Source organism: Lichenostomus cassidix, chromosome 3, assembly GCF_008360975.1.
Source record: "Lichenostomus cassidix isolate B80296 chromosome 3, HeHo_3.0, whole genome shotgun sequence".
Classification (NCBI taxonomy): Eukaryota; Metazoa; Chordata; class Aves; order Passeriformes; family Meliphagidae; genus Lichenostomus; species Lichenostomus cassidix.
The window spans coordinates 11,989,913-12,058,911 of NC_139483.1; the positions used below are offsets into that span (position 1 = coordinate 11,989,913).

At 48.8% G+C, this 68,999-nt stretch overlaps 4 protein-coding genes and 1 long non-coding RNA gene across 8 annotated transcripts in view; 3 read left to right on the forward strand and 2 right to left on the reverse strand.

Moving 5' to 3' along the window:
• Window positions 1-24,682: 24,682 nt before the first annotated feature.
• Window positions 24,683-39,835, reverse strand: SNX5 (sorting nexin 5). Its single transcript, XM_085054537.1, has 13 exons — window positions 39,728-39,835; window positions 32,594-32,698; window positions 31,997-32,107; window positions 31,323-31,444; window positions 30,884-31,007; window positions 30,154-30,249; window positions 29,244-29,349; window positions 29,089-29,164; window positions 28,225-28,264; window positions 28,017-28,103; window positions 26,798-26,957; window positions 25,984-26,069; window positions 24,683-25,237 (listed from the first exon to the last, which is right to left on the reverse strand). The coding sequence occupies exons 1-13, from the start codon at window positions 39,758-39,760 to the stop codon at window positions 25,190-25,192; spliced, it is 1,194 nt and encodes a 397-aa protein (XP_084910663.1). The 5' UTR covers window positions 39,761-39,835; the 3' UTR covers window positions 24,683-25,189.
• A 214-nt stretch (window positions 39,836-40,049) lies between these two features.
• MGME1 (mitochondrial genome maintenance exonuclease 1) lies at window positions 40,050-46,580 on the forward strand. 4 transcript variants are annotated; one of them, XM_085054539.1, is made up of 5 exons: window positions 40,050-40,196; window positions 43,137-43,733; window positions 44,400-44,622; window positions 45,019-45,151; window positions 46,353-46,580. In XM_085054539.1, the coding sequence occupies exons 2-5, from the start codon at window positions 43,217-43,219 to the stop codon at window positions 46,485-46,487; spliced, it is 1,008 nt and encodes a 335-aa protein (XP_084910665.1). In that variant the 5' UTR covers window positions 40,050-40,196; window positions 43,137-43,216; the 3' UTR covers window positions 46,488-46,580. The 4 variants fall into 4 exon arrangements, with proteins under 4 accessions (XP_084910665.1, XP_084910666.1, XP_084910664.1 ...); XM_085054540.1 differs by lacking the exon at window positions 40,050-40,196 and adding an exon at window positions 40,900-40,951; XM_085054538.1 differs by lacking the exon at window positions 40,050-40,196 and adding an exon at window positions 41,106-41,302.
• A 757-nt stretch (window positions 46,581-47,337) lies between these two features.
• On the forward strand, window positions 47,338-50,342 carry LOC146439090 (uncharacterized). The gene is made up of 2 exons (XR_014850667.1): window positions 47,338-47,833; window positions 48,818-50,342. It is a non-coding gene; the product is annotated as an uncharacterized LOC146439090 (long non-coding RNA).
• OVOL2 (ovo like zinc finger 2) lies at window positions 49,656-56,959 on the reverse strand. The gene is made up of 4 exons (XM_085054542.1): window positions 56,691-56,959; window positions 55,836-56,026; window positions 53,506-53,695; window positions 49,656-50,839 (listed from the first exon to the last, which is right to left on the reverse strand). The coding sequence occupies exons 1-4, from the start codon at window positions 56,788-56,790 to the stop codon at window positions 50,529-50,531; spliced, it is 792 nt and encodes a 263-aa protein (XP_084910668.1). The 5' UTR covers window positions 56,791-56,959; the 3' UTR covers window positions 49,656-50,528.
• Window positions 56,960-67,973: 11,014 nt separating this feature from the next.
• PET117 (PET117 cytochrome c oxidase chaperone) overlaps window positions 67,974-68,999 on the forward strand; it is a 3,399-nt gene continuing 2,373 nt past the window's right edge. The window contains exon 1 of the mRNA XM_085054557.1: window positions 67,974-68,168. Coding sequence (XP_084910683.1) covers window positions 68,073-68,168 — 96 coding nt within the window. The 5' untranslated portion in view covers window positions 67,974-68,072. The remainder of the gene's footprint in view (window positions 68,169-68,999) is intronic.

Consider the following 68,999-nt stretch of genomic DNA (forward strand, 5'->3'; position numbering starts at 1 on the left):
GCTTAAAAAAGGGCAGAGGAGAGGAAGAAGAGCTGCATTTTCGAGTACAGAGAATTAGTTGTCTGTGCACTTCACATTGCTGTGTTAAATTTTGACATTTAAGCTGCTGTCTGAAACCAATCCCATCCAGAGCTCCTGTTGCAGCTTCTCCTCATTCATGCCCAGCCTGAGCCCAGTTCTTCACACAGATACACCAGAAAACACTGCAGAGCATTGCTGCTCCTTTCTCTGATGAGGTCCTATATTAAAAATAAATCCTGGGGAAAAGATGCACCCTCTGGGGTTGGCAAGGGTATTTACATGAATGCAGCACCTCAACAGCACAGCATAAAACCAACTGAATTCTTGTCAGCACTGCCAAAAGCCTTGACCGTCAGATGTGTAGCACTGTTGCTGATAATTCCCACCTGGCACATAAAGCAAAAGCCTTCACATAATCACACAGCCAGCCCAAATCCTGGCCTCTGTCCATAGCCACCGACAGCTCAATTTGCCTTTCTGGAAAGAGGAAGCAGGAGCTGACACAAGAACTGCATCCCTGCTGGTAGCTCAGCCATGTCTGCCTGCTGAGCTCACTCCCTTGCTCTGCCTCAAAGGAACATGCACAGCCAGAGTGGCCAAGAAAGCCAGGACCAGGTTCAGAGCAACCTGTGAGCAAGCAGGTAACCAAATCAGCAAGGCCATCCTGCAGAAGAGCTGTGGCACTCTGCCCAGGGACAGGAGCAAGGCAGGCTGGGGATGGGTGTCCTTAGCTAGGAAGAAGAGAGGTCTGGGATAAGGGGAAGCTTCCCCAGAAGCACAGAAAAAAATATGATCAGGACATAGTCTAGTCAGCAATGCAGTGTTTAGCCAGTGAAAAGCACAGGAGTGTTGCTGCCCAAATAGGCATAAGCAGCTGGGAGTATTGCCATGCTTTAATAGGAATTGCAGGTTACACTTGATAAACTCAAAAGGAAACAGACGCACTCCCACTGAGAATCAGTCAGCCTCAAGAGAAGCCACTGCTGAGAAAAGCCTGTCCTGTACCTCACCACAACCTGTGCAGAGTGGGGCCACATCCCTGAGGTGTGAAAGCCTGAAACTCCCCTTCTCAAAGCACAAAAATCTGTCTGAAGGGCAGCCACCTTGCAGGAAAAGGGACCTTTACTGTGACGGCTCCACCCCACTCACCCCAAATTCTCCCTCAGGGGCAAACACTGCTTCCCACTGGTGTTCAGAGTGGCAGTCATTCCTGCCAGCTGGCAATAGGGATGGCCAAGCCCTGGCACTGCCTTTGCTGGAAAAAAAAAACATCTGAAAGAAAAGAGTGCTGGTAAAAGCCTTGCCCCAGGAGAGGAGTGAGTAAAGAGCTCTTCCATCGTGCCCTGCTCTTGGCCCATACTGGACCTCCAGGTGGCTGCCAGCAAACCCACAGCCCAAATCATCCCCATGATGGGAAATTCTCAAGGTCACAGATGCAAACAAATATTTGATGAGTTGATACAATGCAGCCTTGACCAGTGCATGTCCAGCATCGGGGAGGACCCCCCTGTGCCATGGCTGTGTGTGAATGCCCTCCAGCAAACCACCCACACTGTGTTTGAGCTGCCCTGCTGTGTGCACACCGCTTGCTTTGTTAATGTTTAGACTTTCCCCAGAAGGCCTGTCTGGGCTCAGCCAGCAGGAACCAGCAACACGAATTAGCAGGAGACAAAGTGTCCACAAATATAGTGCTATTATCTCTCTTGTCTGGAGGTGCAGGAGCCACGTTCCTCCTGGGCTTCTCTAAGTGACCTTTCCCTCCACACTCACCTTCTGCTGGGATCATCTGGCCTGTAATTCACCCACTTTGGCCACCAGAATCCCACCTGGCCACCTACCTTCCAAGCCTGACCAGCCACAGCCCAGCTCCTTATACCATCTGAAGGGCACTGAGGGGAAAAACACAACTTCTGATCAGTGCTCTGGCAGCTGGGGGGAAACTCAGGACCCACCCTTTGGGGTGAAATCCCTGGTCCCTGTGGCAGCAAAACCTGAGGTCACTGATGGGATGACAGCCCTGCTTGGATGAATCTGCATTGCTGATGCACCTGTGACTTGTGGAAGGCTAGGAGAGGGAGTTTTTAGTGCTGCTTTATCCCCTGTTCCTTGTAAATTTTCATAGGGAAAAATAAGCCTCCAGCCAAATTTACTGTCCTGTCACAGTGTGGAGAGAATGAGAGCCACCAGCTTCTTCCAGCTCCCCATCCAGCACCTCAGCTCATCTCATCCAACCACAGCACAAACTCAGGGTTCTGCTGCAGGTATCCTGAGGAAAGTCCAGCTTAAAAGGAATTGAGAGGATGTTACTGCATTTCTACAGGATTAGTTTAACTGATATCTGTACCTCAGGCAGCAACAAGCCCCAGTGCCCTGGTGAGCTGTAATACCCCCTGACCATTTATTCTCACTAAATCCCCCCAAAACCCTTCTCAGCATGGAGGTGCAAGAGCAACAAAATGCCCTTTAGACTATTTTTTTTTCCCTGGCTCTGCCTCATCTTCCCAACAAACCAGGTTTGCAACAGATTGTGTTTGAATTCTCCAGCTGCGTGGCTTTTTCTTTTTTAATGCCTGGCTGCTCAAGCACAGCTGTGTGGCTCAGTGAAGCAGGCTTGACTTTCAGCCTTTTGAGGTGGTTTCAGACCTAAACCACCTAAAATTCTGGCGCTAAAAATATACTTTGCCACTTTCAAGAAATAAAAAAAGTGGCTAGTAGTTGTGTTAATTCACCTGTTGCCTGGCTTTAGCATCCCCATATGTCTGCAAGGAGCTATTTCCCATTTTGAAGAGGTGTGTTCTTCACACCTCTGTTGCATGTTTCTTCACTTTTGGTGTTAGCTTGTAATCTATGATGGAGGGGCCATTTAAAAAAGCATCCTGCTTTTCTGAAGCAGTTTGAGGTGATCCAGCTTCTCTAATCCACACAACTACGTGGGTCTCTGGGCAGAGAGAGTTATTGTAAATGTACAATAACTGTTTTTCTTGAAAGCTTCTCAGAAATGCCAGTGGGCAGACCAGCAGCAGGATTCCCAGGCTGATAAATGGGTGTGATCCCATCCTGCTAGCATCCAGCACTCTGGGGCTGGTGCCTCCCACCTGGGTTTGGGGCAAACCTTCTCTTTATGGGCCCTGTCCCATCCCAAAATATCAGGACTAACTAACCTGAAGGAGAAGGAATTCCCAGGTTTCCCCCTGTGTAACAACCTGCCTATACTGCATGGTCCAACCAAAGCCTGGTGCACCCAGCTGCAGGGCACGGGGAGGACATGAAACTTGGCTCCAGGGCAGGATTTGTGAGCAGGAGTATTCCATCCTGCAGATCACCAGTGCTTCCCACACCCACCTGGACACCAGGTTGGCACCAGCAGACCTCAGCATGGCTGCTGTGAGCATTGCTGTTGTCACACAAGTATTGTCACAGCACTGGGCAGTCCTGTCTTCAGGGTCACTGACACATCTAGAAGACAAATTATTCAGTCTCAGCTGTTTCTACACATTTAGGCCAAGTTCATCTTGCATCACCCCAGGATTTCTGCCATGGGAATGCCCAGCAGTGATTGAGGTGACACCACAGAAGTGATGGAGCACTAAAACTGGAGTCATGCATCAAGGGCAGTGGCTGGGTTCCACACAGTGTTTTAACATTCTTGAATTTTAGCTGCTTCCCTCTGAGTTCTTGTGTAGCTCAGTGGAATTCAAGCAAAAATCAGCCAACAGCTGCAGGAGGGACATTTCCCAGCCCTTCTCTGCAATAAACCCCATCAACAGGTGGGAATCACCCTGACATGGTGCAGCTTAGCCCTTAAGGAAGGAGTCCCCCAGCAGAAATGTGTCTCCCCTCCTGGAGACCCTCTGGCATGTGCAATGCATGCTGCAAGGTGGCTCTCAGCCTTTGTAGCCCCACTCTGGTGGTGGGCTTAGGTCTTAGGAGGTCTTAAGAGGCAGCTTAGCTGTAGAAGCTCTCTGTGTTTTATCACCCTGGCATGGCACCGTCTGGAAAAACAGCAGCAGATGTCTGTCTGCTGAGGCTGAGGCAGAGATTAACGTGCTCAGGGCCAGGGGAAGGCAGCAAGGGGACTCTGGCCACTGGGTTTCCCAGCAACACGCCTTGCATGAACATGTGCACCCTGTCACCCAGCAGAGGCATCAGCAGAGGGCTGAGAACATCCCCTGCTCTCGTTACACGCTGATGTAAACGTGTGAGAAAAGGGTGAGAGAGCATTTAGCTCCAGCAAAATGAAAATTGGCATTTTGAGAGGTAAATTGTGAAAGCAATTGCTCATACGGTTGTCCCTGCAGCTGAGAGAGGAGGCAGCTGCAGAGGGCTTGGTGGGCTTTTCAACGTGAAACCAAGCAGAGGAAGTGTGAATGAAAACTTCACAGAGCCGAGATTTTGCATGTTTACACGGAATTGCAATGCCCAAGGTGTGCCTTCCTAAGTATTCCCCCATCTTTCCTGGGACCTCTGACACCAGCTTGCAAGAGCTGCAGCCCTAGGCAGGTAACTATGCCTTCAGTGACTCTCTGTGACATGCAGGGACCACCATCAGCTCAGGGCTGAGCCAGATCCCTGGCACACCCTTAGGGCACCCACCTTCCCTCTGGAGTGATCCGAATTAAGCATCCTGGGGCTTTGCTTCCCTGCCCTGGCTCTTACCCTCTCCCAGTCCCAGTCCTTTCCAGGGACCCCTCCAGCAGGGCTGCTCCCCACCTCCACCCCGGCACCACGTCACCACCCACAAAGAAGGGCCTGTGCAGGAGCTGGGGCTCGTGCTGTGCTGAGAGGAGTCATAAAGCTCCTTTTAAGATGTCCAGCACAAAGCTGAGCCTGTTCAGCCGCAGGTTGGGGGCTGCTGCCTCCCCTCCCTGCCTCTGCCAGGCACTGAGTCATCGCCCTGCCATGGTGCTGCCAGCCCTGCACTGGAGAGAGGGCCAGGGCTGGTGGCCCAGAGCAGCAAACCTGCCCTGCTCACTGCTGCAACAGCCAAAACCTGTGCCTCAAAGTGGTGCTTTTTCCCAGACATGCAAATAGGAAATATTGTGGAAAAGACCCAGGAAAAGGGGTCATCCATGGGGAAGGGGTCATGAGAAATCTTCCTTGGGTTTGTATTTTCCACCACAAATCTCAATGCTCTTTTTGAAAGAAGTGAACCTTTCTACCTGTGTCCTTTAACAAGGCAAGAGAGGGAAAGTGGGAAATACCTTCCAGCTTGCAAGACTCATGGCTCTTGTGGTGTAAGCTTCTTCCTCAAAGACCAGAGCCAGGATTGCAAAAAACCTCTGCTGTTGTCTAAAGCAGCACAAGAAAACACAATCTTCTGCTTGAAGAGAAAAAACTTTATAAAAGGTGGATCCCAGCACTCTTTGAAGTATTTAAAGCACTTTCATGATTCTGTGATTTTTATGACACTCTGAGCTTGCAGGAAAGTGATGCTCACAGGCCAGGGATTTTACTGGTGCCCAAGGAATTGAGGTGCTGGTTCTTTAGCTCCCCCAAAAAGCAAAGTCTGGTTCCCTAAGTGTAGATGGAGACCTCTGTAGAGTTGTGATGCTTATCATGAGAAGACAGGAAGCAGAGCTAGAGACACACACTGTGATTACAATCTGCTGCCTGTTAACTCATAGAAATAAAAAAAAAATAAATAAAAGACAGGATAAAGATGGGAAAAGGGTCTTTCTCAGGGCCAGGAGAATGAAGTGGGTTGGAGAAAAGCACTCCTGACCCCTTTGCCCTTCAATCCAGGTACACACTCTCTTAAAGGCCAGTTAGAACCAGCAGGAAAGAGCAGCAGCCAATTTAAATTGAGGGAAGTAAGAGACTTGGAGAGAAAAAAAATAAACTCCTTGAGCACCTCACCTGTGCCCAGCTGTGCAAGTTCAGCTGCTGGGAGCCTTGGGCACTTGGTGCAAAGGCTGAGTCACACTCCTAAGGAAGTCCCAACTGCCTGGTTTCACTGAGTAATTGCCTTTTCAGATCAAAGAATTGAAAACAGGAGGTGAGGGGGGAGGCAAGCCAAGCAGCTTAGAATTCTGCAAGTTGAGAGAAAGTAACTTCAGCACAGCAAAAAGAGAGACTCCGTGCAAGCAGGAGATTCATCCTCTCCATTTATGTTTTGTCTTCCTGATTCTGCCTTTCCTCTCTCTTTCTCTTCCAGGTTATTTAAGATAGGAGAGCCTCTACCAGCATCACCCCAATGTCCTCCTGAAAGTCTAAAGGCAAGGCAAGCACCAAGGACCAATTTATAAATTGGCATCAGTGCTGCTTGAGCTCACCAAGGTTTCCCACACTCTGCTCTTGGCTGCACCCAAATCCACACCACTTCTGTCCCCATAGATATCAGGGATGTTGTCTGACACAGAAGTGGGGGTTTGTCTGATCCACTGGCTAATTGTGTCGTGATCCTGTCTGGACTCAGTCACAGGTCCTGTTCTTCTCACAGGGATCACAGATTTTAGTGTTGACCTCCCTGGTTACAAGAGGTGGATCAGCCTTCACACACATACACACCCCTTCTTGTGTTCTTAACTGAATTCACTGATTTTGCAGGGATGTGGGCTGGAACAGGACTCACCAGCAAAGCTATTTTAAACCAGGCTTCCCTTTGCTTTCCAGTGGTCAGCAATTCCCTCCTCCCAGGGGGATGCTCTGCCCACACAGCCCACAATGCACTTGAGTGCTGAGGCTCAGTGGGGAGGGAGGGAGGGCTGTGGAGCTGCTGGACCATCCAGGACTCCCAGCAGCTCTTGGCTCAGCTGCCTGCTCCCAGCCCCCAGCTCCACTCTCTGCTCAGAGCCCTGGGGATGCTGGCCCTGGCTGGGAACCTCGAGCTGCAGCCATGCCAACAAGTCTGCCTGAAGATCCCTTAGCTCCTCCAGTGCAGCCAGCCAGGAATGGCCTCCCCTGAAGTACACCTGGTGAATCCAAGCTGGATTGTTTCAGGTGGACCAAACCAGGATTTGCCATTCCATGAGCTCCTTCAACAGCACTGCAAAGTGCTGCAGACAGTCAAGAGCAGGACAACCAGCTGAGTCACTCCCTGCCACCCTCAATGTGCCAGAGGTCCAAATTGACCTCACTGCACTCCTTCCCCCTTTGCAGCTTCTGGAGGTCACTGCATCCTGCTCCCTGAGCCCTGGCATCCACCTCTCCCAGGGCATTTCCTTTCAAGGAAAAGCCTAGGCAAACCATATCCTTTCCCTGCTTTAAACACACTCCTGTTTAGCTTCATAACCTAGTTGGGGCTGGCTGTGCTCCACAGAAAATCCATGTGGGTATTCCCATGCCCATTCTCTGGGCAATGCTTCACCCAACAGGAGATGGGGGAGATTTTATGGGGTGGTCTGTGCTACTTAGAGCCAGACACACGGTAGGGACAAGAGAGAAAGAGGGAGAGAGGGTGGTTTCTCAGTTGGTTCAAGCTAGCTGCAGGTGAGCACTTGGCTATCAAGTTTACATTAAAAGCGACTTGATTTTGGTGGCAATTCTTTCCTTTCCCCAGTAATAAAAAGTGAAGCCAACCCTGCTGCTCACGGCAGTAAATTTTAACACCTTTCCTTTAAAAAGAGCTTGAATACATGTTCCGTTCCAGGCACACAATAAACACAGAAATCAGATGGGAACCTGCCCAGGGAACCTCCAGGCACTGATGTGCAGAAAGTCCTTGCCTGGCTGAGCCCTTTGCAAGGGTCTGACCTGCAGCCTTCACCCAGCACTTGCATGGAAACACTGCCAAGCATCAGTAAGTGCTCCTGACAGCCCTGCACAAAGTCCTCATCAGCATGTCAGGACCAATTAGCAGTGTGCAGCAGCCAGGACAGACAGCACAGACAGACAGGATAGACCTGCAGCTTGGCTTGCTGCACAAGTGACCAAGTTTTGCAGGGTAAGAGGCACCAACAGGCACAGGTTCAGTTTGGAGAAGCTGCAAAATTTCTGTCCAGGCACTGCAAGAGAAGGAACTGCCCAGGCTTGGCATTTGCAGAAGGCACTGAGGTGAAGAGCTTAATCCTTACCCTATAAAGGCAGCTATCAGCTGAGGAGTGACACTGCTCCACCCCCCTGCCTCCCCAGGCTCTCTTCAGGATACTTTCCTGCAGCTCTTCCCCCTGATATATAAAGGTCCAAGCAAAGGCAGCCCTGACTTCAGGGAAGAAGAAACCTGGTCTTGTGCATCCCACTCACCCAGAAAGTCCCACAAATTCTGCCCAAGGGAAATAAGAAACTGCCACCCATTGTGACTGAAACATTCTTCCAGATCACTTCCTCCAAGCCCCATATCAATTGTTTTCCTTCTTCCCACACTTTATCCCCTAACCTTCACTTTTCACATAGTCTCAACCATGCTCACTAGGGATGCTCTGGCTAACCATTCTCAAGGGGGTGGGAAACTCCCCCTCAAATAGGACTGGGATGTGAAAAGAAGCCACAACCTCCCCCCAGAGCTGTGGAGTCTGATGGGACAGGAGTTCAATATCTCTCCAGCAGCAAGGCCTGATGTGTGGTAAACCTCACTCTACTGCTTTCCAGCTGGTACGTGCTGGAACCTTCCTGCTCATCCCTTGGCGCAAGGAGATCCTCCATGAAATCCTGCTTTTGGGCAATGAGCAGAGTGGGGTGGATCTCTCTGCAGCTCTGCTCCACTTGGGAGGGTGAGGCAGTAATCCAACCACCATGAAAACATGCTCCATGCTGCTCTCATCTCTTGCTGGCTGGAGATGGGAAGGAAGGAAGGACCACAGTGTCTGCCTGCCAGAAATCCTTCCCTTCCCCATCACAAACACTGGCAGTCATCTTCAGCCTCCCTTCCTCCTCTCTACCTTCATCTTCCTTTCCCTTTTAAAGGTTTTTCTCACCCCCCTGCCCCTCCTTCAGGCCCCAGATTGCCTCTGTGCCTCATTGCTGGGTGCCAGAGGTGTCTCCATGGAGGTGATTTTGCAAACCAGCCCTCACACGTGTTCCACAGCAGGCTGACAGCCACCAGCAAACAGTGCAGTAAGTGCCTGCAATCCTGGCCCAGAGAAGACAGCACAGCCTGTTTGGCTGCAGAAGGATGACAGAATATGCTAAAAGAGCTCATTAAACTCACTTTGGCCATGCTCCAAAGCATGTTGAAAGTCAGGAGAGAGTCTCCCATTGACATGAACAGGGTTTGGATCAGGGTTAATTCCATTAACCTGTGTGCCTCGTAGCTGCTGAGCCCAGCTGAGTCCTGGGGTTATTACTGTGCATGTAAGCTGTCCCTGATAAAATAAAGAAGACAAACTGGCCACCTGTGTTTAATAATCCGTGGTGACTTATGAATCATCTGTGTTTGTTAATATCCATCTCGAACACAGACTCCTCTTTCTCTCACCAGCACCCAGCTCATCCTTCCCTATGGAAACCACAGCCAGCTTTCCTGCAGAAGGTGAATTTCTTTCAGAGTTGTCTTTAATATGCTGCAAGCTACCCCTTTAAATCCAGGCTTTTACATGCAGTTACTCCAGAGAATATGAGGAATGCCTCTGCTGGTTTTTCACTGAGCCTATTTAGCCTTTTTTGGACAGAAGGAAGAATCTGAGAGGGAGGGCGCATTTTTCCCTCTTTAAATCACAGAAGGAACACCACAGCTCATTCCTCATGTCCAGACTGCTTAACTCTTCCCATAGCCTAGCTCCTCTGATGGCACTGGATCCCTTGGCTGTCACTCTGCCTCCAGCTCTGGAAGCCTGGCACACATCTGAGCTACCCTGGCAAGCAAAGGAGTGGCTTTTCCATCCCTTCAAGTCTATAGCCAGGACAGTTGTCCCCATCTTCATCCTGCCATGCAGCCCCACAGCTCCTTGCACAGCAGGGCCCCGGGCAAGAGAGATTCTTCTCTCTCTGAAACAAGGAAAGAGTGTTTCTCCCTTCCCACTCGTTTATCTGCTGCCACAACAGCTGCTCTCCACGGGCTTACTGTACAGCCCTGAGGCTTAGCTCGGTTTTCAAGAGCACTAAATTTGCATCCACGCCACATGACCCAGGCTTAAAGTCTGCCCACATGGCTGGCAACGAGCTCCTGAGTGTAAGTTTGGCTGCAGGGACTGACTTTCTGATGACCATAGCATTACTAAGAGATTCCCTCACCCTCTTCTGCTCCTCACGCTCCCATGGGATGGTGTGCCATGCCAAATCTCTGGGCTGGAGAGAACAGGGAAGGGCAGAGCACCAGCTGTGGGGCTCCAATTATATGCAGATGCAGAAGGTGTCCTATAAAAATTATTCCTAGCATTTGGGTAGATGTTAAATTATCCATATAAAAAAAATCAAGGATGAAAATGAAGCAGATCACATCTCTCTGCCAGCACCTGGAGACTGACAAAAGCTGGTCACATTCCATAATCATAGATTCTGTGGGTTTTGCACACCATCCTTAGGTTAAAGCATTCCCCAGGGTGTCTTCAGGTAAGCTGATCTTCAGATGTACTTTTTTAACCGAGATGGAGATTGAGATGCTTGTTTGGTAAAAGCCTTGCTCTTAATAAATAGGAAATCCCACATGACAAAGCACTGGCAACATGAAAATCTGACAGATGTGCCTATTTGAAAGGCTGCAAAGTGAAATTATGCGGCAACAATTTTACAGTGAAAGAAACAATTGGTTTCAGATGCTGTGAGCTGTAGGGACTTACAGAATTCTCACATCCCAGCTGTGCCACATCAGCATCTGCACCTGCACTCCCAGCAGTGGGCAAGAACCAGGGCTGGAGCAGCACTGCCTGCTGTGAGACACGATCACAGCCAGTCTGCCATCCCAGCAGGCTGTGCCAAGACACAGGGAGAGCATCCAAGTGCCAGGGCTGAATGTCCTGAATGTCCATCAGGAACATAGCATCTGTGCACCAGTCCACTCAGCAGCATACATTTCAGCTCAGTTTTGCATAAGCAGAACATCTAATTTCTACCCAATTAGACATGGTTGGTGGAGTTTATGTTGTCTCTGTGCAGGAAAGCAAGTCCAACATGCAGTCAGTGGGACATGGAGACAGGCAGCTCCTGATGTGGCACAGGGCCTTCCAGTCAGCCAAAAACACTTAATGAATCTGAACCAGAAAAGTGAGTTTGCATCGGTCATTAGTGCCTTGTGTCACGGGGCTGGGGTATTTTCTGATGTAGTTCCCAGGAGCCTTGAGACTGCAGCCTGCAGCCCAGGAAAGGAGCATGGCAGAGGACAGGAGGTGGCCCAGGACTCACCATGTGACAAAGCAGCACTGCTGCCCTCTCTTCCTTCTGGAGGGCAGAGCCTTGGAATATGGTTGTGGGAGGGCCACACATGAATAGACAAATTTCAGCTCCTCTATCATGCTCCCAGAAGAGCCTAAGAAACTCAAAACAGTTTAAAAAAAAAAACCCAGCATGAAAAAATGTCTATGAGGTTAGAGGTGCCCAAGATGGGAGGACAGCAGCTGCACGAAACACTTCTAAGCTGACCAAACTTCTGCAGTTGTGATGGTTTCTGCAGGTGGCCAAAAGCACAAGAATAGTCTGTTTCCATTAACAGCTTCACCAGCCCAAGGCCAGGACTCTCCTCTGAAGAGACCCTGAAGTGTGGTGTGCTGAGGGAAGGGGCTTTCCCAGCACTTTCAGGGGTAAAACAAGGTGCCCCATAAACCCTGAACCACTGACATGAGATGCAAGTACCCAACAGATTTGTACCTCCCCAGTCACCAGCATTGTTCAAAGATGGGCACTGGGCAACCAAGGAGAAAAGAGGAAGAAAGCTTATCTCCAGCATGCTCTGGAATCTCCTCTGGAAGAGGATAACCTGCTGAAGAACAGCAACAGCACTTCCAGCTCTTCCCAGGGGTTTCCACACTTCCTTAAGTTCTAAATAAAGAGAGGCTGGAGACCAACCTCCGGCAGAGGCAGAGATGTGGGAATTCCCCTGAACCCCCACTGTGCTGCTGTGACCCCAATTCCCCACTCCTTAAATCTCCTAAAGGCTGCAGCCCTTCTCACAAGCAGGTTAGATTGCCCTGGTGTGGGGTGGTTGTCACCCTGTGGCTGTCACACATGTGCCACTCCCCTGAGCAGCTGTGACTGGGCTACAAACCAAGCCACATGGGTAGCCAGGCTGGAGAAGGACTGGCCTTGCCTCATTTAGCAGGACATGCAGCCCTGACCTCTCTCCCACAGGCCAGGCTGTCCCTGCTCACACTCAGGCGACTGAGAAGAGCCAGTTCCTCACCCAGGTCATTCCAAGTTGAACCCGCAAGGAAGGTGACAAATGGAGATAATGAAAAGAAAAAAAATACCCTAAAAAGTCTTCCTTCCAGTGCCCTGAGACAGGCAAAAAATATAGGCAGAGCGTGGCTGGACTTGCCAAGATGGGGCCATCAGATGTTGTGCACCAAAAAAAAAGTGACAGGCCATTTCTGAAAGAGCTGTAGCCCTCCTTTCAACCCAGTAAAGCCATTAATAAAACTGCTACTACACTCAAAAGAATGAGCACTTCCTGAGGAAGTGGGAATACACTGTGTGAAAACATGCAAGTGGAGGAGGCAGAGACTTACCAGTAAAAACACCAGCTGCCTCCTTGCCTCTTTGTAGGCCAACCCCTTGTGCTGCTGCCTTCCCCTTCTCTAGGCTAAAACAGAGAGTTTCTGATTCTCTATTACTACACCCCTCTAACCAGGGCAAATACTGCCCCAACAAGACAATCAGAAAATGGAACAATGTCAGACTCCATCTGGTACATCATTCACACTCATTTTGGCCAATTCTGGGTGTAATTAAGGGTTTGGGGCTCCCTTGCCCTGAGATATGCTCTTATTACCTTCAAAAGCTGACATGCAAATAGAGACAGCTGCAGATTTCTCCCAGTCCTTCTCTGATACCAGGTTTGTAGCTTTTCAGGCAAAATATGCCTGTGCCCAAAACCCTAGAGCAGTCCTTAGGAAGACCACCTAATGTGTCTGGCCATGGCCACAGTCTCTCAAGTGGTGTAGGACCTAAACCATCAGTTTCACCACATTATTTTTAGCCTGGATCAGAACAGAAGGATCCCCCTTCTGTTTTATTCCTGGTCTCACACAAAGCTGGGACATTCCTCTGGGAATGTTGCTGATCCCAGAGGGGCCGTGGCTCTGCAGGAGTGCTGGCAAGGGATGCCTGCCCACCTTATCCTGCCCCTGGGCAGCTGGGCTACCACAGACCCATGGTGCGGCTTACAAAAACCCTGTAAATCTGTAACCACTGGGACTGGCTGACTCAGGAAAGCACTAGGAGATGGGAGATTAGACACGTCATTAGTAAGAGCCCTGTTCCTTGCAGCTGCCTGCAAACCCCAGTGCTTCAAGCTTAAAGCACCTCCTGTTTTGCAGGCAAATGCTAGATAAGCTCAGTGCTCCATAAATCCCCAAAGGAACATTGCTGAGACTGTGCCCCTTGGCATCATCACACAGCAGAAGGAATCACTGCTGCTCCCTCTGCTTTGTTATCCCATAGTCCCATCAAGAATCCTTCCCACACAGCTCCTGTGAAGGGGCTGCACAGAAAATTAGGTCTTCAAATATCTGCTGCCTTCTCCCTGTGCAAATACCAGGCTGTTGATTGACCAGGGGAGGATACAAATATTTACAGACAAGGTGAGGGCGACAGCTCTGCCAGACATTGTGCTTGTGGCTGTGGCAGGGCAGCAAACAGAGCTGCCAGGGTACCTATGGACAGACCTGGCAAATTCAGCAACAAATACTCTTTTCTTGGACTGATTTCAATGCATTTGGTTTAAAGCTGGGATGCTGATGTGAATACAGCTGAAGTGGGAAAACAATCCCATTGACATGCCAAACAGTCACAGGCCCTAGTGCTACACAAGGTTCTCCAGCACAGGATCCTCACCTCAACACCCCACGTTGGGTATTGGGGCCACAAAGAGCCTGCTGCCCAGCAGGAGAGATGAGCAGCCACAGGAACTCCCACCACCTCCTCCCAGACACCAACAAATGCCCAAAGACCTCCTTTAATTCAGCCTTTTCCTTGTCTGGGTAGTCCTGGAATACCTGAATATTCTGTCCTCACACTGATCAGCTGGGACAAACCAGCTGGATTGAAGTAAGGAGGAGGCAGTTTCTTGGTTGGCTGGGAATTGGAGCCATGACTGATAGGATAGTTCCTGGTGTGGCTTCAGGCCATGCCAAGGAGCTGCATTCTGCAGGTATCCAAGATTTGGGAGACAGCATGGGTCAGGCAGCACTTCCAGCAGCAGCAGGGACTTGGCTACCCTGTTCTGGGGCTAATTTAATAACACACAGACTTGCACAAATCACCCCTGCATACCTTTAACATCTTTACAGCAATGTAGCTCCCTGCATGCTCCTTTCCCCAGCTGCAGATGCAGGTACAAGCACCCTGGGGTGAGTGAACTCTCTCTCATTCCAGTTTTTGCAGGCACATTTATGGATTCCCCTGATCTGACCTTTGCAGCCATCCAAAGCATGAGGCCATCTTCCTGGGGTTTCTCCTTTTCCTGAGGCTGGAAAGCAAGTTGCACTTGCCAGGGAAGCACAGCTTGCCTTTGATGATTAACAGGGACAATTTCACTCAGCCATGCCTCAGTAAAAGAGTATACTCCTCCCAAATTTACAGCAGGACTCTGTAGTATGGAAACACACATTAAAACCCCCCTCTCCTACCTGCTGTGGTGTCCTTGTCACAGCTCATCACCCTCCACTTTCTGCTGTTCACTCCCCAGCCTATCACTACGCCATGAGAAGCGCCTCACTGAAACATGCCAAGTTATTTTTCCAATCCCTGTCCTCACTGGCTCCAGGAAATCAGCCGTGATATTGCTTTCACGTATCAGATTTCTGGGCTCCATCATTCACGGCAAAAAAACCCATATGGCAGGAAGGCATCCCAGCCAGGAGGCACAGGAGGCCTAAAGGAGTGGCCAGGCAGGGATACAAGGAATGGTGGAGCCCATAGGGAGGTTCAGGGCAGAGCAGAGGTCTTCTTTACCCTCTCCTTCCACCAGGCAAACAGCTTGCCCTCCATATGGGAACTGAGTGGCTGCCACTTGGACACTCCTCCTCAGCAAACACAACTGTCACGGATAGGGAGGGATACACCTCTTTGTGCTTGGATGATAACACTTGAGACACATTATTCCTGCAGCCAGGGGATCCTTGATTTATTCCAGTGTTGTAGGTGACACTGTCTCTCCTCTCCAGCTTCCCCTCTTCTGCCTGTACTTGCTCACTGCAGCATTACAACATTTTCCTTGAAGCATTCCTACAATTCCAGGCCGAGGGGATGGACCCATTTTCTCTGGTCCAGCTCTGCAGAGTAAAGAACCCCAAAGGTTCACAGGGCTCAGGAAGCACCTGCTCCCAAGAGGATGACTTAGAGCTGGGATTGGGACACCTCTGCATGAGGTGCTACACAAACACTACCAAAGGTCCTGTCTTGAGCAGCTTTGCAGCTGAGAATGCTGAGAAACAGCTTTCTGTAAAGCCAGGCTGCGTTATAGGGACAGATACTGCTCCTTCCATAGAGCTCAGAGGGATTGGACCTGCTCCCAAATCCGCTGTGCAGCCCAGGGCACTGATTGACTCACTGCCCACCTGCCCACAGCATGCCCTGGGCAAAGCAGCTCAAACACCTGTCCATCCAACACAGCATCTTCCTCACCTTCCTGGGACAGCGAGGGAATCCAGCCCTCAGCACTGAAAAGTCACAGGACTGTGCTGCTGGAGAGTGCTGGAGCTGGGGGCCACTGCCACACCTCTGGCCAAATTAGGGAGGAATCAGCACCCTATCATGCTGGCCTTCCCTTTTTGACCATCAGACACCTCCCCACTTCTCCCCTGCCTGCTGTGTCACACCTTTGCAGAGCTGCAGGACAGCCACTTAAACAAGGATTGTGTCATTTCAGCCCAGAGCTCAGTCACTCACCCAGAAAACAAGTCTCCTTCCAGGGCTGCCTTATCTTGTGGCTTTGGTAGGCACAGGATATGCACACACTGGCTTAGTGGGGCAGACAGAGGACAGGAGGTGCCCTCAGAGCTCCCATTTCCTTCTCTCTGTTGTGCTTTTAAAAGAATTGGTCCCTTTTAATACGGAGGTTTTATACCTCCAGCAATGTCCCCAGAAGTGTTATGGGGAACTGCCAGAAGACCCCAGATCCATTGTCCCAGGAGCAAGGAATGGATCTGGGGCTATCTGCTGTGCCTGCTCCCCAAGCCAGCCTTGCAGGCCCCTTTTTATCTGCACCACCCACTTTGGAGCAGCTCACTGAACACCAGGCAAGAATATTCAACAGCACAATGCCAACATGCGATAACATGATTCCTACATCCTTCCTGCTGTGGCTGGAGTCAGGGCAGGAAGGAGGGCAGGAAGCTGTCACCACCTCCATCTTTCCCCAAGGCAATCCATCTCTCACCAGCCATCAGCCAGCAGTGTCCTCGCTCCTTTTTTAGCTCCTCAGTAACCAAACAGAGCCAGGTGGTTTATTTGCAAAGATTTCTCCACTAAGACTCAGGGATCTTCGTGTCCCACAGAGAACTCCCTGTTTGCATTGTACCTCCCTCTGCTTGCTGTGTGCACCAAGGGAGCTTTGGCAATTTAAGCCTTGTGTCCTCACACACCACATGGCTTTTATCATTAACCAGTTTCTGTAGACCAAATCATCCTGCCTGAGGAAAGCTTTTCAGCCAAGTGTCGTGTTTCTCCCTTGAGAGCATATCCTCCAGCTTGCCATTTCACTTGAGCACACAAAAATTACGTGCACAGCCCCGAGGACTGCAAATAAATCTTGCATTTTCCCCTCTTGTACTCGAGTGAAGGCTGAGCCATGCACAGCACCCAGGTGCCACACTACATTTTGCACTTGGTTTAATGCAACCCAAAGGATTTTCTAAGCCATCTTCTCCAGAGCCCCTCAAAGTGTGTGACATAAAGAGTGCTGTGTGTATCCAAAATGCAAAAGATGGGCAGACACACAACTCTCCAGTTCTTTTTATGGACCATTGGCATTGCCTCCTGCAGAACACCAAGCTCTTGATGTCCTTTTTGCCAGTCCTTGCCACAAAGAAAGAAGGTGCTGTCCCAAGGTCTAATATGAGAGGTTTGTTTACCCCTGAGCCAAGTTCTCTTCTTTTAACAAAAGGATGGCCTGGTCCTCTAGACAATTAAAAGAACAGGCTCCATGCATCATACAGTTTCCAGAATGGTTGTCATTGACAACCAAATTGAAGATGAGCAAGACCATCTCTGTTTTCATTTATTGCCTTTCATTCCTCTTTTTGCACACACCTAAGGGACAGGCAGGGATTTTGTTTTCCACATTGTCTTGTTGACATCAGTGAGTGGTTTCCATGTCACCTTGTATGTTTTACAGGCCAAAGGACTAGAAATGCTCTGAGAATCAGGTAGCCCTAAAGAAACCCAGCCAGGCCCTACACCAGTGGGCCAAACCGTGCCAGTCCAGCCCCAGAATGCCATGCCCAGGGTTAAGCAGGCTTTCAGCAACAGATGGATGTGAAGCCTAAAAAGCCCAGCCTCACATCAGGGAAGAGGAACCCCATCCCAGCAAGGTGAAGACACCTAAAACACACAGGATTCCCAGCGATGGATGGGAAAATAAAGCAGCACAGAGGGTGGGACTCAACTTGTGCAAATATACCTAGGGAGGGCTGGTGGTGGAAAGGAGGAGGTGGCCCTTTGTGGTCATTCACAAAAGGAAGACATGGATCAGGTGGCCTCATGTTGACTGCAGACAGACGTCACAAGCTGCCATATCCAGGGCTGGGCAAACACAGCCAGGGAGCCCTGCTGGTGTAAATCAGTCTTGCATTGATGTGAGTCAACACAGCCGTGCCAGGTGACGTCAGAAGACTCTCTCCCAACGTGAGAAGAAGCAGAGCAAGAGGGTTGTTTGAACATTCTGCACTGCGTAAAAGCCAGGCAGTGGCAAGGCTGGGAACAGCTGCAAGGGAAATCTTGGAGCAGCTTCAGGAAGGATACAGGAGTTGTAGGAGTTTGACACTGTTCCCATCATACTAGGTGCCAAAGGTATCTTAAATTCACCCACAGCATCCCTACAAGCAATTCCAAGAGGGATCCCCAGAGACCTTGCTGCTGATTTAACACATGTTGAAAGCAGTGTCTGGTGTACAATGAGAAGTTGATGAGCATAGCTCCCTTTCCTCTCCAGCCAGAACACCATGGTCTACTTGCAGGGATATTCTCTGGAGCCTTGAAACAAGCCCAGCTTCATGAGCATCAGCTCAAAAACTTGGCCCAGAAAATATTGCCAAGCAAAGGCTAAAGCTCACCAAGTCTGACATGGCTTTCTCTTTTTCTGTTCAAAACACAACTTGGGGCTGCCATGGTGTGGACAGAGAGGACAGCACTGGGACAGAGCCAGACCTGCACTAAACAAATGACTAAACCTGTCTCTGGAGGAAGGGAAAGTCCTGAGCCAGTGGTGATCAGTATGTACAGATGATCAATAATCACTGGTGTACATCAGTGGTAACCTGCTCATCTGGTCTCTGAAGCAGTCTGTAGGGAAGAATGCCAACCCTGGTGATGGGTTAGGTGTTCATGGGTTAGCAGCCACCAGGCAGCTCAGCCTCTATGCAGCTTGATGATGTTAATTAACAGTGATGGCTTGACTGTAACTAACTAAAGTTAGTTAACCCCCCACAAGCTTGTCTGGTCTCAGCTCCTGAGGGAACTGGATCCTCACAGAGCCTGCAGTGGAAAGATGGCACCAACATGCCCTGAAAGACCTTCTTCGAGTCTCCCCTCTTAGCCATCTCCTAAGGACAGGCCAGCTTTAAACATCTGGGTGTTTGCAGGAACAGATGGCCAGCTGCTGGATCTGCACTCATGGCCCAGACTGGTGTTCCCACCTCCAGCAGCAGCAGCCAGGATGTGTTAAAGGTTCCAGGTAGAGAACACAGAGCCAGCACAGCACAGATGCCTGCTGCTCCAAGAGGTCTGAGGCAAGAAAAGGCAGGAGGGAAGGTAGAGGGAAACAGGAATGAGAGGAGCTGCAGAGTTAAACAGAGAGGCATACACTGAAAGTTTGCTAAGTATCTTACTTCCAAGTGAAAATCCCTCCTGCTTCTCACATTAATCAGGGCACTTAAAACTAGTCCTAACCAGCTGCTCTCACTTCCCTTGTCCAGCTCTTCCTAAATGCACAAGCAGCCCACTAAGAATCAGAGCAAATATGTGCAAAGATTCGCAGACAAAAACAGAGACCTTTGGAAAACATTCCGTAGAAGCAAGCACCCCTCTCCCAGCACAGAGGCAGCTGTGCTTTGCAGTAGGACAGTTTCCAATGTTTTCTTTCTCTGTGCAGACGAGGGATTTCCTGTCCTCCATGGCAACCACTTTGCATTTACTGAAGGAGGCTGTGCCAATAATCTCCAGAGCAGAATGAAAAATTTTAAAGTGGCACGGCCTGTTAGCTCCTGGCTGTAACTTGCTGATGTTTTCCATGTCCATAGTCCCAATCCACTCTGCCACTTTGCCAGTGGGGGTAAATCTCCAGGGCTGCACTGCCCATGCAAGGAGAGCTCCTCAAGCAATGGTGACACAAGTCTTTCTGAAGAAGTCATCCACAACCAGCACCTCCCAGCATGAGCTGTCTGTGCACCTTCCAAAGGACAAGGTTTTTGCTTTTTCCAACAAGGCACAGTTCCCAGTACAAAGACAGTCCCTGTCAAGCAGGCAGCCCTGGACTTAGATGGCCCATGTCTAGAAGTAACTCTGCCACTCTTTCCTGAAAGGGAAGCACTCACTGGACCCCTGCTGGTCCAGCACTTCCAAAACACAGCTGAACCAAACTAAGTCTCCCCAGCAATGTGATCCTCTCCATCCCCTCTGAGTCTCCCTCAAACAGGTCTGCGTGCTTCTCAGCTCCAGAGACACAGATTTAGTGCACCAACTTGGCAAAAAGCCTTTGTTTTGCTTTGGCCCATCTCATGCCATTTTAGTGAGTTACATCAGCTTGGCCTGAGGCCACACGAACATCAGGACCAGCCCAAGAGATGCAAGAAGAACAACATAGGAGGGAAAGTAAGGCCAGCCCCTTTCAGTGACAGTGAGCTCATGATGAAACTACATCCATCGCCATCTGAAATTTTACTGTACTGGAACATTCCTCATTAACCTCTTATGCTTAAACAGGTTTTGTTTAGCAAGGCCTTCAAAGAGGAGCAGTTCAACAAAGAGCTGGAAACCCCTGACTGAATTCTACTAAACTTGAGGTACATTTTTGGGGTGAGCCACAGGTGCAATCTAAACCTGTGTTGTTTCAGTCGGGCTTTCTTCTTCCTACTTTTTTCTTTTAAAATCCCTTAGCAAGGGAGCAGAACAAACTTGATCCTAACTAAACCAGACATAATAAAGCAGGACATTGTTTTCAAAGCAGGCAGTAGACTAGCATTAAACAGGAACCTTAAAGTTCTTTTCACTCCTATTTTATATCAGTGAGTCAGACTCTCAGGGGCATTTTCCCCACACAGAACAGGCTTAGGAAAGTTGTTGAGTAACACCAAAGCAACATTAAACACAAGGAACAAAAAAGGAATGAGAATCCCTTAGCTGATAGGAAAGACTTCTACAGTCTCACCCAAGAAAGTGCCGCAAGCAGGAAGTGCACACAATCCACTGCTCTCTACTTTTGAGTGCTGACAAGAAAAGCAAAGTACCAGCACAGGAGCTCTCACAATGCATTTCTGCCTGCCCAGGACTCCAGCAGCCTCTCTTGCAGAAAGTGACCTCACAAGTCTACTGCCAAGTAAAACAGACCCACAGAAGAGAGCACTAAAAGTCACTTAAACTGACTGAAATGTTTCACTGCACTGGAGCGAAGACAGAACAGTGACATTGGCAGTTGCCACATCTGCGCAGAAGAGCAGCAAACCACAGCCTGTGGCAGCCAAACTCAAATCCAGCAGCACTCATTCGACCACTTCCAAGAGCAGCTGATTAAGCCAGCAGGAGGCCTGGAGTGGAATTTCAGATTCAGGTTAAATTCCTGGCTCTGACAAAAGCTCTCCATGGAACCACAGGCAAGTCACCTTTTCCGCACACTACCTGAATTCCCTGTCCTGTAAAACAGGCACCGTTCCTGCTTGTCTGTTTAAGTTACAAAGCACTCCTAGCAGGGATTATTTTTAGCATGCAAGCACAAAAACCCATCTGAGCTGGACTCTGATCTCAGCTGGGCCTTCTCATTGGCTTTGTAATATTAAAAGTAAACAAAAAGCAAGGCTGAGCCCACACCAGAACTCAGCCACTGAGCAGCGTTTTGATAGCAGATGAAACACAATTTTTGGTAAACAGTGAGCTGCAGGTCCAAAGCTGGAGCCAAGCAACAATCTGAGGGATTAAATGGATCACCAGTGCCTACACTCATTCACTGGTGAGCAGTGATCTGCCAATGGACCGACTTCAAATCCATTTCAGATATTCCACTGTCACCAAGCAGTGACGCAGATATTTAGGAGTACAAACTGAAATCACTCTTAACTGTGCTCTCAACCATAGCAGCAAGTGCTGGGAGAGCAGGGAAGAACTGAAAACTCCATCCAAGAACAGGAACTCTGCAGAGCTCTCTGCTTCACAGCACAAACAAGCAGCTTCTATCAGTCTGTTGAAAGAGGCAGCAAATCAGAAACTTAATACCTGCTGAGAAAACCTTCCCAAGTCCATGTTTTGAGAAATTCACATTTGCTATCAGAAGTACAGCACAAGGCAGGGCCTCAGATCAGAGCTCCCCTACAGAGTGTGCAATCCAGAAGAAACAGGATGGAGTGAAGAAAAATAGAATAAATTAGGAGCACATTAAAAGCAAAAACAAACAAAGAAACCTCCCAAACAACTAATTATGTGAATCCCTAATTAAAACATCAGTAATAATCCCAAGATAATTTGGGTGGCAGATGAATTTCTGCCCCCAGTCAGGCCAGGGTGCTAGCAGATTTTCTGGCTTATAAAGCCAGTCATAGGTGCAGAACCACTGTGGGAAGCACAGCAACAGCAGCACAGATTACACATCTCTTCCAGGCTTTATGCATCCCTAAGGCACACAAAATGTTCTCTGTTTTGTTTACCAGCCCCAGCATCAGTGATTTGTCTTCCTAGAATCATGACTACTTGCATACGTCAGAGCAAACCAGCTCCTTCTTGAAGTACATTCGATTTTTAATCATTCCCTTTCTGTGGCCACAAACCCATTTTATTGCAGCACCTGGAATCACAGTCCTGCACAGCAGGACATCTTGTTGAGCCTCTCTTATGTGACCAGGTTGGTTCCCATCTGCAGTTTTTCAGTGTCCAGACACTGCCAACTCCCTAAGTACCATCAGCACCTGTTTCACCCACCACAGAAATGATTCCTCAGGATCCATGCTTCTGTTGGGAGGACAAAATAATATCTGTTCCTCACCTAGGCAGGAAAAGCTAGACTCCAAACTTACCCTGTGGAGAAGGATAAGTTTGGATCCTCTGAATCCTCTAACACCCTATCTGCTGCATGCCAGCAGGAACATTTTCCCTTGAAGGGCAATTTCTACAGCTGGGTGTTTAACAAACCTTAGTAAAATTGACCAAACAGTAGATTTTCCTCTGATCTCATTCAAATGGGGGAAGAAGAACTGACAGCTGCAGTGTGTGGCTTTTCACAGCAGTTACCATCACAGTGATAAGGCTTGTGCCTGTTCTCAAAAGCCAATTTTTAGCCCATAAACTAGAGGAACAAGCTTGTAAAGTTAAACTGCTTTACAGATGGGATCAGTAATTGTACATTAGTCAATCGTTGTTTGGAACATCTATGAAACTCTGCCCTCATCCACCCCAACCAAACTTTTAAATTAAGTCTCAGCAATATTTCTAAAAAACTTTATTTCATATTGATAATTTATCCAAGCTGATCTTCATTCTCCTAAGGCTTTATTGAAGGCCCTGCTATAAGAAAAGTCAGGTCCAATGATATTACATGCATTAAAGGAACATTTCTGCCCTTCCTTATGAGCAGGCTGCCAACATACACAGCTTATTTCTTTTATATGTCAACATCTGTCTAGCTACCAGGTAAGAAACTGGGGGATGCAGCAGCATTTTCAGGACTTCATCCCAACTCAGTCTGAGAGGAAATGTGGGAGCAGGTTAGCAGTGGCTGTTGCAGCCTGCCACCCGCTGGCCACCACAAGCATGAGCTGTGCTGTGGCTTATTTTCCAAGTCACCACATTGAAGCTGACTGCAATGCACTCTGCTGGCAGCAGCTGAAACACAGCAGCTTCCTCCAGAGCAACAGTGGCAGAGACTGCTTTACAGCTTTCTTGCAGTTATTGTAAAGTCACTGTAACTACAATAATTGCAACATCAGTATAAAGCTATAATTCCAGCCACTCAAAGTGTTTAACATACTTTCAATCTGCTCACATTAATATCTTGACTCAGATTAAGGTATGTCAAGAATTTAGAGTGCCAACCACAAAAGAACAAACATCTCAAGGAAAAGCTCTAAAAGGGTATTTGAAACAGAAAAAGGTTTGAAGCTTAACACTGCTACCAGCAGTGCATGAAACCCACCAGAGTCTGGGCCACTTCTGGAGTAGGGACATAAAGTGTTGCTTGCCATGGCAAGAACAACTGCACCTTTTCTCTGGAGAAAGTAAGAAGGGCCTCTGAACCAAATTGACCTAGTTTAGGATAAACAGTGTGCTTTTTTAGGAAAAGCCAAAGCTTTAGCAGCATGAACCATCATGCAGGTTTGGGACCACTAATGGCCCCAGGACAAGTGGCTAGGAGTTTATCTGACATCCCTGTCACCTATCAGCTATACAGAGGCCACATACGCACAATGTGCTTCTGGGAAACAACCACAAGTTGAAACTATTCCTGTCAAGTAAAGGTAAAAGGAGTTCAGACATTTTCCAGCTACTCTGCTGCAGGATGGTGTGGCTGGCAGAAGCTGCTCAGCTTTCATGAGGTACCAAGAAGGAAAAGCAGTAGGTCACAGGAAAGTAAACCCTTAGAAACTGCCACTGAGCTGCCCATTCTCCGAGTTTCTCTGGTTGAAGCTGCATCAGGCAGTGTGCCCAGAGCACAGCCACAGAGCCTACTTTGAGCATGAGTACAAGTTTAGTCACATGAAATTAAACAAGGCTGAGACACTCATCTTACCCAAAAAGCTGCCTTTAGGAGGACATGACTCACTGACCTATATCCATATGTGCCAACTGATAGTAAACTGTCCAATGATAGCCTTGGGGGTTTATGGGCTGAGCCACCTCAGCTCCAGCAGTGTGAGCCCAGCTGGTCATGCACTGTTTCAGGAGGTTTATACCTTACAGAAGAGTGCCTAGGCCTCTGCTTCCAAAAGCCCTGAAGATTTAAACAGCCTCTTGTTGCTAGCAGGAGGTGTAAAATTACTTTACAATGCTGTGTGTGCAGCATATTGGAAGTAAAAGTTGCAGACAGCTGCTCAAACAGCAATGTGAGTTGAAGTCCACACATTTCATTTCAACACCCATTCCAAGAACAATCCTCTTGAGTCAAGTATTTCTCTCTAGTGCTCTGAAGAAGTCCAGGTGATGAGTAATTTGTGATAGTTCTGGGTCTGAAACCTCTTTGTCACATTACATTCCACACAAATTCTTACCATACAACAGCTTGTTGTGTCAGACATCTTTATTTGCTGTGTTGCCCAAGTGTACAAATAGTGAATGTAGTTATACAAATTCAAAATATATTGTAGTAGAAATCTGTCTGGGAAGTGGAATGCTAAGATATTTACTTTATAAAATTATTACCCTTAAGTCACTCTCATTTGCAAACTTTAAATATATCGGGGCCATGAAGAGACAGATTATGATCCTGCAGAAAAGGAATTCTCAGTAAACTTTTTCTGCTAGATGAAGTCAGCCAAGAGCAAATTAATTTCTTACATTTGACTCATTTTGAGTTATCAGCCAACAGGATGTTAGCTACATCCAGACAATTCATACACCATTCAGCTCCCATTTATACCAATAAAGTCAACGTATCACTATCAACATATTGAAGTATTAGTTAACCTCAGTGACAATATTATTTTAAGCTAATGAAGTCAAGCCAGTAAGTTGCCCCTGGCCATTGAGTGCAATTGATGCTTTTGTCACATTTTCAGAGTAAGACTCCTTAGTTCTTGAACAAGTCAATACAGCTCTGCAGGAGAGACACATTGTTCTGCAAAGGAAGAGAATTAGTTTCAGGTGAGTATAATTGATAACTCAAATCCTGCCTTTCACAATGAAGTAGCTTCCCAAATTGTGAGTCCATCACAGGATTTTGTAGCCTGTGCCAATTGCTAAAGATCTTCTACTGCAAAGACAAGCATTCAAGCAGTAAAGAATCAAGAACAGATCCTACAGTCTGCAATCTGCCTCTCCCTGCAGGCCAGCAACCATGACTCAGTTTGTGGTAAGGAGAGGGGCAAGAGACAACAGGAAGCTTTTAGAGGGAGCCAAACTGAGCAGTGCTGTCAAGGCCATTGTGTCACATTCCAGTTCAGCACTTCAGGAGCTGCCTGTGGTAAAGTCCAGTACTCTCAGAGAGTGGGACATTAGACTTTCCTTCTTCAAAAGAAGCTGAGGATGCACAGTTACCTCTTCCTGCTTTGTTTTCTACACTATGTTAACAGACCCTTCAAGCCTGTTTAGCAAAGCTTGGCAGAGGCTGCTACAAAGCCAGTGTCCCCTGCACTGACAGGCCAAGTGAGGAGGATTGACAGCCTGATCAGAAGGATCAGGCAGGATGTGCTCTTGTCACAGCACTGAGGAGCACTGGAAGCAGCAGCTGCCTCTAGACACAGTAGGGGTCAAACCCCACAGATGAGGCTGCCTGATGGAAGCCAGGTGACCCAGCAAATCCTCCCAGTTACACAATACTCACTTCTCTCAACCCATGCCTGTTAAATTCCAAAGAGAACACACCTTTGCATGTTTTATTTCCAGTTCTGCCATTTCAATTAAGTTTTTGCGGAATGCTGCTATCCTCTTCTGTTTGAAGCTCATCAGTTCTGTAGAGAATGAAAAAAAAACAAAAGGTAAGGGAGATATACAAAGTGTGACAAGTTTCAGTAATGCCCCTTATGTTTCAGGAGTTCTGCTGTGCAACTCTAATTACAGTATTTGATCAAAAAAATGTTTAAGAGTTAGTCTTGCTGTTTGTAGACAGAGGTACAACCATCACATGACACACAGACAGCCTAAGACAGAAAAGCTTTGTAGGAGGACAGCTGGAATAAAACACAAAAAACCACACATGCTCTGTGAGAACACAGAGCACTTAAAAGCTAGATACACTAAAGGAGTAGCATATTTCCTCTGCTTTATCTTGTCCAAATATATGTGTATATATATACACATGTACACACACTCTTCTACTAAGAACCAACGTTTGAAACTCTGTATAAGGCACTCAGCTGCACTGGGACAGAGCAAAAGCCTGTTTGCACAGTTCTGACTGAGATTAAAAGCCTAAGTAGTTACCTTCAGGCTGAGAACAAGAGTTCAGTGCAGAAAGCAAATACTAGGGGCTTATAAACAAGGTTGGTGTAGTACTGACACTGCTCTGCTACAGAGAATTTTTAAAAAATGTTTAGCTGTGTTAGTTTTACAAGTATCTATACTGTCCTTGAGATGTCCAGACTACTTGCTCAGGAGCCTTCAGTAGCTGAAGGTCAGATGGTGACCTTCACTGCACTAAGCCCTCCTTTAAGCATAAGTACAGCAAAGCCTGCTTTACCTTGTTTTGCAGATTCTGAAATCTTTTCAAACTTCTGACAGCAGTCCTGTTGATGTGCCTCAGCCAGCCTGACGTCCTTGCTCTTTAGTCTGGCTTTGTCTAGAGCTTTGTTTGAGTTCTCATAGTCAACAAGAGCCCTGGTTCGTCTGTACAGAAGATCCTGAATGTGGACAGAAATAGCACACCAGAGCCTTAGCAGAACTACTTCCCAAACTGAGGTTACAGCTACCTTAGCAGCAGGTTTCACTTCTTTGAGCACCAGATTCTGCTTTTTCCAACCAGCTATTAGAGGCTGCTCCTGGCAGCCTTTCACAGTGCAGCACTACATTTTCAGGACAGACATTTATGCCTTAGTGAAGAAAATCTGAGGGCTACTACAGGCATCGTTTCTTCCCTTAAAGTAGTTTATCCTGCTGTAAGGTGGATCTCTCCACTGAGAAGGAAAAGCACTTTCTGAATTCCATCAGTCTACTTCCAGTAGACAATTTGTTGGAGATCTGACAGTTGGACTGAAGCACTGTACTAACCTAGACATGAAAAGCAGAGCCAATCCCTTTCTAATCTAGCAGGAGTATAGTTGTGATGTCTAAATAACACCCCACTGAGGGAGGCTGTAGAGGATGTTCTGCAGTACCTGACATTACAGGTAAGACACTAGATGTAGAGACCCAGTGGGTTATATCTACATATCTTTTTTCAGCATAGTCATCCCCCTGTCAAATCAAGTTGTGATTAGAAAAGAGTTGCCAGCAAGGATTTTGCAGTCACATAATCTACCAAAGCCCTCCTGGAAGTCCAGACTCCAGTACCCTTCACATGTTAGCACATACTTGTGCTAAGGTACTCTAAAGATCCTGAAGTCAATCCCAACTACTAATCAGTCATCACTGATTTTATTTTATGACAAGTCCATGGGTACTCAGGCAGCGGACAGGAAAGAACACTGCTGCAGATTTAACTTCAGTTTGCTCTAACTTACAGAAATTTAAAGAGTTCTTCCTCTTTACAAGCCAAAGAAAAATTGGTCCAAGGTCTTCTGTAAGTGGCTGGGCTCCAGCTAGCTAATATATAGCTTCTATATTCTGCTGTGGTTTAAGTGTGTCAGGTTTCTTAGGCAAAACAAGGGTCCACTTTCCTGTCTTCTTAAAGCACAAAGAATACCATGAGTGAGTCATGTTGCCCGTAACAAAACTAAGGCTTCAAAAGGAACTGTTCTCACCTTAGCAGCTTCTATATTGAGCATGTAGTATCTCAACAGTTCAGAGAGCTTCAAGTCTTCATCAGATGAAACTCTACTCTCTACCTTCTGCAGAAGAAAAAAAAACCCAAAAAAAAAAAAAAGACAGTTGGTGTGTAACAGAAACCAGCAACATCCAGAGTCAGAGATTCTTCTCCCCCCACAACTGCCCTGTCAAAGTTTCTCTTACCCTGAGTTTCTCAAAGAGCTCTGCAACTTTCAACAAGTACCTAGTGAGGGGAAAAAAAAAAAAAGCTTAAGTAAGTTTGAGACACTTAGTCTGACAAATGCCAGGATAAATTGGCAGGAAACCAGAAAGCTGAAGGCTGGAGTTTACTCCTCTACACAGATCCAGACAAAGGCTCAAAAAAGACTCAGTCAGGCAAAGACCTGGACAAAAGGTTCAATGTGCTGGACTGCAGCCTACCAGACTAGGACAGCTGAAAGCTAAAACACTATTAAATGTAACAATGCTGATCTCCAGAGCATAAAGGTCTTGTGGAGAATTTCCCTACTGCTATCCAAGAGGGATGAGCTAACTTGTTTATTCAGCTACACACTCTGTTTTAACAAGGTCTGGGTAAATTGATAGCAAAGTTGAAAGGTGGAAGAAGTCACCTGAGAAGAGGGAACTGGGTTTCCCCAGCTTAAAAATCCCCTGCTATTCTGGAAGTGCAAAGGTCCAGGAGATAGTGCTGACCTAGTGCAGTTGTATTTAACAGCACATTAGAACACACATGCATAAACCCTTTCTTCAATCATCTCTAGCAGTTTGTGACCTGAAGAGACTCAAGGAGATTTCTGTTTAGAAGGAGTTTTGATGACAAGCACAAGTAAGCTCTAAGCCATTGCTGGTAAGAGATCAACTGGTTGAGTTAGGTGCAACTGATAACATTAGGTCTGCCACACCAGGAGTGCCAGAGGAAGGAAAGTTTTAATGACGCTTGCAATTCAAGGAACTCAAACCATCTATGACTCAATCGTTTGAATTTTACAGAAGAAACTTGGTATTCCCAGGCTCAGGATGTGTTTATGAACAGTTAGAACTGCTTACTTTTTGATAACTGTAGGCTCTTCCAATGCCAGACTGTTCAAACAAGCTGAAGTATAAATATAGTCATCTGCAACATCTGCAAGAACAAGACAAGGTTTTCAGGCTGAAATCAGCAAAACTGCATGATCTTTCGAAAGGGCTTTGAAAAGATTCACTTTTATGAGATCTTGTCATCTTATCTGCTTTTGCACATGCATCCTTGATTCTGTTGTAGTAGTTCACAAGAAAAGTCTTCTCTTGCTCAAAAAAGTCTTCTACTTCCTGAAAAAGAATATGACCTGTTAAATCAGTTACTGCAGAATACAAGCTCTTCCAAATTTTGGGATGGCCCAAAGAAACAACCATAGCCCAGACCTGAGCATTAGGCCCATCAATCCCTATTGAAAAACTGTTCAAGACAAGGTGTGAGCCAAGGGTTTGACACACCAAGCCACTTGGCAAGTTTCTTTCTCACTATGCAGTGAAGATGAAGTGGACACTCAAATACTGATGGCAGGTTGACTGAAGCAGCCAGTGAGTTAGGATAGGACAGCCCTCAGCATTATCAACTGCTGGAATTTTGTTTCCTAGGACTGCTGCAAGACTGTAGCTAAGGAGTAAGCAGTTTACAAGCTTGTTTCACACCCACAACAAATATAATATATATTGTAATGTCATGGCAACATGACACAAAAGCTGGAGCTACACTAGTTACAGGAGTCTTTGATCTTGTCTAGTATAAGCAGAAACCCATAAATCTCTGTTCAGAACTCCAGAGTGGACAAAAGCCACAAGCACATTTCCTGAAAGCAGAGTTCCTTCTTCCCCACCAGTATGAGGTATTAAGGCAACTCTTCTGCATTCAGAAACTTTGTACACTGAAATTTAACAGCCTAAAGCTTCAAGGTCTTATTTCTACAGAAGTCAATATTAATGTCCCCTCAAGTTGGGACAACAGTAACAAGGCAAGTTAACATCAGTAACTGAGCCTCGTGCATAGCAAGCCTGAAGCAGACACAAGTAACTTCCCTGGATAAGAAAGCAAGAAGCAATCAAGATTAGGGTAAGAGATAAAGTAAACCTTACCTTGACTCCAGAGAAGAGGACCTCATCAGCACTCTTCACTACACTTTTTAAAAAGCCACCAAACATCTCTTTAGTGTTTTTCCTCCGAACACTCAGCTGCAACAGAGAGGCCAAAGCAACTTTACAGTTATACCCAGGCAGGAGAAAAAAAGTGACTATTTTAACACTTGAAATGTAGTAACATCCTTTATACCTAGTATATGTCAGAGCAGGTTGATTTCCAAGCCCTTCACACTACTGTTATAAAAATGTAACATACAACAAATGGTTTGGCTACAAGTAGTTCAACTACTCTGTGCCACAGATTTTTCCCATTCCCAGAAACAGCTCGGTTTCTCCTCACATATCTTAGGTCAGCATCTATCACTCAATTAGGTGTGACAAAACAGATGCAGGATTGACTTTAATACACCTCCATTCCTCCATTTTAGGAAGAATGTGCTGCAACACAGCACAAGTACACCTGAGCCATACATGCTCCCAAGATAAAGACATGCAAAACTGCCTTCCTGACCAATTTGGCAAGGATTTAGAAGCATTGAGATTTATAACAGAGAAAGGTCTAAAGGTCAGGCTTTCATCCTGCAGTCATCTCACAGAAATACTTGCAATATCTACTTGCTGATGCTGCACATAGATCCACAGAACATTCTGACTGTGCACAGCAAAAACAACAGCACTCCAAACAGTTTGCCTCGCTTGGAAAGAGAAACAAGGAAAAAGGTCTTACATCCTGGTCATACTCCAGGAAAACATGGAAATTGCGATCTTTGCTGAGCACAGGATGAGAAGCAATCCGCTGCAGGAAGATCTCATGTGATGAGACAGTCTTCTTGAAGACAGCGAGGTATTCACTGCAAGGAAACAACAGACTGAGATCCTCTCTTGCAGTGCCTTCTTCAATATACAAAGAATTGCTTTAAGTTTATCCCACAAAAATATTCAACTGCAGGCTTCTGAAATAGCCAGCTCTTGACAGTGAAGCTACTTTTAATCTCTTTAGCCAGGAAGTTTTCCAGCTTGAAAGAAACTTCTGGCAACCCCCCAGCTCCAGGATTTTCAAGACACCCTTCAAAACAGTCACACTTAGATCAGTTATCACCAAATGAGCTGCTCTCCCAGGAGGCTTCTCCAAACGCAGCTTTTGGCAGTAGATTCATTTTACTTACGCTTCCAGCTCTTGCTTCATTTTGGCAAACTCTTCTTTTGTCATAGACACTTCTCCTTCCCCCAGCTTCTGCATCTTCTCTCTGGGACCATCAAAGTCAGGCTTTGAAGGTGCTGGAGGTATCTAGGCAAGGAATTAGTTAGTCATAGATATTAGCAAATAAAATTTTCCAAGATTACTTCTAGCCTTCTCTGGAAGGTGACTCTTTTGCCTCATCATGGGAAAGCATGGTAAAGAGTGCATGACCCAGGAATTCCAGAGGCATGTTGACATCTAGGTCCCTGATTTGTGTTATCCCTGCCCCAGGAGGGAAATCAACCCAGAGAAACAGCTTCTATAATCCACCCCATGGCCAGCCATCTCCTAAGGAATCATGATAGGAAGGGAAGACCACATTCAATAGATTATTTCACTGTGCCATCTTCAGGCAGATATTAATACCTCCACAGAGTGAAGGACTCTCAAAGCATCTTTTGCTGCTCCAAGCTATATGGCAAGTTAACATAAATGCCATAACACTCAAGTTGTTCAGTAATTCAGGCAACAGGAGCACAGGGAACACCCAAGCCATAAATACCAGTAACACTGGTAAAACACACTTCATGCCCTTTCTAGTGAGCACTTTAGATTGCTATAGTTTTTCAGTTAGAGTCACATTTTTTAGGAAGTACTTACGATGAGTCCTGCATACTCTTCCGTTTCACTGAGTGTATCATGTAACCACACAAAGTCTTCGTGCTGCCTTGTAACTGAAAACTCAGGGCTTTGAAAAGCTGGCAGTGTAGTCTGGAAGAGAATATATAGAAGCCCTACTGTTTTGTAAATCAGTGCTTTTAGAAACAGTTCTGTCCATTTCCAAAGGAAGCTATTCTGCTTAGTAAGAGCCTTGCCCACTCCCTTTTAGCTGAGCTGGCACTTATTCAACAGTACCACTAAGGAGACTGTGAGGAAAAAAGTGCTGTTGTAGAACAGCATTAATGCAGTTTGTTTTGTGACATTTCACAGTAGCTCATTTCCTACCCCCAGCCTTGTGGTGTCTAGCTAGGATTCCTTAGCAAAGCAAACCTAATCATCAGCTACTTGTCTCAGCTTAGAGAATTCAAATCCTAGGAAATCTGAAGTTTCTGTATATACATGCAAGTCCTCAGGCCACCCTTAAGTGGACAATCCCCACCTAATTAAATTTCCTTCATTGCCAAGCCCATCTTTGCAGGTATGTGTACTGCAAATACACCTATTACTTGCACAACCTCTTTTAGCCCACAACCTTACCTTAGTGTGCACAGTAAACTTCACTCTGTCCTTTTCACTTAGGGCATCAGGGATGTCAATTTGCAGAGAAGGATCAACATTCAGATCTACAGATACAGACCTCAGCTGCAAAAGAAGTCACAGAATAATCCTTGATCAAGCATCATGTAGGTTTAGTGAAGCTGACTGATCATCAGCTGTCAACAAGAACCACACTGCACTACACCACTGCCTTCAGGAGCAGCACATATCACCAGAATCGCTCTCCCAGTGATTCAAAGAGCCTTAAGCTGAGTCAGCATCTTGCTTTGGGCACTTATTTCTTCATTCATTCCAACAACCTAGACCCAGAACATAATTTCAAGCATACTTAAACTTTTAAAGAGCACTGGAATAGCTTTCTCAGTTGAAGATCCTCCAGCTTATGTATGAAAACTGTCTTAGAAGAGGCCCTTCCTTGAGTGCTGCAGCTAACAAATCATTCTTATTTCCTGCATAAGGGAGAAATCACCAGACATCAAGGTCACAACACAAAGTTTGCTGAAAAGTGACCGTCAGAGCCAGGAGGAATGCTGAGATCATCCTTTGCAGATAATTCTGAAGGTCTTCTCAGAAAAGCAGGCTAGAGAATTGCACCAGGACTGATTTTACCACTCTGCAGCACCAGCTACACCAGCCAGGAGCCTGCTCCTACTGCTCCTGTGTACACTAAGTTTCAGCACCCAAGCCCACAAGCTAATGGTGCCAGGATCTGAGCAGTCCTATCATATCAAAGCTGGCTTGAGCCTCTGTAAAGCTGCCTAAGAACTGTGGACAGGTTGCCTGTTATAAGATGAAGCTTTACTTCCAAAAGGCTTTGGAAGCTTCCTCCCCCTAGGCTGGCCATCTGCAGCCCAGATCTGCTATGTGACAAGTCTCTCTGCCTGCCTGCAGAGGACACAGCTGCCAGGCCAGAGAGCATTTGCCCCTGCTACTGCCCTCTAACATCAGACTGTTGTGCATAAACAAGGGATACCCCAGCCACTGCACCCCCCAGCCATGCTAAAAACACTTCTGTCTGCTGAGTCCTTGCTGTTAGCTAGAATTAAAAGGAGGTAAGAGAAAACTTTTCAAGGCTAATGACTACAGAATGATGTTGCATGCAGAGCATTAAGCTTCCCAGATGATGGAAAGGACAGACTTTTAGCCCTTTGCCTTGGCTACAAGCACACTCACAGAGCATGCCCTGGAACACAGCTCCTAGTAGTCCCAGGCACTGCTCACATCCCAAAGGACCTGGTGGGACTCCAAACTCTACAGGGATTCCAACATCAGTCACTTCCCTCCAGTCACCACTTAGGACAGACTATGATATTCCCATACAGGCAGGCAATTCTGGCCTTTGCTAGGAAGGCACAGCCCAACCAGCACAGAGGTGCACAGCTCAGAGGTCACTGACATGGCTTGGGCAGAAGCTGCCCCACTCAGGCACTGCAGGAAGGACAGGTAAAAGGCCAGCAGCAGGCATTAGCTTCACTGGGAGCACAGCTCACTATCTGTTGCCAAATGAAAGGCAAGTTGGTTGATGTTTCCCATTTCCCAGCCAGATAACACCACCAGCCAAAGCAGCAAGATGCAGACCCCAGTGTTTTACATCCTGCTTACTTCTATTTACCATCCAAACAGGATCAGCAGTGCTAACAATATGAACTGCTGAGTCTGGAAAGTATGATAAGCCAAAGGAAACCATTTCCTCTCAGCTAAACTAAGGAAAGGATTACACAAATCAGACAGTCCTGAATTTGTGAACTCCTCTTACTAAGTCTTGTGGAGAAAGCATCTAATCATGTGTTACTGTCTGCACACCCCTCCATGCCTAGCAGTTGCCTACACAAGACACAGACAAGCATGAATATAAAGTGGTCCTGCTTGGTCAGATTAAAGCAGTTAACATGTCCCAGGCATGTGTCTCCTGGCATGCTGCACAAACTGCAAGTAGGACCTGGAGCTATATGAAAGCAAGGATTGTAAGACCCCTGGTCTGCTCTAGTCCTGTGAAGGTCACTGTGGGCTCCTAACTCCAGGCCAGAGACATTCAGGATTACACAATCATGGCTCGGACTACAAAGGGAACATTCATGCTGTCTGACTTCAGGAGGAGGGAGTGCTTTGTTCCCTACAAAAATGCTGGAGTAGCATTTGTCCCCTGAATGGGAAGCAGGAAGCCCCACTCCTGTCAGCACAGATCTATAAAGCACCAATTCAGTGAGCACCCATGACAGATGTCCCACACCAACCCCTGACCAACACAAGCATCTGCTCTGCAACACCAACTGCTCCACACACAGGACCTTCCATGCCACCATCTCTCCTACACCCATCCTACAAGCAGGAATGAGGACCAGCCTGCTTATGGCCACGTGAAGGCTGTGCAGAGCAAAGGAATTAAGCTACCATCTCCAGGCCCCAGGCTTGTTCTTTTACCAGAGCAGGCATCCAACCCAAGGCCTTCCCAGGTCACCACTTCATCTTAACTCTCTGGCCTAGCATGACTGGCAGCTCCTTCTTATCCAGAAGCATTTCTCTGCTAGGATGTCACTGCTTCCTCCCTGGACTCCAAGCAGTGGGGCAAAAGAACTGACACTTCCCCGTCACAGTTACCAGAAAACAATCTGTCACTCCATACCCTCGAGGGGATATAATCCAAGCTCAGCAGCTGGGAAGGGATTATTCCTTACTTGTAGCACATGCCCAGATAGAGGACACACAGAGGGGAACAGCTGGGTAGGGCTGCAAAGTGAAACGCTCACCCAAAGCCAGCACAGTACTCTCACTTTCAACTCTCATTTCTCTTTCCCTGAAGCAGCTTCTGGCTTGCAATGACTACAGAAACTGTTACAGTTTCTCTGACACCTCCCACTTCTACTCTCAGGACTCGTCAGTGACTTTTTTCAGGATTCCTGGGGTTTCTTGAGGATTCAAGCAAAACTACTGCCTGTTCAGTACAGATACTGTCCAACCTGGAAATTAGAACGAGACAAAGCAGAGCCCTCCACAATAACATAGATATCATATTGGTTAACATTTCTAGGTTTCAGGACCAGAAGACTAAAAATAGATATAAGGGTACTATTTAGGACACCATGATAAACACCTGATCTAGAAGCCCAGGAAACAGCAGAGATCATTACTGTGCCCAGTCCAGGTAGAATTTTAGAGCACTTGTCTTTTTATTATTTATTAGAGATGCAAGGGAAAAACAAAAAAAAAAAGCTGAATCACTAAAGTACAATGCTGTGATGTCCATCAGCTACCCAGGCTTCTGCCTGACAGACATTAAGCTTCTGATCAGGGCTTACCCAAATGCAAACACATCTTGATGCTTGCAGGCACCCAGTGGAAGGAAATGCCCACAACCACTGAAGTCTCTTAGTTCTGGTGAGAGGCCTGAGCTGCTGCTTTTAAAGTTCCACCCTTTGCAGTTTTAGCATCAGCTCCAGATGACTCGGTGTCACTTCTGCATTCTAACAAAAGAATCTGCCACTGCAAGCAACTGTGTACAACTTCTGACTGCTAGTTGAAACATGTATTTGTTCTCAAAGACAGATTAATCCAGGAGTTTTCCACATAGCCAGGCTCTTGGAAGGAGCAAGGCGCCCTTCTACAAGGTCTCACATGTCAAAGCTTTCTGCTTATTGTCAGCTACCTTATAAAAACCTCCTCCCCTTACTGATCACCTCCCTGCTGTCATTCAAGCAACAGCCCACAAACAAGACTTCAGTAGTAATTACATCTTCCACTACCTAGAATCCATTATTTTTACAGAGCAGGCTTTCTAATTAAAGCTGTTTAGGTGCTCTCCAGAGAGCACTAAAAAATCATGGTGTTATCTGGCAGTTTATACAGAGCCCTCAATTCCACAGGGCCTTGTTTCAACACCCAGGAGTTAACCAGCAGAGGATCTGCCCAGCAAGTATTAGCAGCATTAGTTGCTGGAACTACATTTCAGTCATATTCAGCACAAGCAGCAAAAGTTTCCTTTTAATCAGGATACTAAAAGGACATCTGAAAGTACACTGCAGGCATGCAGCAGCACAGAGCAAACAGAGTACATGTGAAGTTTGGATGTTGCAGCCTTTGTGGCAAGGTTTGCTGTTACCACTCTGAGCTGAACAGTCCTGAAGTGATCTGGTTACACACAATCAGGAAAACTGAACCAGTTTCCAGTGCTTACTTATGCTAAGGAAAATGCTTCCCCAGATTTGTGACTTTGGACTGTAGAATTCCAGTGATGCAAAGGTTTAATTATTTAGCATAAAACACCAATAAAGAGGGAATAACAGCTCAATGTAGTCACACTGAAATGACATTCCTCAGCAAGTGCAGTACTTGCCAAGGAAGCAGAAGGCACAAAGCACCTGTTGCCTCTGGCTGTGCAATAAACTGGCCCTCTCCTGCCAGAGGGATCTCTGCATCACACTCTGCAGAAACCTGCAGCTCACACGCCTCCTGACAGAGGGAAGGACACTGTAAACATTCAAGGATGCCACATGCCAAGCAAAAGCCTTGCTGGCTCAGCCCTGTTCCACCCAGCAGCACACAGGACACCTCCACCCAAGCCACTGCTTCCTCAGTTCGAGGGGTCAAGCAGCAGCTTTGGCCATACAAGCCCCCCATGTGCCTGCAGAGCACAGCCTGGGGCTGAGCACTCCTGGCCCAGCTCAAATGGAAATTGTGCAGCAGCAGCAAACCCCCAAAACACAGTCAGCCTCCACAAGAATGCTATGCTGACCTCCTACAGTGAGGCTGGAGCTGCTGGCAGGGAGTCTCAGGAATAGAGCAGCCTCACCATGATGGGTTCACCTCCCATGAGCCCAAACTGCTGGGCCAGCTTCGTGGAGGCTGCATGTCCTTGAGAGTACATTATCCTTATCCAGGAGCTGTCACCTTGCTAGCAGCTCACCTCCCCACTTGATTTCAGACCCAGCAGCATTCAGAAGCAGGTTTTCTGCTAAGCATAGGCAAGATCCAGAATGGCCTCATTCCTTCCAGAACATGCAGCAGAATTTGTCCAGCAGAGAATCACCATTTGTGAGTGATAACAGCAAGTCCCAGGCCATGACACAACATTTTGTCTTCCACTGATTGCTTTGAGAAAGAGGGAGGCTACAATACACACTCTCAGTATTTTGATCTAGAACATTTTAACTGCAGCCTGAAGCCTTAAAATACCATGAAGTCATTGCTATTAAGAAATACTGAGGGATTTACTCAAGCTTAGCTTGGAAGTCCCACTACTCACTTCAAATTCTGAAGTGCCTTTTCCTCCCCCATGACAGATTACACCTTACTTTCCACTGCACTTCCAATCACCCTTATCCTACCCTCCCTCCCTTCCTCTTCCTACACATCCTGATCCTCTCCTGCCTTGCCACCTCAGGGTCAGTTTTTAGTTTATACTTAACAGTGGCTCCTATTCAAGTTAATACCTAATGAAGTTTCCTTCACAGGCACAGGTTTTATCTACTGGTCACACACTAGTTCCATGTTGCTGTTTCTTTGTCTAAACAGGAACAGACAAGATAGGAGCATTTCTATCCTCCTCTGTGCTGCTGGAATCCCAAGACAGCCCTACAACCCAAAACAAGCTAATCTTTGTCCATTGAGCATCAGAGTTTAAAGCTACTCCAGCCCCTGCCATGAGAATATTTCCCCTCCCCCAATATTCCTGACTGCTAAGTTAGAGAGGCACATAAATATGCAGAAGTTACCAATTGCTGCAAGACAGCTGGTATTTGACTTTCCCCTCCACCCCTCACCTGCAGGCCTATAAAGGCTCACCCTCAGTATTCTCCAAGGGCAGACACTTTAATGCAAAGAGTTTCACATGCAGCAGAAAAGAGTTAAAGCACTGGCCAGCTCACAGCAAGCTACTAGGAAACACTTCGAAACTTTTGCCTGTCCTACTGACTCAGGATTGTTTCAAAACAAGATTCATATGGAAGAGAAGCAAAGAAAAGGAAATTATCCAGAAGTTAATAAAGGCTGGTGTATTTCTAGTCCTCAAGTCAGCTAATATACATGCTCCAAAAAGCTGGAGAAAACACAGACTGAAGAGACTTTCAGCACACCTAACAGCTTAAAACAAAGTCATTTTCCTGCCAGTGAAGGTTAGTCACAATGCAAAACTACATTCAGATGTGACAATATGAAAGGCAAATAAGCAACTTGCTGACTTTTACAGGGCTGCCTTGCCTTCTATTCAAGGTGTGCTGAGGGTGGTTATTAAACCAGGGAGTTTAGGCAGGCTGAGCCAGGCAGTTCGTCCAGTAGAAGAAATAATTCCAATCACTGCCTACACTACATAAACATTAATTCACGAAGTTCCTGTTTTAGCATTTAACTTGCATTTCCTCTGAGAAGTTGAGAGTCTTAACATTTAGGAAACACCCTGTGCTGCTTTAAAGGGAAGACACGAGGCTCCTTGGCACTTAAAGCTTCAACACTACTCCAGAGAAAGGAAAACTCTTCTCTGAGCTGCTGATGTGACAAGCCAGGGAAAGGGGCACCGCAGGTGAAGTGACAGCTGACAGCCTAGTTAACCCAGAGCACACAGCCAGGCAGGCCGGCCACAGCACACAGTGCAGCTCACCCACTGAGGAAGAGCAAGTTGAACCCCCTGCAGCACAGTCACCTCCAGCACTTCACCAGCAGCGCCCAGGGACACCGACGAGCAGGTCCTGCTCCGGCATCACCTGCCGGGCCCAGTTCCCGCAGCTCCAGGGCCCTGCTTATCACCCTGCTCCCGCCGGGGCACACAGGGCAGCCCGCACCGCCTCACGGCAGCGGCACAGCCTTCCCTCCTCCTCCTCCCTCCCAGCCCGGCTGTAACCTCCCCACGCCCTGATCGCTCCCCGGGCACTGCTCCCTTCGGGGGCTGCTGTTCCCCACGCTCACCCTGAGCCCTGCCTTCAGGAGACCTGGCTGCGCCAAAGGCACGAGGACCAAGGCAACTACTGTTTTAAAAACAAACGCTGAACGGAGCAAAAAACCAAACCTGTCACTGTCCCAGCGCAGCCGGGGGCAGAGGGAGCAGGGAGCTCTCTCTCACACCGCGGGGCCAGCTCGGCTGCGCCCTCCCCGCCCGCCCAGCCACAGCCGGGCCGCCGCCCTCACCTTGTCCTGCGCGTCCCCGCGGAGCAGAGCCATGTCTCCGGGAACGCACCACCACCCTCCACCTTTCTCTTTCTCCTCCTCCCCGCCACCTCCTCCTCATATAGCCCGGGCGGAGCCGCCGCCGCCACACCCCCCGGGGCGCCCCCGCCATCTTTGGTGAGGGCAGGGCGCCGCTTGCCTTCATCCAAGATGGCACCTCAAAGCTTTATTTTTTTATCTTGTATTTAAAGATTTGGGTTGTTTTCCTTAGGAACTTCCAAAGAACACCCAGAGAATGCGAGATAGAGGAGATTCGGCCCTGTCTCCACCTTTCGGGAGGTTTCAGTGCAGGGGAAGCTGCTGGGGGTTTGTCCCGCGGGGGAACTACAAGTCCCATGAGGCAGTGGGCGACGCGTGCGCAATGGCGCGGGGGTGGAAGGGCCGCGCCTGCGCGCTGGCGGCCGTGGCGGTGGCGGGAAGCGCGGCTGAGGTAACGCGGAGCTGCGGGTCGTGAGGGCCGGGCGGGCCTGAGGGCGAGGGGAGGCTAGGGGAAGGGAAAGAGGGGAGGGTGCTGGGGCTGGGGCTCTGCTGACCCACCGGATCCGTCACCGAGGGGGCCGCATGGCCGGGCTGCCGTGGCTGGGCATGCCCTCCTCCGGCCGGGCTTGTTGTCCGGAGTGGTTCATCCCCCTCTGCACAAGGGCCAGCTATCCGGCACTGGGGTTCTCAGGGTTCTCAGGCACTTGGAGCGCATGCAGAAAGTCGCTCTGCTAGAGGGCACTCGGTGGTCCCTGGGGTTGGCTCAGCTCTGTCACAGATCGCTGACTCCGTGTCACAGCCTTGTTTCCCACTAATTCCATTCGCGGTGCTGGGCTGGGAGTGAAGCTTGGACTGGGAACTGAAGCTTGTTGAAGCTACCCTTTGGTTCAGGGTAGCTCCGTGGGCTTGTGCTTTACACCAGTCGCTAAATTATCTCTCTTTGTGCTCTAAACATCCCAAAAGAGGGTATTTTTAACCTGGATAGGTTTTATAATTTAGTTTGCAGTCTGCAGGGAGCTTAAAGTTATATCTTCATCAGTGGATTTGTTCTCCCCAAATTAGGGACAGGGGACAACAGATCAGTAGGTGTTTCTAGCAGTGCTCTTTATTGTTATCTCTGAAGTAAGCCAGTACTTTTTTTGTTTGCTGGATAGGTGGCTGTGCAGAAAAAGCCATACTGGTTACTGTCCAAAACCACAGTTGGAGGTAGGTTTTTATGGATGTGAACTTTTCCTTAAATAATCCTTTTTATTTCCTTCAGTTAAGCCACTCCTGTGCTGGAAAAAACTTCCTCAGTTGTTTTTGCTCAGTTATTGTTGCAGCTGCAGTCAACTTGCTTGGGAAAGTTAAGTCTTCCTGGTTTTTTTTTTTTTCCTCCAGGTTTTATTTGTGTTCACTTCTCCAGTGTGGCTCATCATGCAACACTTGAAGCAATTCTGTCAGTCTTCAGCTACAAACGCTTTCAGAGAGAAGGGAGACACTTCCCCAGAGGGAAATCTCAATTAAATTGTGGTTTTTGTGTACAAGAGTAGATCCCAACCACTCCATTTCTTTCTTGTAAGTTATCTGCACAGAAATTCCACTGTGATTTATTGGAAGAGACATGATTCTTTATTCAGCTGGGCACAAGGGTTCCTTATTTCTTAGCAATGCTACAACCTTCTTTTCTTTTGTAAAACAGGACAGCAGCTGGCAAAATCTCCCTTTCCTAGTGGTTCAGTTCATACAGTGTGCAAACATTTCCATAGGTATACTCCCCAGCACAATATAGGCTGTTAGATCAAAATACATACTATTCACTGAATCATTGTATTGCAGTAAATTAGCCATAAAGCTCATAATATTCCATATTTCAATAGCTCCATGATTCAAAACACTGATCTGGTATAAACTTATTCCTTAGAAAGTGTTGAGGAAGCAGCTTACTACAAGTGAACTTTTGCTGAATCAGGTATCCTCTTGCTTCCAGCAGCTGACACAAAGCCAGAATAAACTTTTTCTTTTGTGCTGTGGTTTTATGTAACAAAGCCACAGCCACTGCCCCAACATTTATTCTGTTCTGATTAGTGCATGTCCACAATGGCCATTCATGAGCATGTTAACACTCATCAAACAATAGCCTGAGAAACTACAGCTTTGGATACTGTTGCACTGGAATTAGAGTATATTTTTCTTGATTTATGTTAAATCCCAACTCTAGCAGCTCTATTTAGAGATAAACCCCAGGAGAGAAGAGATTAATTTTTCTGCACTGCTTTTTAGGATTTGCTTTTGAGAGGTTACTTTTGTATCAGCTGCCATCAGGTTACAGCACAGTTTTTATTTGCCCAGGCCACCCAAAGTCGGTGTGAAAATGTAAAGCCAGTGAAGAGAAAAGCAGTTTATCTGCCTGCTCCTGATTAAACTGGTGCCTCTGGATGGCTTTGTCCTTCACAGATGAAGGACAATATTTATGGATCCTGAATCCAAGGTCTCAGCCTCCTGCTGCGAGGTGCCTTGACCTAATCAGCTGCCCCATTTTTGGAAACAGTTCTGTGTGACAGATGCTCACCCCCTCACTGGAGCTGTGGGATCTGTCCACACAAAATAAGATAACTCCCCATGGTTTTGTTTCCCATGGTGCCAATGGCTCAGGCAGCCTGGGAAACTGTGTGAGGAGTGTGGGGAAGGAAGAGAGCAGCGTGGAAGGATTGTCAGGAACAGAACTCTGATGTTAGGTGGCAGTGAGCAGGGATTTGTCTTTGCAGTGGATGGAGGGAGCTTTGGAATGGTAAACAGATAACTTATTCTCCTAATGAATAACTAACTTATTCAGTAGGAGAATAAGTCCTCAATTCTGGAGAACAGGGCCTCAAATCTGCATGTGACATGCCACTCTGGAAGTGTTATATTTTACCCATGTGCAAAAACTTCCCTAGGGCTCAGCACTGCAGTCCCAATGCAGCTTTGGAAGGGGTGCTGAGGATGTTGCTTGTATGCTGTTCTTGCTTTTAAATTTCCTAAGTGTCTTGGAGCAAAGCTATGTTTGAAACTTGGTTTAGAAAAATACTTCTATATATTATTCTGAACTTTAAAAAAATTCCTTTGAATCTGAAAATATTTTCAGTGCATGTGGTTTCTCTTTGTCTTTCCTACTCTCAAGTCTCACAATTGTGTATACTGCTGCTGTCTGTGTACAAAAAGAAAGGTGTACAGGCACACAGAAGAAAAATGCAAGTTTATTCTCTTTTCCTTGCATATTGCTTCTTTCTCTTATTTATCTCAAGAAGTTTTGGTGGCATAAGGTATATGAAGACACTTGATCACAGCAATTCTTTATTTGGCAAAGGGCAAGAATAGGATAGTGGTAGAGTTTTATGACTCTGGAAATCACAAATTTCTTTTTCCACAGGGGGGAACATATGGTAACCCACAGACTGTTCCTAACAGAAGGAAGAAAACTCTAACTGCTCACAGAGACTTCTTGTCAGGATGCAGTTCCTACAGATCCTGTCCAGGAAACCAGGGAGCCTGGAAATGCTTTTACAAATACCATTTTGCCAAAAGCAATTCCCCTACACGTGTCTGTCTACCTCTGCATGTGTTTATAGTAAAAAGAAAAAAGGAAACAGTTATGAACAAGTCGACCAAGAAAAATACAAGAACTTGGTCCACTCTGTTACATCTTACAAAACCAGTGCCCAAACACCAGAGACAATACTTGAGGAAGACAATTTGTTATATGGGCCACCAGGCAGACCTCCAATTAAAGCTGGGACAAAAACTCCCAAGAACTGGGTTCCTTTAATAAACCCCAACAAGAGAATTCTTCCTGTCAGCAGTGACTCAAGCATCCCCTTGAAAATTGGGTTACAAAAAGCCAAGATGCCCAGTGTTACCCGTATCCTTCAACAAACCCTCTCTCCACAGCAAGTCTTTTATCTGGAAAGATGGAAGCAGAAAATGATAGAGGAGCTTGGAAAAGAGGGATTTGAAGAGTATACCAAAAGTAAGTCTAACCACACTGGGATTTTAAAGCAGAAGCATTAGTTTGGATTGCTGGCAGGTACATTGGGTCAAGTGGTTTGGAAATCCAGTAAGTTGTTTCCATTTCATGAGAGCTTGTTGTGAGTGCACCTGTTACCAACGAGCCTAAGCTCTGGGTTTTGTTCTAGGACCATTAAAATGGATTTAGAAATTTGTGGAAAATGAGAATTAGACTGTAGACATACTTTGCTTGATCCTGTCTGACTTTCCTTTATTTCTCTCTTTGTCAGTGTCTATTTAGAAATTGATATCTTCCAGCTGATGTTACTGAGCCTCTCTGCTTTTACAAAGCTACTTTGAAACAAGATGGAAATAGGCATTTTGAAATCATGTAATCTTGAGTGTTTAAAAATCAATGTGTCCTGCTATTTATGGTGAAGTTTTTCAGTGACTGGTTTATCCAGTGTATGGATGAGTAATCAGTGACACAAAAAAAGTAAAGTAAGCATTAATATAAGGGGTACCAATTTCACTGCTGACAATTTATTTTCTCTCTTTCCCTTCTCCTCACACCCTCAAATTTTCAGTATGATGGACAGGGCTGGTTTAAGAGCTACATTGTGTAATATGTGGGATAGATATCTAAAGCAGTGTCTAAAATACGAGGGGTTTTTCCCATTTTTCTTAGATCTTTTTCTCCAAGGAGAGCGCTTCCATGCAGCTTTGGAATCAATATTCCTGTCTGAAGAGACAGCAGCTAAGGAGCAGGGCGGAGATGATGTCATTTCTGGCTACTTATCCAGTGTGGAACATGTCTTGGAAGACATCAGCGAGGTGAAGGCTCTGGAAAGTGGAGTTCACCACGAGACCCTGCAGTACCTGGGCCTGGTGGACTGCGTGGCCAAATATCGGTGAGGTGTCCTCCTCTCAGGCTCCTGTGGTGCTGTGGAGGCCAGGCTGGGGGAAAGCTGGACAGATCTCTAGGACTGGCAAAGTGGAGGAATTCCCCTGGATGATCCTGATGACAGAAGTGCTGTTTTTCCTGGTGGAGAGTTCCTTACTGGAGCAGGGACAGGGTTAAGCAATCATCAGCACTTTCCAGGAACTGTGGCAAGTTTAGTTAACTTTGGTTTTTGAGATCTAAACTGCCAGTGTGAAAGAGACTTGTTTAGACATAATAATGAGCAATGTGACATCAGGGTGAAACAGGCTGAGAGTGCTAAGTCTTCATGTATTGTCTCATCCATCATTTCTTTCTTGACCAGACTTAAGCCCAAAGCATTGTCCTGTCTTGTTCTCCTGTGCAGGGGCCGATTGTGTGTGATCGACTGGAAAACTTCGGAGAAGCCAAAGCCATTTCTGCAGAATACTTATGACAATCCATTGCAAGTTGCAGCATATATTGGAGCCATAAATCACGATGCCAATTATGACTTCCAGGTCAGTTGGCCTGCTGCATGCCAAGACAAGCAGCAATGCCTGTGTTGTCATTTCTCCCTGCCTCCTGTCTTTAAAACCTGCTGTCCATCATAGGATTTGTAAACAAAGGAAGCCAAGCTGAGATCAGTTTGAGCTGGCATACTGTGAAATAATTCCACTACTCCTGTTAATCCTGCTGCCCTTGGCTGCCAGTAGTGCATTTTCAGTGGTTTTAAGGAAGTGCTCCTTGGGACCAAGGGATGCTCAGAGTCTTAGGAGGTCAGATGAACTCACAGGGACTTTGCATCTGGGCAATCCCCTGTGCTCTGTCCTGTGTGGTTTTTACTTGTGTCGAGAGTAGGAAGGGGTGGGAGAAAAAATGAAGCAAAAGAGCCTGCAAACAAGAAAATGGCGTTGCAAGGGCCTGCATCCTGTCTTGCTATATCCCACTAGGAAATGAGGCACTAAAGGATGCACTTGGTGTCTGGAAGCTGTACTGTCTCCTCAGGGAAAAGCAGTGTGTTGTGAATCACTTTGTCAGAAGACAGTGCCATAATGTTTTTGAAGACTCCAAAAGCAATTCTAGCCTGCCTGCTTGGCCTGAAGGATTTTTACTTCAATATAAATATTGAAGGGGGAAAATATGAAGCAGAAGAGAGCAGGTTAATTAATATGTTGAGCAAAGGACTTTATAGAATACTATAGAGGTCAGTAAACTCAAACACTCCACAGATATGCTCTTACCAAGTGAAATATGGACAGGAATTCTGAAATTGTGATATTAGCTGCCCCAGTGCCCCCCACTGCCAGGGTTTTGGGATTTGTCAGAATGAAAGATGTCAGAACACACCTAAGTAACCATTTCTACTCAGACTGAAACTGGAGAGTGGCATCAGTCTGGTTGTAAGGCCCCAGGCAAAGCCTTCTTCGTCTCTGGCAATTTTCCTGGCATCTGCAGGGTTTAATTATCACTCATCCTTGGAGTTCATGTCCCCTGCTTTTCACTGAAGTTACTCAGAGCTTTGTGTTCAGAGTTTTTTGGAGCATTTGAATGTCATGTCTCCAAGTATCTTACAGTGAATTATTGCCCTTTCTAATTCCCCATTTCTTGTGTAAGATACATATATGCCAGGATGATGTTTTGCAGTGAGGTTTATCTCTTAGGATTGCACACAAATGTTACAGATGTTGGACTTGTGACAGCTCCCTGTCTGTGCTGCAGGTTCGCTGTGGGCTCATTGTGGTTGCCTACAAGAACGGCTCTCCTGCACACGCGCATTTCATGGATCCTGACCTGTGCTCACAGTACTGGAATAAGTGGCTCTTGCGCCTCGAGGAGTACATGGACAAAAACTGACCCACACTGAGCACAAGCAAGTGGTCTGAGCACAGAGACAAAGGAAGAACTTTTTGTTTAAATACACCACTTTCGTATTCTTTTTTTGAGTAACCTTGGCTAATTTCTTTCCAGCAGGGTTCCCCTCACTCCCCTCCCAAAAAGACAAGTAGCTTTCAAATGGGGAGTATCTATTTGCTTATGTTGTAGGTGACCTGAGTGATCCAGGCAGAACAAAGCCAAGTTATTTAGCATCTCTTTTTTATCCCACATAGTTTATATAGCCTGAGGTTGATAGAAGAGTTACTATTATCAAGTAAAACTGCTCAATCAAGTCATCCTTCTTCAGTAATTTTTGAGGAAAGAATTCTCAATTCTCAGTTGCAGAGCTGAGTCTTTGAAAATTAAGTTGGTGAACTAAAGCAAAACAACATCAGCAATGTATGAGCTGAGAGAAATGCAAATGATGGAGAAATTGATATAGTAGACTGGGTTTCAGTCATCATCAGACATTATTTGTGGTTTTTCTTACAGCTACCGCTGGAAACTGTGCTGAGAGTTAAAATGAAAGTCCTCATTAGCTCTTGCTTAGAGTACTACAGCAAAGTGACCACTTAACAGAAGTGGCTCAGCAAGAGAGGAGCAGAATTGTAACCAACACTCAGAGGAATTTCCAGCAAGTGTTCTGAGAGGTGGGAATATTGGCTGCTGCTAGTGGCTCCTCCTGCAGGATTCTTAACACCCAGCCCTCAGAAAAGCACTCTGAAATGGCCTCTGTGCCTTGGCTTGTGAGCTCTGTGCAGCCTGGGGTGCCACTGCCTTGAGCTCTCCTGACTGCTGTGGGTCTGAGCCAACAAGGAGCCCACCATGTCACTTGAGTGTTTTTGTATCAAAACAGACCTCTGACTGGGAAGCTGGGCCTTCTGAGCAGTGAAGGGCTGCTGGTTGGGTTTTGGGCGCTGTTTTTTATGATTTTGTGTTTGGTTGGGTTTTTTTTCCAAATAAGTTTGTGAGTAAATGTTTTGAAACAACTTTTACTTTTGAAGCATACAGAATCAAGTCTGTGAAACAGAGAATAAGCCTTCATCATGTCAGGCAGTATTGCTCTGGAAAGCTTTTTCCCTCATTTTCTTTGTTTTCTCTGAATTGTATGTATGAATTTTCATGATACCACTGCCACTTACAAATAAAATTATGACCAACCCCTAAGCTTCAAGAAAATCAGCCAGAACCATAGCTAAAAGCCCAGAAACTTAAACCTCTGTACTGCTTAATCTTGTGCTTCTAGAGTACTGAACCGTGGAAATGTGTGCAGTGAAACTGAGTTATAGTGGTACTTGCATGCTCAAACCTGGCCTAGTAAAAAGGTAACTCTGCTTAATTAGATTTCTAAAAAGACAAACCATGGGGAGTGAAAATCTGGGTTCAGAGATGACACCATTGAGACACATCCTGTGTTCAGAAGTTCTACCTGTTTAACAAGGATCTTCCCACATCCCAAAATTTTAGCAAGTGGCTGGTTTAATGTCATGAACAGTTTTCTGTGAAAGGCAGTTCTGTGAATACAAAGAGGGTGGGCAGAAGCAGGAGGTGATAAAAGGTGCTGAAATCCCTGGGTTGGTTGGGATTGGATAGAGGAGGCCAGTGCAGAACAGCTGGGCAATATTTGAGTCGCGTTGCTTTCTTCACCAGTTCATCACTCAGCCATTAGATGTCTCTGATCCATGTAAATATTCAACCTCCTTCCCCCTCATAAATAAGGACGAGTCTGGAGCCTGGGCAGTGTTGGCTGCACCTGTTGGATTTGTGTTCATTTGTTTAACAAAAGCCCTGTGCTTGAGAAGTGCTGCCAGCAAAGTCGGTTTGTAAACCTGCCCAAGGCCCAGGTAAGTCTGTACCTCAGAGAGCCAGGAGGAGGCAGACAGCCTTCAAAGACAGCAGTGATTGGAGTCACTCATGTCTGGCACTTCTGAAAGCTTAGCTGCTGCTTTGGGCATCCCTGGGTGAGCTCTGGAGCATTTCTGGAACAACACAAGCTGGTTTGTCCTGTAACAGGACTGGCAGGTGACTGTCACCAGTGTCACACAAAGCCAAACACACTGTGACCAGTTTCAACTAACTTGCCAGACTGTGAAATTGATGTGCCCAGGGCACTGCTACAGGCACTCTCTGTCCTCTGCACAAAAACCTGCTGGGCAGCCAGGTCATTTACTTCAGCTCCAACATCCAGCTTCCCAGAACTTTGCTCTCCATCCAGAGTGGGTTTTTCACTGTGCCCTGTTACCTGTTCCCTTTCTCTTTTATTGTGAATCCTTTCTGCACCCACCTCACTGTGCCTGTGGTTCTCTCAGCAGGGATGTGCTGTGGAAACGACACTGGAGGGAGATCAAAAGCAACACGTGGTGCAGGAGGGATAAAAACCCAACCCATGCACACAGGTACACACAAAATGTGTCTTGCTGGAGAGGAAAGGTTTCAGCTACAGCTCTGCTGTGCCAGGGGAAGGGCTGAGGTTACTGCAGAGCTGAGCACAAATCCCATGCAGTCAGGTGAACATTAATCCCACTGCAGAGTGAGCAACCTTCCCTTTACATTGCTCAGTTATGAGAGCTGGGGGGTCAGTGCACAAGCTTTAGCCCTTTTTGCAAAGTCAGGATGTTCTAATTTAGGTCAGATGTTTTTTTTCCCCAGCAACTTGCCAAGGTATTCTACCAACCTTCCTGTTACATAGGATAAGTTTGTTCTTAGCACAGTGTCATCACTTTATTATCCTCATTTTCAAGGTCCCAAGCACCAACAGTTGTGCTGAATAAAGTATTAATATCCTTAGGAATGCTTTAAAACCCCTTTTGTGGGGAAGATTTGCCCCACAAAAACCCAAGCAGTTGCCTGTACAAAACTGAAGCAAGTTGAAAATATTTTTGATGGTTCTTGCAAAGTTGCTCAGAATCTCTCATTTTAGCAGCAATGACTGTGAAAGTCCTGGCTATGCCTGACTTTGTATTTTAGGTGGGAGGAGCCTTTTAAACTGACAGTGATCACAGATGAGCAACCAGATTGATGCCTGCAGGTTTGCACTGATCTCCTGAGGCAGACACAGGCTCAGTCCCCCTTTTCACTGCATTGTTGTATTAGTGAACAGGCACTTGAATATAAAAGAGAAAAAATCCCCAAACATACACACACACATAAAATATGCACAAAATTGCATTTCATCATGATAGAAAATACTTATTTTCAAGTCATTACAGTGCTTTCTTTGGGTTTCTGGTTTGGTATTGATGTATGTTAAAAGGATGTGGTAATAACACTCAGAGAGAGCATGACAAGTCCAGGAACATCAGAGTTAAGGTTTCACTTGCATCTACACATGATAACAGTAAGGTCATGGCTTAAAGTACCTAAAACAAAATTAAAAGTCTGCCCTGGAATAATATCATTTGCTAGTTGAGCCATTTTGGTAACTTCTGCATCCTTTGAGAAGAGTTTCAACTCACCTTGGATCACTTCCATAAATTGTTAGCAGACTGCACAGGGGGCAGAGCTAAGGGTATTTGCACATTTTAACTCATTTGCTGATGCAATGCACTCCTGTTCTTAAGGCACTTTAATTAACATTGCATAGAACTATGTACTAGGAGCACTCTTACCCAACACTTTTCACCCAAACCTCTCAAAAGTAATTTTCACGGGAGGTAGGAGTTATTAATTTTACAAAATACACCGGGGAAAGGTGAACTTATTGTCATGGTGGTCAGACCTGTGGTAGAGCTGAAACAAAACAGGTTGCCCAAATGTCAGTTCACTAAATACTCCATCCGACAGGTGACAGCCTTGCAAGTGTGCCATTTTTATTGGCCAGGTAAAAAAAAAGAAGCCTGATGTTTCCATCACGAATGGGAATATTTCTGTCAAGTTGAGGTTTTACCGACATCAAGAGAGTCCCGTTAACAAAAGCATCCCTTTAATCTCAGGCATTTCTTTCAAAATTGTCCTTAAAAAAATAATATCCGTAGTCCTACATGTAAACTTCATTCCCTCAGAGCACCGTGAGCCCCCGTGTCACTCGTCCTTGTCGTCCTCTTTGGAGTTCCTCTGCAGGACTGGGCTCAGTTTGGTTTGCAGGACAGCTGCCAGTTTTTTGGAGGTTTTTTTCAGGAAGGCACTGCCGGGGTGGACACCGCTGACATGGAGGTACAGATCCTCCTGCGTGGGGCCAGTGTAGCCGCAGTCCTCGCACACGTAGAGCTTGTCCCTCCTCTGCTTGTAGGCATACTGCTGCTGCACGCCGTGGATCTTCTTCAGGTGCGACTCCAGCGAGCAGCGCTGCGTGAAGGCCTTGTTGCAAACCTCACACTTGTAAGGACGAATCCCTGCAGCGGGAAAAAGCAGCGATTACCATCCCAAGTTATGTTTCTCACAGCCAGCCAAGAGCAAGACTGTGGCACATCAGCTAGTGAAACTGTATCTAGCAGCCCAAGGAAATACCTCTCTGAGCAAAACATCCTATTTTCAGGCATGGGTTGACATATTTAGGCATAGAAAACCTAGGAATGTTTTGAGAAGGTGCAGGCAGACGCTGAGGATAACATGCCCATCAGTGCATCCTTAGGTTTGGTCCTAAGGAAGGCATTATCAACTCCTGCAGAACTTATTTTAGACCCCTGACTTTTTGAAATCCTGTGACTAGGGAAAGCTATCAGTGTCAGCTAATCTGTCATTTTGGCTTTTATAATGAATGAAAAACTTGTGTCTTGGTAAGATTTTAATTTTTCTCCTTTTGTGAGCAAATCTTAATGAGGCTTTGGTGAACAGCAGCCCAGTGTGAATGTCCAGTGATTTCAGGGCTTCAAAGGAGCAAGAGTGCTTTCATACAATACAGATTTGATGACTGAGATTACAAATTTTAGAAGAGAAGTGCAGTAAAATGAAAGAAATAACTGTGTCTGCAGAGCAGGGATAGGGAACTGACTTGTGATTTGAATGCCCAAACAACATAAAAAAAAAAATCAATTTTACCACCAATCAACACTGATTTAACAACAACCCCCCAGTGCTTAAATAGTTGAGGGTGTAGCAACACTTGAAAGAACCTAAACCAGCTGGAATTCTACTAGGCTAGATCAGTAAGTTTTCAAGCAAAGACCACCCTTAAAACTGATATAAGGAGTTACCTAACCCCCTCTTTTCCCCAGGGAAGGTGGAATGCCAGGGTCTGCAAGATCAGACCTATGGTGAGCCAGGCAGAAATGGATAAACCAGATTGGTCTGTTCTGACAGTTACAACTTTGTGATTGCTTGAAGTCACCAGTCAGGAGCTGATCTTTCTACCAGAAATCCAAGCTAATTAGAAGTTCCAATAAGCAGCATCTCAACTGCATTTTTGTACGTTAAAAGAGGTTATCCCAGTGCACCAGATTAAACTATCAAGATAAAAGTTTCCTGATGCCTGCTGCTGTGAAATTGCTTCATCTCCATTAAACTGCAATTGGAGAGAAAGCCCAAGCCTTCATTAGAACTCACACACAAAAAGCAGTTTCATGCTCATTTGAAGGCAATTTAAACCTTCACCATCCTTGGTGCCTGCTCCACAGGCAGGAATACAAGCAAAGAAGAAAGAGTAATGCCAGGATAGCATAGCCCATGAGGGCTGGGGGCTCTTCATCACTTGGGAATCATTTGAAATCAGTTAGGAATCATTTTATTCTGGCCAGAGACGCTCTTGGATTTAGTTTCTGACACTATGATGAGGGGGACAGGTTGAAAAATCACTTCTTATAGAAGCACTGACTCCACACTCCAGCCCAGTGGCAGCTCCCTGCTCACAGCCAGCAGCTTTCCTTTCCACATGAAAGTTTGCAAACAAACCAAAACAGCCCAAAACATTGGCTCCAGCCAATGCCTTCCCATCCAAATGGGTGTCATTGTTTTTGTGAGCTCTACTACGAAGAAACAGATCCTGCCTACCAGGATCCTTGTGTCCCTCTAGCAGTTTACATGATTAATGGTGCCCAAACAAAAAAAAGGGGCTCTGCAGAGCAAGCCCAAAGAATCTCCAGCTCCCGTTGGGCAACCACACATCTGGAAAGATGGGATGTGCCTGTGGGATGTGGTGGATGCACCTTCTGGGTGCAAAATCAAAGCCTGCTGAGCACAGCCCCAACGTGACCCACCAGAAAGTATTGCCCTCAGTGAGAATGGGGTTGATATTTATTTAAGCCATTGCTTCCACCAAAAAAAACCCAAAAAACCAAACCCAAGCAACAACAACAACAACAACAACAACAAAACACAAAACCAACCAAACAAAAAAAACCCAGAAAGCAAAAGGGCAGCCTTCTGCCTGCTCCAGGCTGGGATAAGAACCGGGAACAGTGGACTGGATTTGAGGCAAGGGATCCAGTTCAAGGGAATACAGTCTCTGCTGTTTGGGATGGACTCAGAAAGTGAGTGGCCACAGAATGCCAATCCCTCCAGCCTGCGGGAGGCACAGTATGAACCACACTCTGGTTTCTCCAGACAGTGCCAAAATCAAGCATAATCTCACCCTGCACAACAGTCAGCTGGGAAGGTGCCCAACAGCAAAAAACCCAGGAAACTGCTGCTCGTTGCCTCTAGAGGGCAAAGCGTTTTCATCCAGCTCCTGCCTCCACTCAGTGCTAAGCGCTGCTAAATGCAGATTTGCTATCCCGGGGGATTATCCCAGGCAGGTTATCCTGGGGAGTTATCCTGGCTGCCCCAGGCATGGCAGCACAGGGCTGTGTCTACACCAGGCCTGGATGGCAGATCCTGCACCCTCACTGCTTCACACGGATTGCATTAGTTCTCCTCAGATTTTATCATTCCCAGGACTTTTCTGTGTCCATGCTCGTGTCTTCCCCATTCCCCCACTGCATCCCCACTATTTCTTTGCAAATGTTGTTAACCTGGGCTTTGTATTCTGGTCTTGCCAGGTTACCCTCACCTTGTCCTTGTTCTTGTTCCATCCCACCCCTTTTCCCCGGAGCCTCCCGCAGGTCCCCAGGGAACTCATTCTCACCAGTATGGGTCCGGACATGCCTTTTCAGATCAAAGGTGTCGTTGAAGCCTTTTCCACAGAAGGTGCACAAGTGTCTCTTCACCTGGCTGTGGCACTTGATGTGACGATTGAGCATCCTCTGCAGGCGAAAGCCTTTGCCACACAGCTCACAGCTATGCAGGGCAGCATCGTTACAGGTGCCAGTGGTGAACTGAGGAGGGGGAGAGGACTGGGATGAACAACAGAGCACCAACAGAAAAAATAAAGCAAAACAAGCAGGGCTCTTTGTGGCATTAAAAGAAACCTTGGGATATGTTAGAAATGAAAAGTGAAAGCATTCGGGACACTCCTGTGGGGTAAAACCTTCACGCTTTCCTTGCAATCGAGTGAGGGACTTAGCATGTGTGGTTTGGGACTGATGCCTCTCTGGCCAGCTTGGATTCAGGGCTTAAAACAAACCCTGTGCAGTGGATTCCTTCCAGGGGCAGCAACCCTTGCCCAGCTACATCCACGAACAGGAGGGCTTAGGCCATGAGCACTTTTCTGTGGGACCACACGAGTGTTTGCTCCTGCACTCAGCTGATATCCTGGATGGAGAAGGGAAGCCCTCTCTGGTGGGAGAGTTGTATTCTGCAGTGCCTTCACTAGTCACGCCTCCAACTGCTCCGGGTCCCTCAAAAAACAGCCATCAGTGATAAAAAAGGTGGTTTTGGAGAGATAAACCCAAGGCACATTGTGCTGACTCAGCAGAGACTGAAACAATGGCACTAATCTCCCCCCGCTGGTGTCCCTGGCTCGTTAATTAACAGCCGAGTGACATTAGGGGGTAATCTCGTTCCCGCTCCTAGCACCGAAAGCACTGTGCCAGCACCATGACATAACTCGACTAAAGACACTGATGATTCAGTTCCTGGGAAGATCATTCCTCAGAGGGAAGGCTGAATGTCCGGTAAATGTAAATACTCTGCTGCTGGTTTGATTATTCCTGGCAGAACACACGGACATGCTCCCTGATAGACACCCGGGATGAGGGAAAGCCAGCAGAGCAGAGAGGACTCTGCTGAAACTTGGTTTTGCTGTGAAAGTCACTAACAGCCCAGGTTAAATTATACAAAGTAAGTTAAAGTCAAACAGCAGCAGGGCGGGCTCTTCACAAAGACAGGGCTAGGCCTGGCGTTTCTTCTTCCTGAAAAGCCAGTTATTTTTCCCGGTCCTCCTCCTTTGCTTACTACTGAAGCAACGCTACTTGAAATTGTAAAGGAAGATAAAAGAAAACGGCGCCTGTGAAACCACGAGGTGTGAAACTAGAGGAGGGAGCCTTCTGAGAAGAATCTGTTGGGCAACAGGGGTATGGCTCCACCTCAAGCAGCTGCATATAACCAGGGTGAAACCTAATCATGAGACTGAAGAGCGCGGTGACTGAAAGGCTGTCAGCCCGGCACAGACAATGGTAATTTTTACAGCTCCATCCAGCAAAGCAGCAGCCAGGGTTTAACGAGGTGTTAACTACCAGTGGTAAACACATCTCCTGCCTAGCACTGGGGTGGCCTGGCTCCACCTCTGCTGAGCGGACCCTGGATGTTCAGAGAGAGACGTGGCGCTGTTTGGGAGCTCAGTGTTCAGTTCTTAGGTACCACGAGGACCTGAGGCACCGTGAGCAATTTGCTGTCTCAGCCTTGGGAGGGAAATCACTGCTCTGCTCTGCTGGTTTTGCCCGGGGAACACCCAGAGCTCCTGCCCTTGCAGCAGAGAGGCTCCTCAACAAAGGCAGTGGACAGATAATTGCTCCATTTCACCCAAGCCTGCAGGTCGACCTCAAGGTGGCAATGGTCTTTCACAGCTATTGAGGAGAACTTTTAACTAGCTGCTTTCTTGAAAGGTGAAGGTGTGAGGGGGCAGCGTGAAGATTCACCCCAACCCCTCTTGGTGAAGGCTTGACTGCAACGTAAAGGCAGCTTTTAAGGAGGCCCCACGCTAAGGAGCAAGATCCACCCACGCACCATGGGGCATGACTCCTAGCTGCCAGGGCTGGTCCTTCCTGGCTGGGTTCAGAGCTCCTGCGGGACCCGAGCCAAGCAGGTCAGGGGCAGCACGTCCCAGGCAAGGATAACAGGAGGCAAAGGGCACTGGAAGCTTATGGCACATCGCTTATGAGGCTTGCCCTGCTGCTGCCATCCTACGGCCGGCTGTTCCCGCAGGCCTGCACCTCGGTGTGCGGGACAGGTGCTGTCACCACTAGCAAAGAGAGCCGCAGGTTGTCACCTGGTGTCCCCGGGCAGCAGCCAGGCCTTGACCTTGAACTGGGGTCACCCCATCACCAGAGAAGAGATGGTTGGGGCACGGGCGGTTACCTTGATTTTTGACCTGACCATGGGGCGCTTGACGGCCAGGTCCAGCAGCATCCCCCCGGCCGTGCCCAGCTCGCCGGGGGCAGGTTGGGGCGTCGGGGGGTCGCTGGGCTCGGCGTCCCGGGTGCCGCTGCTGCCGCTGCTCTCCAGACTGCAGCTGTCTTCATAGCCCAGCAGCACGCAGCCGATCCCGCCTGCAACGGGGTGGGGATGCGATAAAGCGGGGGGACCGCGGAGCCGCGGGCAGGGCCGGGGAGGGAGGCGGCGGGCCCCGGTGTTTAACCTGCGGGCGGGCCGCTGGCGGCGGGGGAGGATCCCCGGCTCACGCTGCAATCGGAAACTCAAACACGAACGGTCCCAAAGTTCAAACAAGCCAGCTCCGCCGTCTTCCCGTTATACCCCGGGCAAGGGCAGGAGGAGGAGGAGAGGGGGAGGCCAGGAGTACATCACCCCCCCGGGTCCTTCCTTCTCCTCCCCCAGCCACCTTTCTCATGCAAAAGAGGTTTCCCACCTTCCTGGACGCACACACACACACACACATTCTCCCCCAGCTCCCCTCCCCTCCGAACGCGGGGGCTCCCAGGGTGGGAGACGCTGCCAGGCATGGGGCCGGCACGGCCCGGCGGGGCTGGCACCCCTGCCGCTGCCCGGGCACTTTTCCCCCGAGTGCAGTCCGCGTCCCCTCCATCGCGTTTAGCACAGCTTTCTCTAAGCCGCCGCGTCCCGCCCGCCCCCTCGGGGCTCCCCCGGCCCGGCAAAGCCCCCTCCCCGTCTCCCCCCTCCGTAATCGCGGGGACCCCGCTCCCTCCGTCCCTCCCGGCGGCTCCCGGCGCGGGGCGGCGGCCGGCGGCGCCGTACCTGGGATGTAGGTGTCGGCTCTCTCCTCGTCGGGCAGCCCATCCCAGCTGCGCACCGCCGGCTGCGGGCTCCGGCGCTTCACCAGGAAGGCTCTGGGCATGGCGAGGGCAGGGGGCACGGCTGGGCACGGAGCGGAGCGGCCGCTTCAGCCCCTCCGGCCGCCCGCCCGCAGCCCGACGGGGCGCGCCGTCCGGGGGAGCGGGACAGCACGCACCGGGCAGAGCCGCTGAGGCGCGGGGAGGGGAAGGGGAGGGGAGGAGAGGGGAGAAGGTGGGGGGGGGAGGAAAGTTTCATAAGGTGGAATAGAAAAATGCACCAGGAAACTTGGGAAGGAGCATGCGTGCTGCAAACATAACGGTGTCAACAAGTCTGCTTACCTGTCCGACCGGTTGGAGCAGCTGAGCTTTGTTCCAGCCCTTCCTAAGGCATGAATGTTTGCAAAAGAATTTAACGTCTGAAAATTAAAAAAAAAAACCAAATAAAACCCAAACGAGGAGGGGACCCCCGCCGCTGCCGCCTGCCCGCCCCCCGCCGCGGGACCCGCTGCCCTGTGCCGCCGCACCGGGATATCCCGGTGGGAATGCGGGCCGGGCTTGCTCCCCGTTCGCGAGTGCGGATCCCGCCGCCCACGGGGGGCTGAGCGGAGACCCCCCCGGGACAGCCCGTCGAGGGGAAGACTTGCCGAGGCGCCGGGAAAGAGGCCGAGCTGTCCTGGGGGCAGCAGCAGGAAGAGAAAGTTGTTATTATTTTTCTCAATTACTAGCCTTTCTTCTGTTAAAAAAAAAAGTAAAAAAAATTATTCTCTTTCAGTCATTGATTTAAAAATTAAAAACGTGTCACAGCCTTTTCTCTTCGCCCCTCGTTTTTTTTTTCTTTTTCCTTTTTTTTTAAATTTGCCCCTTGTCGTCTTTCCCCTGTTCCCAAAGTGGAAATGAAACAAAGACAAGAGGTTGGGGTATTGGGGAAGGAAGCAAAGGAAACAGAAGAAAACCCACAAAAACTCTGCGAGCACAGCAGAGCCCATGCTCGGCGTGGTCTTGGGTGATTAACAACATTCAGGGATTCCTTCTCCCGCCTCGTGTTCGAGCTGCTGCTTTATTAAAAGCAGTGGACACGCACTTGGTGCCTTCCTCCCCGAGCTCATCCCTGCGGCAGAGACAGCACCGGGCTAGAGCATTGCGGGAATGAGCACCAAAAGCTGCTTCCCCACGTGAAGGAAGAGGCCTTTCAAACGGAGTCACTCCTCGCCGAGGCTGCTGATTTCCTCCCAAAGGGCGAAGCACAAACCAGGGGGAATTGATGGGAGTTTCACTGAGAGTTTCATTGAGACAATGATTTAACTCCAGGGGCTGGACCTGGAGCCTCTGAAAAGAACACGCCTTCAAATATCAGGGTCAAAGGAAAGGGCTCTGCTTGATGCACGTCCTCATCAGCCTTTCAGGCATGAGCTCTTGTGGGGGGCTGCGACTGGGGCTGTGGGACAGCCTGGAGCCCCAGAGATAAAGCTCCAGCCCCTCATCAGGTGATGCACCATCTGAGAGGTCCTCTAGCAATCTGAATTTCCAGAAGGATATCCCAGCACCTCCTACTTGCTCCCCCTGCTCCTGTGGGGAGTTTACAGTCTCTGCAGGTACCAGGTGAGAAGCCACCTCAGCATGGCTTCGGGCAATACCTCAGCAAGACCGCACATAAACCTTCCCTTTCTTTCTTTCTCTGTAAGGCTATGTAATTTCTCTGTTATGTCTGAGATTTTGCTCCAGGACAAAATACAGCTATGTGGGGCTTAATTGATTTTTTTTTCCAGTGCTTTCAACTTGAGGTTTCTTTTATATTAACGACTCCTGGTCTTTTAAGCCAAAAGAGGTAGCAAATGACATTAATCAGAGCACTCCCAAACCAAGAACTCGTTGTGACGACTTCACTGTCATCTGGGCTTTCTCAAATCCTGCTTTGAGGTTCTCATTTAATGAGGTCCTGGAGCACATGTTTCACTTACACTGGGTGCTCCAAATCAGACGTGCAGTTACAAGCATGGCTGAATCAGGAATAATAAAAACAATAACAATAATAATAATAATATCATCATCAGCTCTGGAGCCTTGACACGAGTAGTCAGGACTGAGGTGTGTGCAGCACCACTGGAGACAGAGTGGAGAGAAAGTCCTGCAGCCTCTGGCAAAGCGAGAGGAGTTGGGTGGAGAGGCACAAGCTCTGTGAAGGAGAGCATCCCAGCAGTGGTGCACTGCCTACCCACTGAGCCAGCAGGTAAAAATACAGACTGCTGACCAAACTTTGGTGTTGCTTGGCCAGAGCCCATGAGAAAACCATACTGCCTTTCCTACAAATACCATTCCTTGGTATTTTCTAGCCCAGAGGAGCCTGAGGAGTGTGCTCACATCATGACCCCACCAACACCATTGCAGGGAGGCACATGGAGCACCATGAAGTGGGATTCTTGGGGATCCTTGTCTTCAGCAAGGCAGCCCATGGACATGTCACTGGATGGCCATGTCCTTCTCCAGACTCCCACTGGAGCAATGTTGCACATACAGCTCGAGCACCGTAATTAAACTCGGTAAATAATGATGCTAATGAGATAATGGCACACAAACATTTCTGCAGGATCGTGTTTCATTTTCAACATTACTTGGGTGTGGGAGAAAATCCGGTATGTTAAATTAATATTTCGGGTGTAAATCAAATTAAATGTACAAATGTGCCGTAGGATCAGAGCACAGTGGGACCCACCCTGACGGATTTGACTACTAAAATGTGTTTCATTTCACTCAGAGCATTTGGGAGTGAGGAGGGAGAGATGGGATCAAAGAAAGAACTAGCTGTGTGTCACTGTCTCAATCACATCTCAGCAAATCTGAGAGCAGTCATCCAGGACCGTTTTCTGGCCATTTCTCATGATTTTGAGCCCACCCAGGCCAGACAGAGACGAGAACCTGGCTGGTACAGCAGCTTGGCAATGCAACAGCACATCCTTTGCTTTCTGGCTCATAGCAGAGCTCAGCTGGGAGAATTTATACAGGTTTCCTGACCATGCAAGAGAGGCCACAGCTTGAGAAGATGCACCTTGAGAAGATCCTTGAGAAGATCCTTCATATCCTTGAGAAGATGCACCTTCACCTTCAGAGCCTGTTGTGTTCTTGAAACACCAGGGCTTGGACATTTGGGCTGCTTCAAGTTGCCCAAAAACCCAGCTGACACCCTGTGGGGCTGGTGAATCCCCACTCTGCTCTCAAGAGGCATTTTAGGACAGATGGGGAGGAGTCTGGGTGTCAAAACGTTGTCCAGTCCTCTGGGAGACACACCGTGGTGTGATACCCCTTCCTTAACATGCTCCACATGTCCCCATGGTGGGATGGTGAGCACAAAGCCCAGTGCAGCACTGGCCTTATAAAAAGACCTCACTCAGCTCAAACACCATCAGCCTCTTTTCCCACACATATTCCTGTAACTCCACACTTTTCTCTGCCCAGAGTCAGGCGTTTCAGCTCCTGTTGGTGTTCTTTGAGCAAAGACTGCTCAAAAGGGAGACAGCTGGGGGAAAGACATCTACAAAAGCAAATTCCAGCCCAGCCAGGAATGGGCACAGCCAGGCCACTGGGAGCCCTAGCCTCACATGCCAGCCACGTCACAGAGAGGTTCACAGAAGGAAGATGCTATCATTGCAACCAAGGCAAGATTAGAGCAAGGGAGAGTATCTCCTCTGCAGCCTTTTCCAACCTCCTGCCTCCTTGGATTATGTAGTGGAGGTCAAGCATGCCATAGGGTCTTTAGGGATTGTGAGAACCTCTGCGGACCGTGTTTTAAAAGTCCATAGAAAAGCACAGAGGAAGCTCTGAAAGAAACCCTCCCCTTGGACACATGTTACTTCCAGCGCCAGCTTTCCTTCCACCTGGCTGTCTCCGTGCTGCAGCTCAGCATCTGCGAGGAGCCGAGTAGCTCCCGGAGATGCTCCGGTCCAGCCCGCCCCGCTCTCCATCGCCCGCCGGCGGCAGCGGCGGTGACTCAGCCGGGTTTCGGCAGCAGCCTGCACGCACACACCGTGCCTTGCCCGAGGGGCTGCTCTTGTCTCCGAGGGCACGTTCCCACCCAAAGCACGCCGTTTGGGCCAACGCTGCCCCGCGGTGCGCTGGAGGTCGGGGGATGTGAGCATTGCTGGGGATGGCACTGGCTGGCAGAGCGAAGCTACTGCCCTGGTCACGCCTGCCCAGCGCTGTGCTGCCAGCTCTGGGGCCAAGCCTGGCCACTGGAAAGCCTTGCTTCCAAGGCAGGTTTTGGCAGCTCTCCCGCTTGGATGAGGAAACACTTCACCGCAGCGGCTGGAGCCAGAGTGGCTCCACGCCAGCATTATCTTGGAAGGAGGGAGCGGTGGCTCTGCAGGCTGCCCCAGTTTGGAGGGCGATCTGCTTTCCTTGACTGAGCAGGGAGGGATGGAGAAGGTGCCAGCCGGGGGGAGACGGCTCCCCAGGCTGCGGGAGAACCTGCCCTGCCTGTGCTTCCCCGCCGGGTTTCAAAGCACCCCACCAGGCTGACTCACCGGGCTCCTGTCTCCCTGCCTCCCACGGCCCCTGCCACTCCCGGCGTCTCCCTGTCTTTCTCGACCTATACCTCCACCTCCTCTCCGCTCCCCCCAGCCGGCTCAGCACTGTCTCTCTGGACGGCCATTCACTGTGGCTCTGCTCCCTCGGGGCACTCAGCATCACCACAGGTTGCCTGCTGCTCCCCAGTGAGCCTCTGGGTCCCACTCCCTGTGGAAATGGCATCCCTGTGAGTTCTGTGTTAGGTGCTGGACCCCAGCAGCATCCACTGAGCATCCCCTCCGGTGGTATCCATGGCCCTGTGCTTGGGGGAAGAGGCTGCTGGAGGACTTGTGTGCCTCACATCCCCTACACACGGTCCAGCAGCACTCTGGGAGGAGAGATGTCCACTCTCACAAGGTGGTCAGGAGAGCCCTGAGCTCTCAGACTGACACAGAAATGTGACTGTGTGAGGATTTGTCTCTGGAGATCTCCAAAGCCCCTTTCCAGCTTTGCCTGCACTACCTAACTTTCTTTTTGTTGCTTGGTTTCCTGCAATCCTACTGCCCAGTGTTTCCTCCCGGGAATTTCTGCGTGTTCCTTCCAAGCCTGACACAGCAGCAAAGGTTCCAAAGGTAATGAAATCTCAGGAGTGTCCTGCAAGTCTATAGCTAAATAGAGGACAGAAAGCTACTCCCTCTGAATGTTTCTGCTGCACTTAAAAATGCTTAACTTTTTTAGACACCAGCAAATCCACGTGGGCTCTAACTTCCAAAACCTGCATCCACACAAGTCAGAGCCCTTCCAGCTCTTCCAGTAATCAGTGACTGCTGGTGGTGGCCCTCAGTGCCCTGTGTTTATCTGCTGTTTTCACAAGAGACATCTCCGTGCAACAAACCAGACAGCTCTGTGAACAGTGAGGAGATGGGGCAGCAGCCTCTCCCCACCTTTGCCCAGTTGTTTGGATTTTGGATTCCCTCTGGCATGTCACAGAAAGCTTCAGCCAGGTGGGTTTGGCCAGAGGAGCAGCTTCCCAATTCAATCTCTGGAGGGAGCTGCTTGAATGCAATGGAAAGGCCACCTCGGGTGGTCTGCTGACATCCCACTCCCTGGCTTTATCCTTGCAAGAGGCATTTTCTCTCCTTGCATTATGCTCGACTCATCATCACCACCACATCTACCTGTTACCATTTTGCTGCCCAGCTGGAGTCTGCTTCAGCAGGGTGACCCATGCAGATGGGAGGCAATGCCAGGGAAAAGACACATTTTCCCTGACACTGGGATGCACTGCACGTTGGGATGTGCTGTTGTTGGGATGCAGGGCGCATCAGGATGTGCTCATGGAGGCTGACAGCTCAAGCCAGGAATGTGAAGCCCAGTAGCTGACTGGGATGACAAGCATTTGACAGGGGAAAAGCTCTCCATGAAAAGCTGGTGGAAAAAAGCTGGATGAGCCAAAGCTGGGTGCTGATTCAGTCAGTGCCTTTCCAGGTTCCTAAAAATAATGAGTGTGCCTTTGAAAGCCGCACTTCCCGCAGCTGGCACAGGATGATAAGCTGTGCTTCCCCCGTCCCACAAGCCCTGCCATCTCTGCCATCCCCCTCCAAGCTCAAACCTCAGTGGTAGAAAATCCCCTGTCCCCTTCCCAAGGACAAATGGCACTTCCGGGGCCCCCCAAGGCTTCCTCATTCCTGCCGGCTGACGGCTGCCGTAAATCCCATTGTATGCGTATGGAGTTCAAGCATTTCTTTACCATTTCAAAAATCTCCAGGAGGGACCAGCTGGGAGGTAGGTGCTGTCCCTGCCATCCCTCTCCCTTTGTAGGATTAAGAGAGTGAGAGAGAAGTGAAAAGGGCAGAGAGGGTCAGCAGGAGGAAGGAATAACTGTCTCCAGTTGGGTGCTCTGGGACATTGCTGCCACCCCTAGCAGCGCAGCTCCCTGGGGTTTTGGCAGCAGGAGAAAGAGAAGATGAGGTTTTGCTGGACTCTTCTCAGCTCCTCTCTGACTAGGAAGACCACCAGGACAGCCTTGGCCACTGGCACAGGTGATGCCAGCCTGAGCACAGAAGTGCTCCAGGCAGAGCCAGGGATGTCCCAGCCCCAGTTCAGACACTGCCGTGTTAGAAATGCACCATTCCTGCTCCTCGTCCCGCTGCCACGGGTGATGGGGGAGGGTTGCTTCCCGACGGGGATCCGGGGCTGCTGATGGAGAGTCGCTGCCTGTCCTGCCTGTGCTACAGCAGAGCATGTGCTCCAACACGCCCAGGATGAGTGAAACACCGCGATACACGCCCGCTGCCTGCGGGATTGCCTGGGGAGCTCAGTGGTGCTGCTTCCAGCTGGGATCCTTTCCTTACAGCGGTGCTTTGACTGCTGAGGGGCTCAGCGCTGGCTGAAGCACTCATGGGTGCCTCTGGCCCTTCCACACACACACAGATGAGCCCTGCTCTCCCTGCTCCCTGCACGGCTGCAGCCCAAGAATCCCTCCTCCTCCCGGGAGAGTCCTGGGAAGGTGTGAGCTGAGGGGTGCAGCTCACCCTGCTTTGGGAACCAGAACCCCCCACACCTTCCTGACCTCCAGCAGCCCTGCAAGCTGCAGGGTGACTGCAGAATTACCCTGCCAACGCTTTGGGCTTCCGTGCACAGTGTTTTTTATCTCCTGGTGCCTTTTACAGTGATTTCCAGGAAAGAAAAACCCAGCCCTGAGGCTGTAAGCGCCCCTGCCCTCAGCTCTCAGCAGCACTGAGAGCCGCAGCTCCCGCCTCCCGCCATCCGCGGGCAAGGGTCTGTACAATTGCCACCAATATAATTATTAAGTGCTGGGATTACATCCTCTCCCTGCTGCACAGCAGGTAGACTTTGGCCTCTGCCTGCATTTCACTCCCCTCTCAGGAGAAGCACTTGCAGGAGGGAGCCAGGGTGCACTCCCCGGGTCGGGTACCCCCTGCAGCACCCCAAAACGAGGGGCAGGGGCCAGCCGTGCCGTGGGGAAAGTGGGGAGAGATGTGGTGGGGAGGCAGCATCCAGACCACCCTCCTCACTCCCCCCGTCCTGGTGATGCCCGGGAAGGAGTGTGGGGTGTTTGGGGTCACCCTGTGGTGTTGGCACCTCGTGGCAGCCCCACACCTTAGTTGATTTAGCTGGAGGTGACCCGCCGGTCCCCGGGCTGGCTGGCTAACGTGTAACCACACCAGCCTGGCTGTAAAACCAGCAAGGCTCCGGTAGCGGCTGCCCGGAGCTCTGCCCTCATCGCTGGAAGGAGGAAGTGCACGGGGAATTTAAAATCAAAAGTAACTGTTTCACAGGCTGCCCTGCAAATGGGAGGAAAGTTTCAGTTCTCCTCACCGGTAAAGAATGCTGTCGTCTTCCCCCCTAGTTTTATCTTTCCTCCATCATTCAGATCTCAGGACAATCAGATTTGCTTCCCTCCAGCTCCCTGGGAAGAACTGTCAGGGGGCCCTGGGGCTTGTCTGAATGGGAGGAGCAACAAAATTTATCCAAATTGCTGGTGAGAGCAGGTTCATGGAGCTTCTTTCTGTACAAGTGCTGAGGGGATGAGTTCCAATGGCTTTCACTTCGTTTGTGCCCATCAAAAAATAAAACTCACCCAAGCCAGGCACACCTCCACCTGCCTGGAGAGGAGGCTGACCTGGTCAAAAGAAAGCATTTTTAATACATACATTTCATTAATTAAAACTATTTTTGGAGTTTCTGTGCACAGAGAAGCCCCCAGTGACTCTGCCTCTGAATTACAGAGGAGGGACACAAAAAGTAACACATCACAATTTTTCCTCTGCATAATGCACTTTTGAATACCAACAACACAACCCCTCTCCAAGCAAAACCCTGAAAGCTTTGTGAAAACATACCGTTAGAATTATTTTTTTTATTATTGGTTTTTGTTTGTTTGCAGGTTGGTAAGAGAGATTGGTTCCTCACTTTACACAGGACAAATGGAGCAGGAGAGGGCTGTGGTTCAGGACGTGGAAATGGGCTCTGTTCAGACTTTTCTCCCTCCCCTTCCATATCTTGCATGGGTTTCCTTAGGCTTCAGTCCTTTTTCTTTGCCACTACGGCAAACCACAACTGAGCACCCTAATTTCCAGATTCTCTGGCGGCTAATATATGGTTGAACTGACACAGCCACCCCTTCTCTTCATGGGACGCTACCCAGAGTAACCACCCACGACACAAAGCTTAGCCAGAAATCCTCCACATCCATCAAAACGGCTGGAACGGGGAAATAAACGTGGAAGCCTTACTGAGAAAGGGCCTGCAAAGCAGCCTTATCAAGGAGGGTGGCAAATGCCTGTGAAAGAGTGTGGAGGGGAGGGATAGAGTGGATGAGGCACAGAGGTTGCACAAGCTGGATTTTCTTTGAAATCCAGGACAAAAATGCCCCCTAAGGATGGACTGCAGATGTTATCCGTGACCACTACCCAGATCTGAGCTGTTTGCCCCGGGGAAAAATGGCCTTGAGCTTTCCAGTCTCCTTCAGGAGTGACCCAACCCTTTCCCGCCTGGTGCTTGGCCCCACCTCCCTGAGCGGCTGTGCCGCTATTCCCAGTTCCAGCAAAGCAGGAACCAGGCACAGCAAAGAGGGCACCAAAGGTACGGGCATAGCACAGGTTTCACCAGCAGGGAAACCCTCCCGATCCACCTTTCCCTCAGCTCAAGCCCACTCTCTGCCTCCCACACTCTCCGTTTGGGAGTCTCATGGACACAAACATCAGGCTTGTGTTCATTGGGCTGAAATCTCTCTTGTCCTTCTGCCCACCAGCAGCTGAAAAGGTTTTCCCCAGCAGTGTCACCTCTGGGCACTCCTGCCCTCCCACCTCCATCACACCACTTCCCTGCCCCTGCAGCCGGGCTCTGAGAAAGGAAAATGGGCTTTTTCACATTGTGGCTGCTGCAAGGTTTTAAACCAGACCAGCTGCTAATCTGGGCTTGGACAAAGTCCCCTCTCTGAACGAGCTCACCCCAGAGCATGGAAAGGGGGCAAAGCAGAAGAACAGGGCCAGGGCACGGGAGCTGAGCCCTCCAGCAAGAGCCAGCCCTTGGGAGGCAGAGAGGAGAGCAGGAGCACCTGAACCACCAGGGCAGAAACTGAGCTGGTGAAAGCACAGCCTGAATGCTCCCTGCCTGGGCATTTCAGCCCCTGCAGTGATTAATGACAGGGCTGGGTAGAGGCACTCGGGGAGAGCTGCACCCTTCCCCAGTGCCAAGGGCGCTGTGTTGGCTCCCATCCACCAGGCTCCTGGCTCGACCCCGTTCTTGGCACCCCAGTGGCCTTGGACAGGTTACAAGCACTTATGCATAACCCTAATAACAGTAAACACACCAAGGTGAGCAGAGCTATTAGACTCAATTGAAATACTATCATTCCCACTAATTTTGCCTTTCTTTTGAATCACATCCATTCAGCAGACATGGAAAAGATTATAATGAGGAGGGATCAGCTTCAAGGTTTGGTTTTCCTCTTCCACTGCGGACAGGGCTAGGGATGAGACCCAACAATCCCCTGGCAGGAACTGCTGTATCACTCTTCTGAGCTCTACCTGGAAATATCCAAGCCTGATTTGGAGACAGGGACTGTGGCACCTGCTGAGGTTGAGATTCCTTGTACCCCACCATCCTGCCTGGCAGTGAGCTGTGGCAGATGCTTGGTGGGGAAAAAAAAGCACAGGAAGGAGTCAGGAATAAGCCTACACCTTTCACAATAAACCTCCCATCTTGGTGCTCATTTGTGATTTAGGGAGCTCATGAGACAACACTAGCATCCAGACACCAGGGTGCTCCAGGTATTTGTACAGATCCTTTCTGAATGCACAGGTAGGTTTCTGAAGGACTGGGGCAATGACTTCCACAGCTCACTTCCACAGGGTTCAATCCTCAAGCCAAGCAGGATAACTTATTACCCACTGTCAGTAAGAAATGGGGAATGATTGTTCCCTGACCTTCTCCTTGTGGTATAATCCCACCTCCCCACCAGACATCCTATTGTGTGATGCATTCCTAGGAGTCACTCTTGTGCACCTCTGCTGTGCTAATTCGGGTGGCAAGGCAGCTCATGGTGACTGCTGACAGGTTTGCTGCTCCTCAGGAGCAGGACTGAGCCTCTGCCTGCTCAGATACTTCAGCGAGGGGGTGCCAGGGAAAAGTCCCCAGGGAGAAGAATAATTCTGTCTTCGGAGCACGAAAAACTGCCAAACACGAGGCCTTAGGGCCACACACTGAACAATGAGAAGGAACCAAACAATTGAAGAGCAGCTTTCTCCAGCTGCTTTCTCCCATGCAAATCGGGATTTCTGGGCAAGGAAAACGCAAAACTGGTGGTCTTGACTCAACAAAACCAGAAACGTTTCTCGCACGCAGAAAGAAACCTCCTTTTGTCTGTGCTTCAGAGATGCGACCGCCCTGGGAATGCAGGCGCAGGCCGGCAGGAAGCTCCAGCGAGGAGCCGCTCCGGAGAGCCCCGGAGACACCGGCACAGCTGGGCACAGCTGGGCACAGCGGGGCACCCAGCCCCAGGGGCGCGGATGGAACAAAGGCCCATTTTAGCACCCCATGCCAGAGTTCTGGCCGGAAGGGTGCGAGCATCCCGCCTCTGTCCCTGCGGAGCTGACAGCCGGGAGGGCAGCTCCGCGGAGACGCCTCCCGATCCCGATCCGCCTCCCGATCCCGATCCGCCTCCCGGCTCTGCGCCCCGCCCCGCATCGGCGCTCGGCTGCCCGCGCCTGGCTCGCTGCGCTCGGCGCTCGGCAGGGGCGGGGCACGCCGCCTCACGCTCTCCCTCAGCCCGGCCCGCCCGCCGCTTCCCCCGCCGCGGCCCCGCGCCGCCCCGCCGGACATGTCGCGGGGCTCCCGCCTGGCGCTGGCCGTCTCCGCGCTGCTCTCCGCCGCCATCGTGGCGGCCGTGCACGTCCAGCAGCGCCGGGAGCTGGAGGTGAGTGCGCGCCGCGGGCCGCGGGGGGGAGGCGGCGAGCGGGGCTCTGCCTGGCCCTCAGCGCGGCCCCGCCCACCGGCCGGGCAGGCCCCGCCCCCGAGCTAGGCCACGCCCCCTCACCTGCCGGCTGACCTGCCCGCCCCCACCTGCCGGCTCTGCCTGGAGCCACGCCCACCGATAAGACCCGCCCATATCTAAGCTCCGCCCCTTTCCCGCACCTCAGCTCCACGTGTCCTTCTCCATCCGTCCCCGCAGCTCCTGTCCCTGCCCCAGCGTCCTGCCACCCTCCCTGCCCAGCACTGGGGGCTGTGGGCACAGCGTGCACCCAGAGGCCAGGGCTGCCCCTGCCCTGCACTGCCCCCATGCTGCTCTCTCCACAAGCTACCCTTTCCCCACGTTTTCCTGCCTTGGCACCCGCGCTTTCCGTGCTCTTTTGGCTGCACCAGCTCCCTGATGCTGTCCTGTGCGTTTCCCTTTAGGGGCAAATAGCAGTGAGGAGCCCCAGGTGAGGCACGACAGGCTCGGTGGAGGTGGTTCCCTCCCTCTCCAGCAGCCAGCATGCAGGAAGGATGTAATCCTGCAGCCTCCTGGCCAAGGCCACCACTCTGGCAGTGTTCCCAGGGCTCTCCTCTCTGGCTGTGCTGTGCCACTGGTGTGCCCTGTTTTCCTCAGCTCCACAAGTGCACCCTGCTAAAGGGCAGACAGCACTGTGCTGTGCCACGAAGCTGCCCCAGTTCCCTTCTCGTTCTGCCAGGGCAGGTAGAGTGCACGCTGTCAGAAACACCACGTGGTTATTAAACAGGGATTTACAAAAATCGGGTAATTCCTGGC

Bases quoted from the DNA above. Each gene is read 5' to 3' on its own strand.
- SNX5 (XM_085054537.1), bottom strand. From the start codon at position 39,760: ATGGCTCTGCTCCGCGGGGACGCGCAGGACAAG. The intron at 29,350-30,153 runs GTAAGGTTTACT...ATTCTTTTTCAG, and splicing joins TCCTCTTCTCTGGAGTCAAG to GAAGTAGAAGACTTTTTTGA. The intron at 29,165-29,243 runs GTGAATCTTTTC...TTGTTCTTGCAG, and splicing joins GATGACAAGATCTCATAAAA to ATGTTGCAGATGACTATATT.
- MGME1 (XM_085054539.1), top strand. From the start codon at position 43,217: ATGCAGTTCCTACAGATCCTGTCCAGGAAACCAGGGAGCCTGGAAATG. The intron at 43,734-44,399 runs GTAAGTCTAACC...CATTTTTCTTAG, and splicing joins ATTTGAAGAGTATACCAAAA to ATCTTTTTCTCCAAGGAGAG. The intron at 45,152-46,352 runs GTCAGTTGGCCT...TCTGTGCTGCAG, and splicing joins ATGCCAATTATGACTTCCAG to GTTCGCTGTGGGCTCATTGT.
- OVOL2 (XM_085054542.1), bottom strand. From the start codon at position 56,790: ATGCCCAGAGCCTTCCTGGTGAAGCGCCGGAGCCCGCAGCCGGCGGTG. The intron at 56,027-56,690 runs GTACGGCGCCGC...ACCCCGTTGCAG, and splicing joins AGCCGACACCTACATCCCAG to GCGGGATCGGCTGCGTGCTG. The intron at 50,840-53,505 runs GTGAGAATGAGT...TTCCCGCTGCAG, and splicing joins GCATGTCCGGACCCATACTG to GGATTCGTCCTTACAAGTGT.